This window comes from Callospermophilus lateralis, chromosome 15, assembly GCF_048772815.1.
Source record: "Callospermophilus lateralis isolate mCalLat2 chromosome 15, mCalLat2.hap1, whole genome shotgun sequence".
Taxonomy (NCBI): domain Eukaryota; kingdom Metazoa; phylum Chordata; class Mammalia; order Rodentia; family Sciuridae; genus Callospermophilus; species Callospermophilus lateralis.
This window is the reverse complement of record NC_135319.1, coordinates 3,153,129-3,225,217: the sequence shown is the minus strand read 5'-3', so window position 1 is coordinate 3,225,217 and position 72,089 is coordinate 3,153,129.

The window sequence follows — 72,089 nt, the reverse complement described above, 5'->3', positions numbered from 1 at the left end:
GGCCCAGGTAATTCAGGGGTTAGCCAGGAACCTGGGGATTAATTGGAAGTTATATTGTGCTTATGGACCCCAGAGTTCAGGACAGGTAGAAAGAATTAATAGAACCATTAAAGACACCTTAACAAAATTAAGCTTAGAGACCAGCATAAAAGATTGGACTATGCTCCTGCCTTCTGCAATGTTTCATGCAAGAAATACTCCCTCTGTTTCTTTGAGTAACACTACCCCTTGTGAAATTCTCTATGGTGGCCAACCTCCAGTAAGGGACCTAAGCACAACTCTAAGACCTAACCATCACTTCCATACACCCTTGCTTGACAGACTTAAAGCTCTTAAAATAATTCAGTGATGCCTGTGAAAAAAACTGGCCACTGCCTACCAAACTGGGGACGAGGGGACTCCACATCAATATCAAGAAAGAGACTTCATCTACGTAAGACGACATCAGATGTCATCCCTGGAACCCCACTGGAAAGGACCATACCAGGTGCTAATTATAACACCTACAGTGGTAGAGGTAGACAGAATCCCTTCCTGGATCCATGCCTCTCATCTGAAGCCTGTGCTGTCCAGACTCTGGCTGGAAACTGGAAAAGACTGGTAACACTTTCAAATTGCATGATTGCCATGTGGAGAAGGCTATAGACTCTCCCCTTGGCCACAAGTAGTCTTAACACTCATCAGCCAGTTCAGAAGCGATGGCTGATCACAAATCCTACTGGAAAAGAAGTATAATCTATCTCGCCCTTAGGGACATTGTGGCCATCTCTCCATCCAGACATTTGTCAGCTGGCTATATGTCTTTCCTATTGGGATAACCCTGATGAAGAGGATCCCACTAAAATTTCATTAAATCCATTCCGTATCATAGATAATGGAAACAAACATTATGGATGTAGGGACACGTGAACCAGATGCAGGTTGGCTAGCCTAGATTACTATGTTTGCCCGGCAGAATATCAAAGCCACAAACAGTCACGGCTGGGTGGGGAAAAAGCCGACATCTTCTGTATGTCATGGGGATGTGAGCATACAGGGACTGCCTGATGGAACCCAAACTCCTCATCAAACTCCGTACACAGCATTGCCCATATTACCAATTAGATAACCAAAACTGATCGTCCCCAGTGGGGTTTCTAGATCCTCAAATTCTGTGTGACGTTTTTAACTTCTGCAAGAGCTGAAAAGGGTGAAAGGAGATTCCCCTATGTTGAAGCCTTTTTCCTCCTTCACTCACATCCTGAACTATGCTTCTGCAATAGATCCTCACTCTCAGCCTTCTGCTCCAGACACTTTGCTGTCTTTCCCACATCAGCAACCTGATTTCTCCCCTCCAATTACTAGATCAAAAACCCAAAACTTTGTGGGTTCTCAGACCATTGCCCCCTTGCTGAGGTAGCAGATACTGAGGTACCCCTCTACCCACACACTCCTCTCTTCTCCTGTCAGTGCCCGCACCAGGTCGCACCAGATCCTCTTACCAGCTAACCCAAAGCTCAAACCAGCTGAGGAGAGCCCTCAGACCCCTATCCAAGATGTAGTGAAAATGGCCTTTCAAGTTTCTTTGTCATCATTGAATTTAAGAATTTAAAATCCCTCACAGGATTCTGGGATACTCACTCCCGTCTTCCCTCTGCTCTACTTGTTCTACTGCTCATGTTTTTGTTGCTAGAAAATCCCAAACCCCTTTCCCATTATTCTTTTACATCTCTCCATCCTCATTCTCAAATCCTTGGAGCTGCTCTCAGCCCCACCCTCCCCGTCTTTCCCCTCTGTACCAGGCCCACAAAAAAGTCTTAACTGACCTTCTCCAGAAGTCTTCACCATAGCTGAGTTTAGAACTTTCTCCAAAAGAGACCCTATAAAAGTTCAATGTAGATAAATTTTCTCTTTTCATATTGCCCTGACCTACTTGGCCACTGGCTAAAAACTCAGCACTTCTAAGCTAGACACCCCCTTACTAGTTTTCCACAAATTATGTGAACAATGCCTCTGGCCTTGAGCTGGGGCTTCACAGCGATGCCTAGATTTCTAAGATTAAGAAGTTACCAACTGGGCTCCATGGTAACATCTGGCAGGGGGAAAAAAGAAAGGGAAGAAAAAGCTCTCCCCCTCCCAGGAGTCCTTGAAAAGTTAACTTTCCAAGAACAGAGGAAAAAACAGAAACAAAAACTGCTTTTTGTGAACTTCTGCAAACTGTGAACTTCTGAGCTTCTTCCCTTACATGCTGGGTACAAAATTCTGAAACTATCTAAACTTGGTGTTCAGGGGATTAATTGATTACAACAGAAGCAATGACCTCTGAATCCGGTTGCAACCAAATAGGACTGTTTCCCTGTTTTTGGTGCTATCTTAGGTGCCTTGCCTTGTCCGTCCCTACAACAGTATAATTCTATATACTTAAACATTGTTTATGTTTTCATGAAATGGTCAACAGATGTGATTAATTGTGTAATGGTGCAGATGTTTCCCAGAGTGCACTATCATGATGCAGGTTCATTTGAAATCAAATAGGGAACATATACCCTCACTTTAGCCATCGTATCCGGAATAGGAGATGCTGCAGGGGTGGGCACAGGAACCACTGCCCTGGTCTATGGGACACAACAAATGACCCATTTAGAAGCAGCAATAGACCAAAACTTAAATATATTAAAAACATCCATCAGAGCTTTGCAGGAATCTTTTACCTCTTTTGCTGAACTTGTTTTACAGAACAGTCGAGTGTTGGACCTCCACTTCATGAGAGAAGGGGGCCTTAGTTCTGCATTGAGGGAAGAATGTTGTTTTTATGCCGAACATACTGGAGTTGTAAAAAAATCTATGAGCAAATTAAAAAGACACCTTGAAGAGCAACAACCAGAGATAAAGGCCCTAAAATGGTGGTTTGAGTCTTGGTTCACACAGTCTCCATGCTTAACTATGCTTTTATCAACCCTGGGAAGTCCAATAATAATCCTCAAATTATTGCTAACTATAAAACCATGTTTGCCCAACCGTGTAATTTCTTTTCTCCAAGTTCAAATTGGACAAGTTAAACTTATGGCAATACCCCACTAGCAGACATAGAATGTACACCCCAAAATGATCACTTTTATGATTAAAAGTAGCCAGAAGAAGAAGTGGGGAATGAAAGGTTAATTAAATACGTACTTGGCACTTCCTGTTTTTCTGTATGCTTAACAAAACACTGTTGAAATATTGACAACTGTTTGCTAATCTTGTTCCCAGAATGTGCTGTCCCCAACTGCAAAATTGCAGAATGTACTCCCTCACCAGTTGCATGCAAACTTCCCACTCGCCCTGAACCATCAATAAACTTTTCTCCCTGCCCTCTCCAAGGAAAGTATGTAAGATTTGCTTAAGCTGTTCTCAGGGCTCTCTGCTCTATTCAAGTGAGCTCTGAGCCCCAGCATGCTGGACCCTCAATAAACCCTTAGCTGTTGCATGAGACAGTCTTTTTTTGGTCTCTTCCTCCGACGCTCACCCGACATTTATTGGATGATTGAATGTAGAAGAGAACATCCACTCAAAAAGGGATAGTTGTTAGGATTAGGAAGATAGTTGGTAGGTTTAGGAAGAAGAGTGAGTATAGGATTTGGAACAAAAGTTCTTTAGCAATAGGGTTTCAGTTAGAGAGTGAAGTTAAATGTCAGCACACGTGAAGAGTCAGTCACAATGATGAACTAGAGAAAATATGTAGGAAAGCAGATATCAATGGAAACATTACGAAATCAGGAAAAGTATAAAGTGATGGATAGGATTAGAGATTTTCAAGATGGTTGAGTTTGAATATATAATCTTGGGAAGAAACAAATATGTAGTCACCAATAAGATTGACATTTGAGAGTACTAGGCAAACTGGACATGGAAGTTTTTAGTAATACATGTTCACTTTCCACTTAGGCTTTGGTACTATCATAAGTATGACATTTGCATTTTGTGTCCAGAATATTACTGTGATTAAATGTATTAGTAGATAAGGTTACATGAGTATTTCTTCCACCATATCTTGGAGCAATATTTGAAGATGTATAAATTCGCATTGGGGAAACAAAGAGGTGTATTCTGTGTCTATGAATATAGAGATAATGCATGAATAGACATTACTGTGAATACATAATGTAACTGGTTCCACTTTAAATAATGGTTTGAATTGATATCTGAAAACTTATAAGAAATCTTATATCGATATACAATCATTCATTCCAACCTGTTATACAACTAATGGTAATATTAGGGTTATGGTTTATCATGAAGAGTATGTGAGTTTTGCTACAAAAGTGGTTATGGAAATCAAAAATAATGTGTGTGGAAAGAAGTCTCATGAAAAGACAAGCCAAGAAAGATGGAGGAATACATGTGTTCTGAAGCACGAAGTGATTGAAAGTGAAAAAATGCCTATAAATTTACTAACTTGTGCATGAAATATATATATCCTATAATATGTATAAACTGAAGAAATAGTAATGTACCAGTGTTGAATAAAAATGAACGTTAAACTACACATCATGTCCCATAGGAATCTACTTGCATTGATGTTAAACTTGGTCAGTTACTGTAGAAATATTTGGATTTGTATGCACCATTCACGAAATTAGTTTTCATTACTAGGAAACAAGTATGTATTTCAGGTTGATGAATATTTCTGAGAATAATCTTGGGAAAATTGATTATAAATCCAAATACAAGAATATAAATAAATTTAGGGAGTGTATAATAAGACCCATTTTTCATAATTTGAAAAATCTGGAGAGTATATATATATATATATATATATATATATATATATATATATATAGAGAGAGAGAGAGAGAGAGAGAGAGAGAGAGAGACATTAAAATTAGCAATATATATTCCAATGGACATTCACCATGAAATTTATATCATCCACAGATCCAAAAATATTCATTCTGTTGAACATGGATTTATGTATAATGTTGTTCGGCTACGAAGCTCACCCATAGTGTGAAATTTCAGTTCAAACAGCGTTTAAGAGGAGTGATCTCTTCTCACAATTTGTACCTGCCAAGTCAGCCAGCTGAAAAGAATGTACATGTGATACCAGGTAGGATTCTATATGTGCATATAAAATTGCGTGTGCTGAATAAGCTACAGAGAAAGGGAGACAGGAATTCACATATTTTTTAACTTCAAATACACATGGAGAAATATTTCAACAAATAATTGACTAGATTTATAACTCCTACCCTATATAATGCAAAAGGCAAGTGCAACAATACAACATGCCTCCTCTGAACTGCTTGTATTTCTAATCTGTTTTGGTTAATTTTCTCCATCATATTAGGATTAGTAGTCAGAGATTATTAGGTAATGAGTTTGTGTTAGGGTTTCAGTATTTCGAATGGAAAATTGGAAAATGAATCCAATGTGCATGTAAATATGTGCTACCAAAAATCTTCCTTCTCTCATCCAGAACAATGCGTTGACATTACCTTTGATCCCAAGTAAGACACAATTAGAGGAGAGTTAGAAAATCTGTGAATACATTTATGGAATGGAAAATGCTGAGGAGTTCACAACCTTGGAGGTGGTAGAGGAATCTCCAAAAGTAAGGGACAGTGGAAACACTCCACAAACATGGAGTGCTGCTGGCCTAAAGGCTTCTAGAGAAACTGCATCTGAGGGTGGGCACTTGAAATATATGTTGTTGTCAGGAGCTTTAGCTTCCTTTATAGTGAGACCACCAAAGCTGGGTCTGCATCTATGTGACCTGGAGGACATGGTATGTTATTTTCCAATGAACCTGAGGCAGCAGTGCTGAATTCTCTTTGTGGCCAGTGGGGGCTAAGTGTCTCCTCATGTGGACTGTGAAGCCATTTGGTCATCCTCCACTTTTCATGGTTTTTCTTGTTGCTGCACTGGGAGTTTGGTATTTGGTTCATAAAATACAAGAAGTTCAACTGGCACACAGTGCTGAAGGGAGTTCTGTCACTTGTGGTGGGTCAGGGTCTGCAGGAGAAAGCAACAACCAGGCTTCTATCCCACATAGTTTGCCGCCTTGACCATAGCAACCTGATTTTGAACATTGCCCTGGAACCTCTCCATATAACAAGATGCCTTTACATAGAAGGGTTTGCTAGCTGCACCATGTCAGTCACAAGCCATTCGGAAGCCAATGGCAGATCCACATGTCCCCAGCACAGATATTTTATCACACACCTGCCCAGCAATTCTCTAGGCCCACTAGTAAACTGGCTCCAAGTTACTGGCATCTCTGTTATACACCATTTTCATTAAACCCAGTCAATCTAGGCACTGTCTGGTATACTCATGATCAGAAACAGGACATCTAAAGTTTCTCCAGTGCCACCTGGTTAAGGGAATTTCATAAATTTCATGGTATTTATGTAACCATTTTTCAAGGATGAAGTTGGAGGCACTGTGGGTTTCAATTCATTCAGGAACCATTGAATGGTGAGGAAGCTCATTTGAATGAAAGCTCTGGAGAACTCTCACAGGCAAGGCTTCCCAAAGAGTGGCCAAAAGGTCACAAAAAGCCAGGCCCATTGAGGTCTACTATGTGAGGTTCATGGGTGTTTTGAATCTCAATTATGGCTGCCAAGTCTTTAAGAATAAAATCATATAGTATCCTTGCTGAGATTCCCAGTGTCCTGTGGAAAGCTACCCTGGACTTGATCTCAGTTTCCAAGGGCGACTCTCATGCGTGTAGTCTTAAATCCCAACACAATTCATGGCAATACTTTTCTGAGAACAGTTCTAGAACTCAGTGTGTAGGGGAATCACAGCAAGTTCAAGCCCAGGTGGACCAAGTCATCTTTTCCAACTGCCACACAAATGACCACAAAAAAAATCAAAACACTCCTACATGGCCCTCATGTTCTTCCATATAGACACTCATCATGAATTCTGGCTAGAGGTTTCCATGAGGGGCGCAGCCCAAGTCAATATTCAAAATAAGCTCCCAAGCCCCTCATTTGCCTATAGTCTGGGTGGCCTGGTCACCCTTCCTGTGAACCAGGAATGATCAAATAGGCCTGCCGTTAATATTGCTCTGCTTCTCCAAATTGAGGACTACCTACTGTGGGCTTTAGATTCTTTATGTGAATTAGTGTCATGAGAAAACCCTAGCACCTATGGGTTAGCCTCTGCAGGGCTTTGAAGAACTTATTTGAGGCAAAGATTCCAATTCTCACTTGATGGAAGTCATTACCCTTACAGAGGAATGCGAGATACTTCATCCCCAATGACTGCTCTTTTGGCCATTTTGGTTTTTGATGCGTACATGGGATCTTTTTTTAGATCCATCAGATGCTGAGAATCTAAGCTACAGGGTCACACAGGGCCAGGAGGCTGATTTGGACACATTCCTTTCCAAAGCAATTAAGCAAAAAGCCACAAATGATGCCCATTCATTTCCATTTGAAAACTCTTTCTTCAAGCTTCACAAAGGGTTGGCCTGAGGCAAACACCTTACTGACATTCAGGGCAACAGAAAATAGGTAATCAGAAGGCACAAAGCAGGGTTTCTTCACTGACACTTGTCAGAATCCAGTGGTGTGCCACTACCTGCTTTCTCATGAAAGGCCCCTCTTCTGAGCATTCCTGGCATTTGGCAATCCTCACATCTGTAGGTACCAAGATAGCCTGAGTCTGTCATTGGTAAATCCAAACAAGTGAGACCACTGAGAGTGGAACTGCGACTGGTTCTGTGTGCCTGGCTTCCTGGATCCCACATTTCATCACCAAGGCAGTGAGGTGAGGTCACCTCCTTCAGGAACTGAATGAGGTCACTGCCTTGGCAACCACTTTGTCCTAACAGTTGCTTCCAAGGGTCCCATGTATTGGAGTCTTCCCCTACATCCTGTGACACTTTCACAAGTTAGAATGGTATATCAACCATAGGCACTCGGGAACAGGTCTCCACACAGGGTTAGGAATCATTCTGTAAGATGAATAATGGTATTGGGAACCTGCGATATTTACAAGAATATATAGGTGAAATGTAAGTATGAAAACAGAAATCTACGTAAGATTTGAAGCCCAGAAGGACATTGGGCTCTTTAGTGGGTTACTTAGCTTTGAATTATGTTCTTCACAGATGTCTCAGATAAATCGATATACAATAGCATAATACCTTGTATCTTTGATGATTGAATGTCAAAGAGAACAACCAGTCAAAAAGGGAATGGAAGATAGTTGCTAGGTTTAGAAACAACAGTGAGTATAGAATTGGGACCAAAAGTTATTTGGCAATAGGTTTTCAATAAGAGAGTGAATGTAAATGTCAGGACATGTGAAGAGTCAGTCACAATGATGAACTGGGGAAAACATGTAGGATAGCAGATATCAATAGAGACATTAAGAAATCAGGCAAATATAAAGTGAGGGATAGGATTAGACATTTTCAACAGACTGGAGGTTGAATATATAATCTTAGGAAGAAACAAATATATAGTCACCAATAGGATTTACATTTGAGAGCATTAGGCAACCTGGACATGGATATTTTTAGTAATTCATGCTCACTTTCCATTAAGGCTTTGGTACAAACATAAGAGTGGCGTTTGCTTTCTGTGTCCAGAATATTACTGTGATAAAATGTATATGTAGATCAGGTGACATGAGTATTTCTTCCACCATTACTGGTAGCAATATTTTGAAGACATATAAATTTGTATTGGGGGAACAAAGAGGTGTACCCTGTGTCAATGAATATAGAAAAAATGCATGAATAGAACATACTGTGAATAAATAATATAACTGGTTCCAACATTAAATTATGGATTGATTTGATATCTGAAAATATACAGAAAATCTTAAATTGATATACATACATTCATTACAACCAGTTATATATCTAACGGTAATATGAGGGTTTTGGTTTATCATGAAGAGTGTGTGAGTTTTGCTTCAAAAATGATTATGGAAATCGAAAATAATGTGTTTGGAAAAAAGTCTCATGAAAAGACCAGTCAAAAAACCTGGAGGAATATATATGTTCTGAAGCAGGAGGTGATTGAAATTGAAACAAATGCCTATAAATCTGTGAACTTGTGGAAGAAATATATATGCTATGATGTGCATAAACTGAAGAAATAGTAATGTACCACTGTTTAATAAAAATGAACTGCAAAATACACATCATGTCCTATAGGAAACTGCTTGCATTGATGTTAAACTGGGTATTACTGTGGAAATATTAGGATTTGTATGCACCATTCACTGAAGTTATTTTTCAGTACAAGGAAACAAATATGTATTTCAGGTGGATGTATATTTCTCAGAATAATCTTGTGAAAAGTTGATCATAAATCCACATACATGAATATGAACGATTTTAAAAAATGTATAATAAGACTCATATATTTCATAATTAGAAAAATTTGGAGAGTGTATAATATATATATATATATATATATATATATATATATATATACACACACACACACCCACACACACACAGACATTAAAATCTAGCAATATATATGCAAATCGAAAGTCATCATGAAATATATGTCATCCACAGATGCAAAAATAATTATTTCACTAAAAAATTGATTCATGTATAATGGTGTTCTACTAGGAAGCTCACACATAGGTTGAATTTTCAGTTCCAATAGCATTTAGGAGGAGTGATCTCTTCTCATAACTTCTATCTGCCAAGTCAGAAACCTCACTAAAACGTACGTGTGATAACAGGTAGGATTCTATATGCACGTATAAAAGTACATGTGCTGAATAGGCTACAGGAAAAGGAGACAGGAATTTGTTGAGAGCCACAGCTGAAGGGGCCACAGCAAGCTTCCAGCTGCCAGCAATTTTCCAGCTGCCAGATGATTATTGGCTCAGAGTGGCCCCAGCAACATCTAGCTGATTGAATCCTCATTATCAAAAAAAAGAACAAGGACCAGGTGTTTATCCACGATATCATGGAGAAAGTCATCGGGATCCACTGCCAAAAAATGGACAGGTGGGCCCAATGCTCTGGGGCCCAAAACCACAAATATAGGAAGCACTGGAGGAACCCAGCAACCCCATCAGGATAGTGCACAGGACACATTGTCCATCAGATCCCTCATCAGACAAACCAGAGGGAGCACAAGGTTGGACATCTGCGCCTCCGCCAGATCAGTACTAACTCCAGAGATGGGGGTTCAAATAATTCCCACAAGGGTGAAAGTACCTCTTCCCAAAGGAACAGTAGGCTTATTATTGGGACGCGGTTCTTCTACTCTAAAAGAACTTAGGATAAGTCCTTGGGTAATTGTTCCCGATTATGAAGGTGAAATAAAAATTATACCCAGTTCTCCAAATGATATATCAGTAATTTCACCAGGAGATAGAATAGCACAGTTACTAATAATACCCAGCCTACGTGATAAATTTTCCAGTCATGCTGTAGAAACAGGTTCCAAGGGATTAGACTCCACAGGTGTAGATTGGGCTATGCTTTCTTTAAATTTAAATTCTCGCCCCATGCTAAAACTAAATATTCAAGGACATGAATTTAATGGGCTACTGGATACAGGTGCAGACCTTAGCATCATCTTTCGTCAAGAATGGCCAAATATTGGCCATTACAACAAGCCACTAAAATGCTTTGAGGCCTAGGATTGGTGCAATTGTATTAGATTGGAAGGATCCTGAAGCATGTGAAGGAAATATACAGCCATATGTATTGGATCATCTTCCCGTTAATTTATGGGGATGAGATGTCCTAGATCAATTAGGTTTGACATTAACAAATAAGATCAACAAAAATGCACCCACTATTATGGTTAGACAAGGTTTTAAGAAAGGAAAAATATTAGAAAAACAAGAACAAGTATAGTAGCACCAATACAAATAGATCAAGGAACATACAGACATGGGTTGGATTTTCAGAAAGGGCCACTGAGACAATAAAAGTTACTTGGAAATCAGAAAGACGAGTATGGATTCCTCAGTGGCCCCTGACTAAAGAAAAGATAGAAGCAGCTTAATACCTGGTCAAACAACAATTACTGGAAGGACATATACAACCTTCTGTATCTCCCCATAATACTCCCATTTTTGTCATCAAAAAGAAATCTGGCAGATGGAAATTATTGCAAGATTTAAGAGCCATTAATAATGAGATGGTTATTATGGGACCTGCTCAATCGGGGATTCTTCAATTGTCTGCTTTGCCAAAAACTTGGTATTTTTTATTTATTCATATTAAAGATTGTTTTTTTTTTTTCATTTCCAATTCATCCTGAGGATAGTCCATGTTTTGCATTTACTATCCTTACACTGAGAAAGTACTCCCTCAAGGGATCGCTAACAGCCCAGCTATGTGTCAAATTTATGTTAACAAAGTAATCCTGCCACTTAGAAATCAAAATCCCGAACTACAAATATTTCACTATATGGATGATGTATTATTAGCACACAAAGCTAAAAACACATTGCTAGAATGTTATGCCACACTTACTAACATATTAAAAAATTATAATCTAGAGATAGCAATAGATAAAGTACAATTAAATTTTCCAATAAATTATTTAGGTGTTCTATTATCCTCAACCATGGTCTGTGCAGCAAAAATTCAAATATGAGTAGATCAACTACAATCAATTAATAACTTTCAAAAGTTATTAGGAGACATAAATTGGATAAGGCCTTAACTAGGTATACCAACAGGAGAGTTGGGACCTTTATTTGATATCCTGAAAGGTCCATTAGATCAAAATTCACCCAGAATGTTAACACCTGAAGCAAGAAAGGCATTAAAAATTATTGAAACATAAATAGGAAATATGCATTTGGATAGATTTGATATAATTTTGCCTTTATTATTTATTGTACTACCAAAAAAATATATTCCTACAGGAGTGTTTTGGCAAGAAGGTCCATTATTATGGATACATTTATCTTATTCTTCTAACACTATTATTACTAGGTATCCTGAGGTTGTAGAACAATTAATACTCATAGGAATAAAAACAGCAAAGGGAGTGTGTTGAATTTCACCCAATAAAATTATTACTCAATATACTATGAATCAAATTGTTGAATTAGCTAATGAGTTAAATACTTTACTTGGGCAATAATCATGTGTAAATCTATTGTTTCATTTGATAACCACTTACCATCTAATCTTTTATTGTCTTTTTGGTCATCGCATCCTGAAATTTTTCCAATAATGACAAGAAATCACCTATCATGAATGCTCCAAGTATATTCCCTGATGGGTCAAATCATGGCACAGCAGCAATAGTTACACCTGATCAAACTTTTACATTTTTAGTACCCAAGCAATCAGCTCAAAAGGTAGAGCTTAATGCAGTATTACAAGCTTTTGTGATGTTTAAAGATTCTGTATTTAATTTATTTTCCGATAGTCAGTATATAGTTATTGCTGGTAAGATTTCCCCTTCCTCTACTCTTTTCTCTTTGCTTTCCACTATACAAAGTCTAATGTGGGGCAGAAAAGATCCATTCTTTATAGGACATATCAGGGCACATACAGGATTGCCTGGAGCCCTTAGTTTGGGAAATGATTTAGCAGATAAAACTACACATGAAATACATATATATTTTCTCTACACTAGAAGAAGCTATAAATTTTAATAAAAAGCTCCATGTGAATGCTAATACTTTACAAAAGTGTTTTAAAATAACTAAGAAACAAGATAGAAAAATAATAAAACAATGTAAAAATTGTGTGACCTTTTTACCACAAGTTAATCTTGGAGTCAATCCTAGAGGATTGATACCTAATCATATTTGGCACATGAATTTCACACACTTGCCAGAATTTGGAAAATTAAAATATTTGCATGTTACAGTTGATACTTCTTCTGGATTTTTGATGGGCTTTCTTCATGCCAGAGAAAATACTAAAGATGTTATAGCTCATAACTTACAAAATTTTGCCACTGTGGATGTTCCAAAACAGTTAAAAACAGATAATGCCCCCGGTTATACTCCTACCTCTTTTAAACAATTTTGCTCATCATTTGGCATTACTCATATAAGAAGAATCCCATACAATCCACAGGGACAATGCATAGTTGAAAGAGCACATGAAACTATTAAAATGTACTTATTAAAGCAAAAAGACAGAATTGGGAAGGGGTATTAAATTCCCCAAAGATAAACTTAAAATAACCCTTTGTACTCTAAGCTTTTTAAATTTGGATTCATCAGGACTTAGTGCTGCGGAAAGGCATATGTGTCCAAAAAATGTGCATAAGCCCAAGGTACTTGGGAAGGATATTCTAACAGGACAATTAAAAGGTCCTGACCCAGTAATTGTCTGGAGTCGGGGATCTTTTTGTGTGTTTCCACAGGGAGAACAGCAGCCGATTTGGATTCTAGAGAGATTAAATAAAGTACTGACCCAGTGATTGTCTCGAGTCGGGGGTCTTTTGTGTGTTTCCACAGGGAGAACAGCCGCCGATTTGGATTCCGGAGTGATTAACTAAAGTCCTGATCCAGTGATTGACTGGAATCGGGGGTCTGTTTGTGTGTTTCCACAGGAAGAACAGCAGCTGGTTTGGATTCCAGAGAGATTAACTAAAGCGATTTCTATAGACCAAAATAAGATGATTTGGCTCAAATTCATAACAGCTGATATCCAAAACTCCAGTTTGACTATCCTTACATCTGCGACAGAACAGGGATGCTTTTTTCAATATGTATTTTATTATTGCCCTTTCCCACATCTTGAAGTTCTCTCTTTTTTTTTTTTTTTATTTTAGCTCATTGAGACCTAGGTTAATGTTTTGCTGATCACTTCTATATTTTGACTATAGAGTTTTTAATCATTGCAATGGTGATTTCACCTGTAAAAAGTTATAAGGCCTTTACTATTATGTTATGTGCTGTATGTATTATGTGTGCACACTTGTGTTTTGTGTTATATGTTTGAATGTACATATGTCCATATATCATATATAATGAGCGCTCATGAAAAAATGGATCCAAATATTTTTTTTTTATTCACGTGATTTAAATGGTTTAATTTAAATTGGGTAAAAAACTGTTCAGGATTGTTTTTATATGTGAACAAAAAAGGAGGTTAACAGACCTGTTTGTTTACTTCACCTTTCCTTTTCCTTATATTTAATAATTCTCTTCAAGATAATGTAATTTTTTAAGAAAATTGTTTTCATTTAGTGCCTTCTGGAATGTTCAATATTTTTTCTTTAGCCATTATTGCCAGTATTTCTATCTTTATCCCAGTGCTGGTGAAGTCAAAGATAAAACCAATCTACATCTTCTGCAATAGCCATCACTGAACTTCTTGCAGAACTTGCCAGGACTATGTATCACTTGTATGCATTGTGAACTCACTTGTATACATTGTGAACTATCTGTTGTTGCAGCGACTTGTAGTAGTGTTGGGGTATTTATGCTGATGCTATCATCGGTGGTACAATTTTTCCAAAAGTAGCCATCAATTGGCTTGGTGTATATTCCCTATTCCCACTTGATAGAGGTCAGGAACCTTACAAAGGAAGGTGAAAAACTTCATTCGAAATGACTACTCTTTTAGACATTTTTGTTTTGGATGCACACATGGGATCTTTCTTTAGATCCATCAGGTGCTAAGAATCCAAGCAACAGCCTCACACAGGGCCAAGAGGCTGATTCAAACACATCCCTTTCCAAAGCAATTAAGCAAAGAGCCACAGGTGATGCCCATTAATTTGCATTTGTAAACTGTTTTCTTCAGGTTTCACAAAGGGGTGGCCTGAGGCAAAGACCTTCCTGACATTCAGGGCAACAGACCAATAGGTAAGCATAAGGCCCAAAGCAGGGTTTCTCCACTGAGACTTTTCTGATCACACTTTCCCCTCTCTTCTGTAAAGTTAGATTGAGGGAACATTGTATGGTTAGGGTTAATAGCATGTTCGATTTGGGTTAGGAGTCATTCTGCAGGATGAATAATGGTATTGGGAACCTGCGATATTTACAAGAATATATAGTTGAAATATAAGTATGAAAACAGAAATCTACATAAGATTTGAAGCCCAAAGCAGGGTTTCTCCACTGAGACGTTACTGGTCACATTGGTATCTGAGTTTTCTGAGATGCTCGCCATTCACTTCAGCTATCAAGTACATGGCCATGTCACAGAGCTTGGAGGTGGTACATATCTTGGATACAAAACCATGAGCCTATTATGGAGAGTGGCCAGATTACAGGAAGAAAACAGGAACTTAGGAAGATAGCAGGTGTTGCCCATTGATAAGGCAAGCTGCATTCCATTAATAAATTGGTCAGGATGAATACTGGGAAGCTTTCTACCAGTCAGGACACATCCATTTACGCATTCTCTTTTCTAATATCTACAACCACGGATGCGGTGGGGTACACAGACACAGAAACACTCGCATTGTCAAACGACTTACTAGAAACTGTTCACTCCAAACCAAACAAACCGCATTTCCTACCTATTCTCAGAACATGAGACAAAACCTCAAACCCAAACTCACACCAACAAAGGCACCTCCTTCCCCCAAGTAGGTCTGTGAGTATCTGGAGTGTCCTCTGACTGTGGGCCACTCTAGGTTCCCCCAAAATGGCCTGTCCTGTCTCAGATCTGGTGTCCTTGGCTAACTCTCTGAAGTTGTCAGGAGCCAGCGGTGAGCCACTACCTTCTTTATCAGGAAAGGCCCCTATTCAGAGCTTTCCTGCCATTTGCCATCCTAACAGGATGGTCCAAAGTAGGTACCAAAAAGACTGACTCTTTCCTCGGGAAATCCAAAAAGTGAGACCACTGGGACTCGGACTAGGACTCGCACTGTTTGACTGGCTTCTTGGGTCCCAATATCAGAGAGTTCCATCAACAAGGAAGTGAGGTGAGGTGAGGTCACTTCCTTCAGGAACTGAATGAGTTCACTGCCTTGGCAACGACTTTGTACTAAGAGTTGTATCCAAGGGTCCCATGAGATGGATGCTGCCCCTGTTTCCTGTGACACTTTCACAAGTTAGAATGGTATATCAATGATAGGCATCAGGGAACAGCTCTCCACACAGGTCTCATTTGGTCCATCTTCTCTAAATTAAGAGTAGAGAGGCTGATTCAGCACAATCCTTCATCCTGACCAGGTTTTTTGCCATAGAAGATGACTTTTGCTCTCTCAGGTTCTTCAGAGGTGCCTATATCTTCTCCAGTGATCATTTCGGCACGGAGCTTTGAGGTTCTCAGCAGGTGGAAGATCCCCTACATTCCTGTATTGTAAGACAAACTTTGTCCCTGCTCTTCTGTAAAGTTAGATTGAGGTAAGAGTGTATGGTTAGGGTTAATAACATATTCAATTTTGTTAGGAATTATTCTGCTGAATGAATAATGGTACTGTGAATCAGTGATATGTATAAGAATATATAGGTGAAACATATGTATGAAAACAGAAATCTAAGTAACATTTGAAGCCCAGAAGTGCATTGTGCCCTTGATTGGGATACTTAGCTTTGAATAAATTGATATACAATGACATAGGACCATGTACCTTGGAAAACTGATTGTAGAAGTGAACATCCAGTAAAAAAGGATAGTCGGTAGTGAAAGGTTAATAAAATAGGTAGTTTTTACTTCCTGTTTTTCTGTATGCTTAACAAAACACTGTTGAAATCTTGAGAACTGTTTGCTAATCTTGTTCCCAAAATGTGCTGTCCCCAACAGCCAAACTGTAGAATGTACACCTTCACCTGTTTGCACGCAAACAGCCAACTCACCCTTACCCATCAGTAAATTTCCCTCCCTGCCCTTTGAAGGAAAGTATATTAGCTCCGCTTAAACTGTTCTCAGGGCTCTCTGCTCTATTCAAGTGAGCTCTGAGCCCCAGCATGCTGGACGCCCAATAAACCTTTTGATGTTGCATGAGACAGTCTCTTGGTGGTCTCTTCCTTCGATGCTCGCCCGACCTTTACATATAGAGGTTCCACCGAGTTCTGGCAGCGGCGGACAAGAGACCATAACGGGCTCCTCTCGGCTAAGTAAGGCGCCTCTTTGTGGTTTTAGTTTTAAGGTTAGGGGTTGGCAAAATGGCTGTCGATAAAGAGCGTGAGCTCTCTCCGATGGTGGCTGACAGACATGTCACAGAGCCACAGGCCACGTCCCTGGAGGACGCCCCAGAGGACTCGGGAAATTGAGGAACAATAGTCTCCTTGACTCAGTGATATTTTGTTTCAGATTCAGTATTGCCAGCCCATAGGGTTTTGCCGGCTACTCAGTCCTGGTCTCAGTTTTGGAAGTCCATTGCCTGTCTTTATTGTCTTGTCTGTTTCATGGGTTGTTGCATTCACTGTTTGTGTATGTTTCATTATGGGACAGAGCACTTCAATGCCTCTGTCCCTGACCCTTAATCACTGGACCAAAGTTGGCTTAAGGGCTCAGAATCTTTCTTTTTCAGTAAAACCCGGGACCTGCCAGACTCTCTGAGCCTCAGAATTGCCCACCTTTGGAGTCGTATGGCCCCTAGAAGGATCTTTCTACTTCCCACTAATTTAAAAAGTTAGAGATATTGTCTTTCAGCTGGGCACACATAGCCATCCGGATCAACAGCCATATATCTTAACTTTGCAGGACCTCTGCAAAAGTCCTCCTACATGGGTGAAGCCTTTCCTTGTCCCTTCCCCTGCTCCTATTCCTTCCCCCACAATCTCTCAAACCCTCTGCTCATCCTTCTCCTCCACCCTCTGTTCTCCCTGAGTCACAAGATTTGACTATACTCGACTCTCCTCTCCCTCCTTATCCCCTTCCCTCGTCCCTCAACCACCAACACACTCTAAATGATTCCCCTGCAGTTGACTCAGCCTCTCCGCCATTGGAGAAAGCTAAGCTGGCCCAGGGCCCTCCAGATAACTCCCCCGCAGCACACACAGACCTCCTCCCCAGTGGAAGCTGGCCCGGCTAAAGAAACTCGATGGCTGCAAATCATTGAAAACCCTGGAACTCCCATGATGCTCCCCCTATGTCCCTACGGGCCAATGATTGACGATGGCAATGGAGGAAAATGCAAGCCTACCAGTATTGGCCTTTCTTTTTTTCAGACCTATATAACTGAAAAAATAACAATCCCCCTTTTTTTCCGAGGACCCCACCCAGCTCACAGGTCTGGTTTGGACATTGATGTTTTTATACCTCCCTGCTAGGGATGACTGTCAACAACTCTTAGGGACTCTTTTCATGACAGAGGAAAAAAAGCGAATGATCCTGGAAGCTAGAAAAAAATATTCTTAGACCAGACGGGAGACCGACACATCTTCCCAAAATAATCAAAGCCAGCGTTCCCTTGAAGTGATCCACCTGAATCCCCAATATATTTGAAGGTAGTAAGCATCTGTCCACTTATCTCTGTGTTCCAACAAATTTGGCCAAGGTAAGAGAGATTATTCGAGGGCCTGATGAAACTTCCTCTATGTTTCTAGAGAGAATTATGGAGGCATATAGGAGATATACACCTTTCGATCCTCAGGCAGAGGATCAAAAAGCATCTGTTACAATGACCTTTATTGGGCAAGCTGCCCTGGATATTAAAAGAAAGTTACAATGCTTAGATGGATTACAAGATATGATTTTGAGAGATTTAGTCTGAGAAGCCAAGAAAGTATACTATAAGAGAGAAACTGAGGAAGATAAGGGAGCAAAGGCACGATAAAAGAAAAAAAAGACAGACTAAGGCGTTGACTAAGGTCCTGGTCACAACACCAAAAAAGCCAGAAATTAAGAATAAGGGAGACAGGAAAGGATACCTGGTCCCACACCAGAGGACACCCCTGGCCTCAGATCAATGTGCCTACTGTAAAGAAAAAGAACACTGGGCCAAAGAGTGCCCTAGAAAGAGACAGTCACGCCAGCCAGCCATTCTGACTCTGGAGGATGACTACGAAAGTCGGGGCTCAGATCCCCTCACCGAGTTCACGGTAACTTTTGAAGTGAAGGGGACACCAGTAAACTTTGAAAAGGATACAGGGGCAATATACTCAGCCCTTAAGGCCCCATTGGGCCCTCTATCAAATAAAAGGTCTCTAGTTCAAGGGGCTAATGACAGTAAGTATCGGGCTTGGACAACTAAGAGGACCATGGACCTGGGGAAAGGAAAAATCCATCACTCCTTCCTAGTAATCCCAGAATGCCTGGCCCCATTTGATGGGCAGAGATCTGCTCACCAAGCTCCGGGCCAAAATAACTTTTAACCCTGAGGGCCCCCAATTGGAATTTCTAAATCCTTCTGTAAAAACTCCTATAGTCACGGCTCTAACTATGTCAGTAGAAAATGCACATCAACTCACTCACCTTGGTTCAAAGAAACTGCAGGTATTTCTGAAGTATGAAGAACAGAGTTTTCCACTAACTGACTCACAGCAAAAGGAAATAACTGAATGCGTAATAAAGCCTGTCGGGTCCATCAATTGGTTAATGCTTACCCTTCCAAGTTTCCTGCAGGAAAGCACCTACGAGGAACCAGACAAGGACAATTCTGGGAAGTTGACTTTACTGAAATTAAGCCAGCAAGGTATGGACATAAATATCTCCTAGTCTTTGTAGATACATTTTTAGGATGGATTGAAGCCTTCCCCACTAAAAGAAAAAGAAAAAAAAGAAACAGTGCAAATGGTGGTCAAGAAGATCCTGGAAGATATTTTTCAAAGATACTGCATGCCAAAGGTAACAGGGTCTGATAATGTACTGGCATTAGTGGCCCAGGTCAGTCAGGGGTTACCCAGGAACCTGGAAATTAACTGGAAATTATATTGTGCTTATAGACCCCAGAGTTCAGGACAGGTAGAAAGAATGAATAGAACCATTAAAGACACCTTAACGTAATTAAGCTTAGAAACCAGCATAAAAGATTGGACTATGCTCCTGCCTTATGCAATGTTTCATGCAAGAAATACTCCCTCTGTTTCTTTGAGTAACCTCACCCCCTGTGAAATTCTCTATGGTTCCCCGCCTCCAGTAAGGAACCTAAGCCCAACTCTAAAACTTAAGGATCCCTTTCACACCCCCTTGCTTGACAGACTTAAAGCTCTTGAAAAACTCTGCAATACCGGTGAAAACAGCTGGCCACTGCCTACCAAACTGGGGACGAGGGGACTCGACATTGATATCAAGTAAGAGACTTAATCTATGTAAGACGACATCAGTTGTCATCCCTGTAACCCCGCTGGAAAGGACCAAAACAAGTGCTAGTTATTACACCTACAGTGGAAAAGGTAGACGGAATCACTTCCTGGATCCATGAATCTCATCTCAAGCCTGCACCCTGTCCACACTCTGGCTGGAAACTGGAAAAGAATGGTAACTCTTTCAAATGGCATATTCGCCGTATGGATAAGGCTAGAGACTCTCCCTTTGGCCACAAATAGTCCTAACCCTCATCAGCCCATTCTGCAGCGATGGATGATCACAAATCCTACTGGAAAAGAAGCATAAACTATCTCACATACAGCCCCCTTAGGGACCTGGTGGCCATCTCTCCACCCACAGATTTGTCAGCTAGCTATAAGTCTTTCCTATTGGGATATCCCTGATGAAGAGGATCCCACTGAAATTCCATTAAATCCCTTCCGTACCATAGATAATGGAAACAAACATTATGGATGTAGGGACACACGAGCCAGATGCAGGTTGGCTAGCCTAGATTACTATGTTTGCTCGGCAGACTATCAAAGCCACAAACAGTCACGGTTCAGTGGGGGAAAAGCCAACTTCTTCTGTATGCCATGAGGATGTGAGCATACAGGGGCTGCCTAATGGAACCCAAACTCCTCATCAAAATCAGTACACAGCATTGGCCATATTACCAATTAGGTAACCAAAACCGATGGCCCCCAGAGGGGTCTCTAGATCCTCAAATTCTGCGTGACCTTTTTAACTTCTGCAAGTGCTTAAAAGGGAGAAAGGAGATTCCCCTATGTGGAGGCATTTTCCCTCCTTTGCTCACATCCTGAACTATGCTTATCCAATAGATCCTCACCTTCAGTCTTCTGCTCCAGAGTCTCTGCTGTCACTCCCACCTCAGAAACCTGAATTCTCCCCTCCAATTATTAGATCAAAAACCCAAACCTCCGCCAGTTCTCAGACCATTGCCCCCTTGCTGAGGTTGCAGGTACAGAGGTACCCATCCACATACTCACTCCTCTCTTCTCCAGTCAGTGCCCGCTCCGGGTCCTACCAGGTCCTCTTACCAGCTAACTCAAAGCTCAAACCAGCTCAGGAGAGCCTTCAGACCCCTATCCAAGACGTAATGAAAATGGCCTTTAAAGTTGCTTTGTCATAATTGAAAACAGTTTACTAATAATTTAAAGTCCTTCACATGCATTTTGGGATACTAACTCCCGTCTTTTCCTCTGCTCTACCAGTGCTACTGCTCAAGTTTTTGTTCCTAGGAAAATCCCAAACCCCTTTCCCATTATTCTTTTACATATCTCCTTCCTCATTCTCAGATCCCTGGAGCTGCTCTCAGCCCCGCCTTCCCCTTCTTCCCCCTCTGTACTAGGCCCACAGAAAAGTCTTAACTGACCATCTCTAGAAGTCTTCACCTGGCTGACTTTAGGACTTTCAGCAAAAGAGTCCCTATAAAGTTCAATGTAGATAAACTTCCTCTTTCCATGTTACTCTATTCTACTTGGCCACTGGCTAAAAAACTCAGCACTTCAAAACTAGACATGCCCTTACTAGTTTTTCACAAAATATGTAAACAAGGCCTCTGGCCTTGAGCTGGGGCTTCACAGAGATGGCTACATTTCTAAGATAAATAAGTTGCCAAATGGGCTTTGTGGTAACAGCTGGCAGGGGGAAAATAAAAAGGGAAGAAAAAGCTCTCCCCCTCCCAGGTGTCCTTGAAAAGTTAACTTGCCCAGAACAGAGGAAAGAAACAGAAACAAAATCTGCTTTTTCGAACTTCTCAGACTGTGATCTTCTGAGCCCCTACCCTTACATGTTGGGTACAAAATTCTGAAACTACCTAAACTTGAGTTTCAGGGGATTAATTGATTACAACAGAAGCATTGTCCTCTGAATCCGGTTGCAACCAAATAGGACTGTTTCCCTGTCTTCAGTGCTATCTTAGGTACCTTGCCTTGTCCGTCCCTACAATACCATAATTCTATATACATAAACATTGTTTATGTTTTCATGAAATGGGCAACACATGTGATTAATTGTGTAAAGGTGCAGATGTTTCCCAGAGTGCTCTATCATGACGGAGGTTCATTTGAAGATCAAATAGGGGGGCATACAACCCGGTTCCACTGGGAACATGTATCCCTCACTTTAGCCATCCTATTAGGAATAGGAGTTGCCGCACGGGTGGGCACAGGAACCACTGCCCTTGTCCATGGGACACAACAAATGACCCAATTTAAAGCAGCAATAGACCAAAACTAAGATATTAGAAACCTCCATCAGAGCTTTGCACGAATCTTTAACCTGTATCTCTGAAGTTGTTTTACTGAACAGTCGAGGGTTGGACTTCCAATTCATTAGAGAAGGGGGCCTTTTTACTGCATTGAGGGAAGAATGTTGTTTTTATGCCAACCATACTGGAGTTGTAATAAATTATATGAGTAAATTAAAAAGACACCTTGAAGAGCATCAACAAGAGAGAGAGGTCCAAAAAGGATTGTTTGAGTCTTGGTTCACACAGTCCCTCTGGTTAACTATGTTTTTATCAACCCTGGCGGGTAAAATAATCATCTTCATATTATTGCTAAGTAGAAAACCTGTCTGCCCAACCGTGTAATTTCTATTCTCCAGGCTCAAATTGGACAAGTTAAAATTATGGTAATACCCTACTAGCAGACAAAGAATGTGACAACCCCCAATGATCATTTTTATGATTAAAAGTAGCCAGAAGAAGAAGTGGGGAATGAAAGGTTAATAAAATAGGTACTTGTCACTTCCTGTTTTCCTGTATGCTTAACAAAACACTGTTGAAATCTTGAGAAATGCTTGCAAATATTGTTCCCAGAATGTGCTGTCCCCAACTGCCAAACTGCAGAATGTACTCCCTCACCAATTGCACGCAAACGGCCCACTCGTCCTGACCCATCAATAAACTTTCCTCCCTGCCCTCTCCAGGGATAGTATATAAGCTCTAATTAAGCTATTCTCAGGGCTATCTGCTCGATTCAATTGAGCTCTGAGCCACAGCATGCTGGACACCCAATAAACCCTTTGCTGTTGCAGGAGATGGTCTATTGGTGGTCTCCTCCTCCGAAGCTCGCCCGACATTTACATGGATGATTGAATGTAGAAGAGAACATCCAGTCAAAAAGGGATAGTCAGTAAGATTAGGAAGATAGTCAGTATGTTTAGGAAGAAGAGTGAGTATAGGTTTTGGAACAAAAGTTCTTTAGCAATAGGGTTTCGGTTAGAGAGTGATTGTAAATGTCAGCACAGGTGAAGAGTCAGTTACAATGATGAACTGGGGAAAATATGTACGAAAGCAGATATCAATAGAGACATTATGAAATCAGGCAAAGTATAAATTGAGTGATAGGATTAGACATTTTTAACAGGGTTCAGTTTGAATACATAATCATAGGAAGCAACAAATATGTAATCACCAATATGATTGACATTTGAGAGCATTAGGCAAATTTCAGGTGGATGAATATTTCTGACAATAATCTTGTGAATATTTGATTATAAATACACATACATGAACATGAATGAATTTAGGGAGTGTGTATAAGACACATATTTCATATTTTGAAAAATATGGAGAGTGTGTGTGTGTGTGTATATATATATATATATATATATATATATATATATATATATATATATACAAAACACACACAGAGACAAAAAAGTAGCAATATATATGTCAATCAAAATTCATCATAAAATATATATCATCCACAGATCTAAAAATATTCATTTTTCTCAACATGGATTTATGTATAATGTTGTTCAACTAGGAAGCTCACCCATAGGTTGAATATTCAGTTTCAACAGTGTTTAGTAGGATTGATCTCTTCTCACAATTTGTATCTTCCATGTAAGCTACCCTCAAGAATGTTCGTGTGGTACCAGGTAGTATTCTATATGTGCATATAAGAATACATGTGCTGAATAGGCTACAGAGAAAGGGAGATAAAAACTAACATATTTGTTAACTTTAAAAATACATGGACAACTATTTTATCAAAAAATTGACTAGATTTATAACTCCTAATCTGTATCATGCAAAAGGCAAGTCCAAGTATACACCATGCCTCCTCTGAACTGCTTGTATTTCTATTCTGTTTGGGTTATTTTTCTCTATCCTATTAGGTTAAGGAGTAAGAGTCTGGTAGGGTATGGATTAGTGTCAGGGATTCAGTATTTTGAATGAAAAATAGCAAATTGAATCCAATGTGTATACAAATATATGCTACAGAAAAATCATCCCACTCTCATCCAGAACAATGCCTTGACATACCCTTCACCTCAAGTAAGACACAATTAAAGTAGAAGAGTTAGAAAATTTGTGAATACCTATCTGGAATGGAAAATGCTCCAGATTTCACATCTTTGGAGGTGGTAGAGGAGTTTCTAAAAGTAAGGGACAGGGTAAACACTCCACAAACATGGAGATCTGCTGGCCTAAAGAATTTTCAGAATTTGCCTCTGATGTTGGGCACTTGAAATGTATGTTGTTGTCAGGGGTTTTAGCTTCCTTTGTAGTGAGACCATCAAAGCTGGTTCTGCATCTATGTGACCTGGAGGACATGGTTACTTATTTTCCAATGGAAATGAGGCAGCAGTGCTGAATTCTCTCTTTGTAGGTAAACTGTGGCCACTGAGGGCTAAGTGTCTCCCCGTGTGGACTGTGAAGCCATTTTGTCATCCTCCAATTTTCGTGGTGTTTCTTGCTGCTGCACTTGGAGATTGATATTTTCTTCACGAAATACAAGGAGTTCAAATGTGACACAGTGCTGGATGGAGTTCTGTTAGGTGTGGTGGGCAGGGTCTGCAGGAGAATGCACCAACCAGGGTTCTATCCCACGTATCTTGCCCCCTTGACAATAGCAACATAATTCTGAACATTGCCCTGAAACCTCTCCATATAAAAATATGCCTTTACATATATGGGTCTGCTGGCTGCAGGATGTCAGTCACAAGGCATTTGGAAGCCAATGGAAGATCCACATGGCCCCACCACAGATGTTTTATCATACACTTGCATAACACTGCTCTAGGCCCACTACTCACCAGGCTCCAATTTACTGGCATCTCTGTTATACACCATTTTCTTGAAACCCAGTCAATTAACGCACTGTCTGGTATACTCATGATCATTTAGAGGACATCCAAAGGTCCTCCAGTTTCAGCTGGTAATGGGAATTTCAAAAATTTCATTGTAATTATCCAGGAATTTCTCATGGATGAAGTTGGAGGCCTTGTGGGTTTCAATTCACTGAAGAAAAATTAAATGCTGAGGAAGCTAATTTCAGTGAAACTCTGGAGCACTCTCACAGGCAAGGCTTCCAAAAGAGTGGCCAAAAAGTAACATAAAACCAGGCCCATTGAGGTCTAAAAAGTGAGGTCCATGTGTGTTTTGAATCTCAATTTTGGCTGCCAAGACTTTCAGAATTAAATCATGTAATATCCTGGCTGAGATTTCCAGTGTTCTTTGGAAAGGCAACCTGGACCAGGATCTCAGGTTCCAAGGGCAACTCTCATGCCTGGCCTCCTAAAATGCCAACACAATTCATGGCAATACTTTTCTGAGTTCAGTTCAAGAACTCAGTCTGTAAGGGAAATCACAGCAGAGTTCAGGCCCAGGTGGACCCAGTCAACTCTTCCGTGACACAAATGAAAACAATTAAAACCAAAATACTCCCACACGGCCCTCATCTTCTTCCATATAGACACTCAACATAACCTCTGGCTGGAAGTTTCCATGAGGGGTGCAGACCAAGACAGTGTCCAAAATAAGCTTCCTTTCACCTCATTTGCATAACTTCAGGTTGGCCTTGACACCATTCCTGTGAACCAGGAGTGATCAAATAGGCCTGCCTTTAATACTGCTCCAATTCTCCAATTTGAGGCCTACTGACTGTAAGGTTTAGATTCTATATGTGAATTGGAGTCATGAGAAAACCCAAGCACCTATGGGCTAGCCTCTGCAGGTTTTGAAAAACTCATTTGACCCAAAGGATCCCTATTCTCACTTGATGGAGGTCAGGAAACTTACATAGAAAGGCGAGAGGCTTCATCCCAATGACTGCTCTTTTGGCCATTTTGGTTTTGGATGCACACATGGGAACTTTCTTTAGATACATCAGGTCCTTAGAATTTAAGCCAAAGCCTCACACAGGGCCAAGGGGCTAATTCAGACACATCCCTTTTCAAAGAAATTAAGAAAAGAGCCACAGATGATGCCCATTCATTTCCATTTGAAAACTGTTTTCTTCAGGCTTCACAAAGGGGTGGCCTGAGGCAAAGACCTTCCAGGGCAACAGAACAATAAGTAAGCACAAGGCACAAAGCAGGGTTACTCCACTGGGCCATTCCTGGTCACCATGATATCTGAGTTTTCTGAGATGCTCGCCATTCCCTTCAGCTATCCAGTACATGGCCATGTCACAGAGCTTGGAGGTGGTACATATCTTGAACACAAGACGATAGACCTACTCGGGAGAGTGGCCAGAATTCAGGAAGAAAACAGCAACTTAGGAAGATAGCAGGTGTTGCCCATCGATGAGACAAGCTGCAGTCCATTCATAAATTGGGCAGGATGAATTATGGGAAGTTTTATACTAGACAGGACACATCCATTAATGCATTCTCTTTTCTAATGTCTACAACAACGGACACAAACATAAAAACACTCGCCTTGTCAAACGACTTACTAGAAACAGTCCAATCCAATCCAAACAAACCACCTTTCCTACCTATTCTCAGAACATGAGACAAAACCACAAAACCACACCCACTCCCACAAAGTCACCTTCTTCCCCCAAGTAGGTCTGTGACTATTCTGAGTGTCCTCTGACTGGTGGGCCATTCTAAGTCCCCAAGAAATATCTTGTCTTCTCTCAGATCTGGTTTCCTTGGCCAACTCTTTGAAGTTGTCAGGAAAAAGTGGTGAACCACTACCTGCTTTCTCAGTAAAGGTCCCTCTCCAGAGCTCTCCTGGCATTTGGCCTTCCTCACATCAGTGGGTACCAAGAAAGACTGACTCTGTCCTTGGTAAATTCAAACAAGTGAGCTCACTGGGACAGGGACTGAGACTGCCTCTGGGTGCCTGGCTTCTTGGATACCAAGTTCAGAGAGTTCCATCACCAAGGAAATGAGGTACGTCACTTTCTTGGAACTGAATGAGGTCACTGCCTTGGCAACCACTTTGTCCTAACAGTTGCATCCAAGGGTCCCATGAGATGAAGATTGCCCCTACTTCCTGTGACACTTTCACAAGTTAGAATGGTATATCAACAATAGGCACCCGGGAACAGATCTCCACAGAGGCCTTTTTTGGTCCATCTTCTCTACAATAAGAAGAGAGAGGCTGATTCAGACACATCACTTCATGCTGACCAGGTTTTTTGCCATGGAAGATGACTTTTGCTCTCTCAGGTCCTTCATACCTGCAAACAACTATCATTTCTTAATGGACCATTGAGGTTCTCAGCAGGTGGAAGCTCCCCTACTTTCTGTGTTGTAATAACCACTCTGTCCCTGCTCCTCTGTAAAATGAGATTGAGGGAACAGTGTATGTTTAGGGTTAATAACAGGTTCGATTAGGGTTAGGAATCATTCTGTGCGATGAATAATGGTATTTGGAACTTGCGATATTTACAAGAATATAGAGGTAAAATATAAGTATGAAAACAGAAATCTAGGTAAGATTTGAATCCCAGAAGGGCATTGGGCTTTTGATTGGGATACTTAACTTTGAATTATGTTCTGCACAGATGTCTCAGATAAATCGATATACAATGGCATAGGACCTTGTACCTTGGATGATTGAATGTAGAAGAGAACATCCAGTCAAAAAGGGATAGTAGGTAGGATTAGAAAGATATTCGGTAGGTTTAGGAAGAAGAGTGAGTATAGGATTTGGACCAAAAGTTCTTTAGCAATAGGGTTTCAGTTAGAGAGTGAATGTAAATGTCAGCACATATGAAGAGTCAGTCACTATGATGAGCTGTGGAAAATATGTAGAAAAGCAGATATCAATAGAGACATTACAAAATCAGGGAAAGTATATAGTGAGTGATAGGATTAGACATTTTCAACATGGTTGAGTTTGAATACATAATCTTAGGAAGAAACAAATATCTAGTCACAAAAAGGATTGAAATTTGAGAGCATTAGGCAACCTGGACATGGATGATTTTACTAATTCATGTTCACATTCCATTTAGGCTTTGGTACAATCATAAGTGTGACCTTTACATTTTTGTCCAGAATATTACTGTGATAAAATGTATATGTAGATCAGGTGACATGAGTATTTCTACCACCATTTTGGGAGCAATATATTGAAGACATAAAATTAGTATTGGGGGTACAAAGAGGTGTACCCTGTGTCTATGAATATGGAGGTAAAGCATGAATAGAGCATACTGTGAATAAATAATATAACTTGTTTCAACTTTAAATAATGTATTGAACTGATATCTGAAAAATTACAGGAAATCTTATATTGATATACAATCATTAATTCCAACCAGTTATGCGTCTAATGGTAATATTAGTGTTTTGGTTTATCATGAAGAGTGTGTGAGTTTTGCTTCAAAAGTGATTATGGAAATTGATAATAATGTCTTTGGAAAGAATTCTCATGAAAAGACCAGTCAAGAAACCCTGACAATACATGTGTTGTGAAGCAGGAAGTGATTAAATTTGTAACAAATGCCTATAAATTTGTGAACTTGTGAATGAAATACATATCCTATGATGAGCAAAAACTGAAGAAATAATAATGTACCATTGTTGAATAAAAATGAACGTCCAATTACATATCATGTCAAATGGAAATCTACTTCCATTGATGTTAGACTGGGTCAGTTACTATAGAATTATTAGGATTTGTATGCACCAGTCACTGAAGATAGTTTCCAATAGTAGGAAACAAATATGTATTTCAGGTGCATGAATATTTCTGGTAATAATCTAGTATAAAGTACATTATATATCCACATAAATAAACATGAATGAATTTAGAGAGTGTATATAAGTCATATATTTTTTATATTTTGAAAAACCTGGAGATTTGGGGATATATATATATATATATATATATATATATATATATATATACACACACACACACACACACACACACACACACACACACAGAGACATTAAAAAGTAGCAATATATATGCCAATCGATATTCATCATTAAATATATATCATCCACAGATGAAAAAAATATTTATTTTACCGAACATGAGTTTATGTATAATGTTGTTCTACTAGGAAGCTCCCTTATAAGATGAATTTTAGTTCCAACAGTGTTTAAGAGGAGTGATCTCTTCTCACAATTTTTAACTTCCAAGTCAGCCACCTCACAAAAATGTACGTGTGGTACCTGGTAGGATTCAATATGTGCATATAAATATACATGTGTTAATAGGCTACAGAGAAAGGGAAACAATAAATCACATATTTCTTAACTTTAAAAACACATGAAAAATTATTTCAATTAAAAATTTACTAGATTAATAACTCCTACTATATATAATGCAAAAGGCAAGTCCAACTATACAACAAGCCTCCTCTGAACTGCTTGTATTTCTATTCGGTTTGGGTTTTTTTTCCATTATATTAGGAAGAGTAGTCTGAGTCTAGTAGGTATGGGTTAGTGTCAGGAATTCAGTATTTCGAAAGGAAAATTGGAAAAGGAATCCAATGTGTATGCAAATATGTGATGCACAAATATCCTAGCAATCTAATCCAGAACAATGCCTTGACATCACCTTCTCCCCAAGTAAGACACAATTAGAGGAGAAGAATTAGAAAATCAGTGAATACATATCTGGAATGGAAAATGTTCAGGAGTTCACAACTTTGGAGGTGGTAGAGGAGTTTCCAAAAGTAAGGGACAGGGTAAACACTCCACAAACATGGAACTCTGCTGGCCTAAAAACTTTTTGAGAAATGCCTCAGAGGTTGGGAACTTGAAATATATGTTGATGACAGGATGTTTGGCTTCCTTTGTAGTGAGACCATCAAAGCTGGGTCTGCATCCCTGTGCCCTGGAGGACATTGTTTTTTATTTTCCAATGAACATGAGGCAGCAGTGCTGAATCCTCCCTTTGTAGGTAAACTGTGGCCACTGGAGACTAAGTGTCTCCCCATGTGGACTGTGAAGCCATTTGGTTCTCCTGCAATTTTTGTGGTGTTTTTGCTGCTGCACTGGTAATTTTGTATTTGCTTCATGAAATAAAAGGAGCTCAACAGGGACATAGTCCTGGAGGGAGTTCTGTCACGTGTGGTGTGTCAGGGTTTGCAGGAGAATGCACCAACCATGCTTCTATCTCTCATTGCTTGCCTCATTGTCCCCTTGTCAATATCAACCTGATTCTGAACATTGCCCTAAAACCTCATCATCTAACAAGATGCCTTTACATATAAGGTTCTGCTGGCTGCATCATGTCAGTCATGAGCCATTTGGAATCCAATGGTAGATCCTCATTGCCCTACCACTAATGTTTTATCACACACCTGCCCACCACGGCTATAGGCCCACTACTCAGCAGGCTCCAACTTACTGGCATCTCTGTTCTACAACGTTTTCATGAAACCCAGTCAATAAAGGCACTGTCTGGTATACTCATGATCAGCAACAGGATATCCAAAGGTTCTCCAGTGCCACCTGGTCATGGGAATTTCAAAAATTTCATGGTATTTATCTAGTCATTTTTCAAGGATAAAGTTGGAGGCACTGTGGGTTTCAATTTATTCAGGAACCATTAAATGGTGAGGAAGCTCATTTCAATGAACGCTCTGGAGAACTCTCAGAGCCAAGGCTTCCCAAAGAGTGGCTAAAATGTCAAATGAAGCCAGGCCCATTGACGTCGACAGTGTGAGGTCCATGTGTGTTTTGACTCTCAACTATGGCTGCCTAGTCTTTAAGAATGAAATCATGTGATATCCTGGCTGAGATTCCCTGTGCTCTGTGGAAATCCTCCCTGTGCGTAGATCTCAGTTTCCAAGGGTGACTTTCATGCGTGGCCTCCTAAAATCCCAACAAAATTCATGGCAATACTTCTCTGAGGTCAGTTACACAACTCAGTCTCTAAGGGGAATCACACCAGAGTTCAAGCCCAGGTGGACCCAGTCATTTCTTCCAACCGCCACACAAATGACCAAAATTAAAACCAAAACACTCCCACATGGCCCTCATCTTCTTCCATACAGTCACTCATCTTAACCTCTGACTGGAGTTTTCCATGAGGAACGCAGCCCAAGACAATGTCCAAATTAAGCTTGCTTGCCCCTTATTTGCCCATAGTCAGGGTGACCTGGACACCCTTCCTGTGAACCAGGAGTGATCAAATAAGCCTGCCATTAATACAGCTCTCTTTCTCCCATTTGAGGCCTACTGATTTCAGGTATAGATTTTTTATGTGATTTGGAGTCATGCGAAAACCCAGCACGTCTGCAGGGCTTTGAAGAACTCATTTGACCCAAAGAATCCCTATTCTCACTTGATGGAGGTCAGGAACCTCACATAGGAAGGGGAGAGACTTCATCCACAATGACTGATTTTTTGCTATTATAGTTTTGGATGCACACATGGGATCATTCTTTAGATCCATCAGGTGCTGAGAATCTAAGTTAGAGCCACACACATGGCCAAGAGGCTAATTAAGACACATCCCTTTCCAATGCAATAAAAAAGAGCCACAGGTGATACCCATTCATTTCCATTTGAAAACTGTTTTCTTCAGGCTTCACAAAGGGGTTGCCTAAGGTAAAGACCTTCCTGACATTCAGTGCAACAGTACAATAAGTAAGCAAAAGACCCAAAGCAGGGTTTCTCCACTGAGATTTTCCTAGTTACCCTGATATCTGAGTTTTCTGAGATGCTCGCCATGCTCTTTAGCTATCCAGTACATGGCCATGTCACAGAGCTTGGAGGTGGTACATATCTTGGACACAAAACCATGAGCCTATTCTGGAGAGTGGCCAGAATTCAGGAAGAAAACAGCAACATTGGAAGACAGCAGGTGTTGCCCATCGATAAGACAAGCTGCAGTCCATTCATAAATTGGGCAGGATGAATAATGGGAAGATTTATACTAGACAGGACACATCCATTAATGCATTCTCTTTTCTAATGTCTACAACAATGGACACAGTGGGATGCACAGACATAGAAACACTTGCCTTGTCAAACAACTTACTAGAAACTGTCCACTCCAAACCAAACAAACCCCCTTTCCTACCTATTCTAAGAACATGAGACAATACCACAAACCCACACCCACTCCCACAAACGCACCTCATTTTCCCAAGTAGGTCTGTGACTATCCAGAGTGTCCTCTGAATGGTGGGCCATACTATGTTCCCCCAAAATGGCCTGTCCTCTCTCAGATCTGGTTTCCTTGCCCAACTCTGTGAAGTTGTCAGGAAAAAGTGGTGAGCCACTGCCTGGTTTCTCAGGAGAGGACCCACTTCAGAGCTCTCCTGGCATTTGGCCATTCTCACATCAGTAGTTACCAAGAAAACTGATTCTGTCTTTGGTAAATCCTGACAAGTGATCGAACTGGGACTGGGACTGGGACTGCTTCTCGGTGCCTGGCTTCTTGGATACAAAGTTCATAGAGTTCCATCACCAAGGAAATGAGGTATGTCACTTTCTTTGGAACTGATTGAGGTCACTGCCTTGGCAACCACTTTGTCCTAACAGTTGCTTCCAAGGGTCCCATGAGATGGAGTCTGCCCCTACTTCCTGTGATACTTTCACAAGTTAGAATGGTATATCAACCATAGGCACCCAGGAATAATTCTCCACACAGACCTGGTTTGGCCCATCTTCTCTACAATAAGAAGAGAGAGGCTGATTCAGACACATCCCTTCATCCTGACCAGGTTGATTGTCATGGAAGATGACTTTTGCTCTCTCAGGTCCTACATTCCTACCTACAGCTTCTCCAGGTATCGCTTCTGCATGGACATTTGAGGTTCTTAGCAGGTGGAAGGTCCACTACTTTCCTGTATTGTAATAACCACTCTGTCTCTGCTCTTCTGTAAAATGAGATTGAGGGAAGAGTGTATGTTTAGGGTTAGTAACAGGTTCGATTTGGGTTAGGAATCATTCTGTGTGATGAATAATGGTATTGGGAACCTGCGATATTTACAAGTATATAGAGGTGAAATATAAGTATGAAAACAGAAATCTAGGTAAGATTTGAATCCCAGAAGGGCATTGGGCCCTTGATTGGGATACCTAGCTTTGAATTATGTTCTGCAAAGATGTCTCAGATAACACGATATACAATGGCATAGGACCTTGTACCTTGGATGATTGAATGTAGAAGAGAACATCCAGTCAAAAAGGGATAGTAGGTAGGATTAGAAAGATATTCGGTAGGTTTAGGAAGAAGAGTGAGTATAGGATTTGGACCAAAATGTCTTTAGCAATAGAGTTTCGTTTAGAGAGTGAATGTAAATGTCAGGTTATATGAAGAGTCACTCACTATGATGAACTGGGGAAAATATGTAGCAACGCAGATATGAATAGAGACATTACGAAATCAGGCAAATTATAAAGTGAGTGACTGGAATAGACATTTTCAACATGGTTGAGTTTGAATATATAATCTTAGGAAGGAACAAATATGTAGTCACAAACAGGATTGACATTCGAGAGCAAAAGGCAACCTAGACATGGATATTTTTAGTAATCCATGTTCACTTTCCATTTAGGTTTGGTACAATCATAAGTGTGACCTTTACATTTTTTTCCAGAATATTTATGTGATAAAATGTACATGTACATCAGGTGACATGAGTATTTCTTCCACCATTTCTGGGAGCAATATATTGAAGATGTAAAATTAGTATTGGGGGTACAAAGAGAGGTACCCTGTGTCTATAAATATAGAGATAAAGCATGAATAGACCATACTGTGAATAAATAATATAACTTGTTCCAACTTTAAATAAGGATTGAACTGATATCTGAAAAGTTACAGGAAATCTTATATTGATATACAATCGTTCATTACAACAAGTTATACATCTATGGTAATATTAGGGTTTTGGTTTATCATGAAGAGTGTGAGTTTTGCTTCAAAAGTGATTATGGAAATCGATAAATGATGTGTTTGGAAAAAATTCTCATGAAAAGACCAGTCAAGAAACCCTGACAATACATGTGTTCTGAAGCAGAAAGTGATTAAAGTTGAAACAAATGCCTATAAATTTGTGAACCTGTGGATAAAATATATATCCTATGATGTGCAAAAACTGAAGAAATAATAATGTACCAGTGTTGAATAAAAATGAACGTCCAATTACATATCATGTCCCATAGGAATCTACTTGCATTGAGGTTAGACTGGGTCAGTTACTGTAGAACTATCAGGATTTGTACGCACCATTCACTGAAGTTAGTTTTCCGTACAAGGAAACAAATATGAATTTCAGGTGGATGAATATTTCTGAGAATAATCTTGTAAAAAGTTGATTATAAATCAACATACATGAACATGAATGAATTTAGAGAGTGTATATTAGACACATATATTTTATATTTTCAAAAAATCTAGAGAGTATATATATATATATATATATATATATATATATATATATATACATACACACACACACACAAAACACACACAGACATTAAAAAGTAGCAATATATATGCCAATCGATATTAATCATTAAATATATATCATCCACAGATGCAAAAAAATTTATTTACTGAACATGAGTTTATGTATAATGTTGTTCCACTAGGAAGCTCCCCTATACGTTGAATTTTCAGTTTCAACAGCGTTTAGGAGGAGTGATCTCTTCTCACAATTTGTATCTGCCAATTCAGCCACCTCACATAAAGGTACCTGTGATACCTGGTAGGATTCTATATGTGCATATAATTATACATGTGTGAATAGGCTACAGAGAATGGGAAACAAGAATTCACATATTTGTTAACTTTAAAAACACATGGAACACAATTTCAATTAAAAATTGACTACATTTATAACTCCTACCTTATATAATGCAAAAGGCAAGTCCAACTATACAACATGCCTCCTCTGAATTGCTTGTACTTCTATTCTTTTTGGGTTATTTTTCTCCATTATATTAGGATGAGTAGTCTGAGTCTAGTAGGTATGGGTTAGTGTCAGGGATTCAGTATTTCAAAAGGAAAATTGGAAAATGAATCCAATGTGTATGTAAATATGTGCTGCACAAATATCCTCCCACTCTCATCCAGAACAATGCCTTGACATTACCTTCGCCCCAAGTAAGACACAATTAGAGGAGAAGAGTTAGAAAATCTGTGAAAACATATCTGGAATGGAAAACGCTCAGGAGTTCAAACCTTGAAAGTGGTAGAGGAGTTTCCAAAAGTATGGAAAAGGGTAAACACTCCACAAATATGGAGCTCTGCTGGCCTAAGAACTTTTTGAGATTCTGCCTCAGAGGTTGGGCACTTGAAATGTATGTTGTTGTCAGGAGATTTGGCTTCCTTTGTAGTGAGACCATCAAAGCTGGGTCTGCATCTACGTGACCTGGAGGACCTGGTTTCTTATTTTCCAATGAACATGAGGCAACAGTGCTGAATCCGCTCTTTGTAGGTAAACTGTGGCCACTGGGGACTACGTGTCTCCCCGTGTGGAATGTGAAGCCATTGTTCCTCCTGCACTTTTTGTGGTGTTTTTTGCTGCTGCACTGGGAGTTTGGTATTTGCTTCACAAAATACAAGGAGCTCAACTGTGACACAGTGCTGGAGGGAGTTCTTTCACGTGTGGTGGGTCAGGGTCTGCAGGAGAATGCACCAACCAGGCTTCTCTCTCTCATAGCTTGCCCCATTGCCCCCTTGTCCATATCAACCTGATTCTGAACATTGCCCTGAATCCTCTCCATATAACAAGATGCTGTTTCCTATAATGGTCTGCTTGCTGCACCATGTCAATCACAAGCCATTTGGAAGGCAAAGGCAGATCCATATGGTCCCACCACAGATATTTTATCACACACCTTCCCACCACTGCTCTAGGCCCACTATTCAGCAGGCTGCAACTTACTGGCATTTCTGTAATACACCATTTTCATGAAACCCAGTCAATAAAGGCACTGTCTGTTATACTCAAGATCAGAAACAAGACATCCAAAGGTTCTTTCATGCCACCTGGTGATGGGAATTTCAAAAATTTTATGGTATTTGTCTAGCCATTTTTCTAGGATGAAGTTGGAGGCACTGTGGGTTTCAATTCATTCAGGACCATTAAAAGGTTAGGAAGCTCATTTCAATGAAACCTGTGGAGAACTCTCACAGGCAAGACTTCCCAAAGAGTGGCCAAAAGTTCGCATGAAGCCAGGCCCTTTGAGGATTGCAATGTGAGCTCCATGTGTGTTTTAACTCTCAACTGTGGCTACCAAGATTTTAAGAACAAATCATGTGATATCCTGGCTGAATTTCCAATGCTCTGTGGAAAGCCACCATGGGCCTAGATCTCAGTTTCCAAGGGTGACTTTCATGCGTGGCCTCCTAAAATTCCCAAAAAATTTATGGCAATACTTTTTTGAGGTCAGTTCCAGAACTCAATCTCTCAGGGGAATCACACCAGAGTTCTAGCCCAGGTGGACCCAGTCATCTCTTCCAACCGTCAGACAAATGACCACAATTGAAACTAAAACATGCGCACATGTCCCTCATCTTCTTCCAATTAGACACTCATCATAACCTCTGGCTGAAGGTTTCCATTAGGGGTGCAGCCCAAGACAGTCTCCAAAACAAGCTCCCTTGCCCCTCATTTGCCTAAATTCAGGGTGGCATGGACACCCTTCCTGTGAACCACGAGTGATCACATAGGCCTGCCATTAATACTGCTCTTCTTCTCCAGTTTGAGGACTACTGACTGTGTGTTTTAGATTCTCTGTGTTAATTGGAGTCATGAAAAATACCAAGCACCTATGGGCTAGCCTCTGCAGAGCTTTGAAAAACTCATTTTACCCAAAGAATCCGTATTCTCACTTGATGTATGTCAGAAACCGTAAAGAGGAAGGCTAGAGACTTCATCCACAATGACTGCTCTTTTGGACATTTTGGTTCTGTATGAATACATGGGATCTTTTTTAGATCCATCAGATTCTGAGAATTGAAGCCACAACCTCACACAGGGCCAAGAGACTGATTCAGACACATCCCTTTCCAAAGCAATTATGCAAAGAGCCACAGGTGATGCCCATGCATTTACCTTTGTGAACTGTTTCCTTCACAAACGGGTGGCCTGAAGAAAAGAACTTCCTGATATTCAGGGCAACAGAAAAATAGTTAAGCAAAGAGCCCAAGGCAGGGTTTTTTCACTGAGACTTTATTGGTCACACTGATATCTGAGTTTTCTGAGATGCTCGCAATTCCCTTCAGCTATCCAGTACATGGACATGTCACAGAGCTTGGAGGTACTACATATCTTGGACACAAAACCATGAGCCTATTGTGGAGAGTGGCCAGAATTTAGAATGAAACAAGAACTTAGGAAGATAGATGGCGTTGCCAATCCATAAGGCAAGCCACAGTCCATTCATAAATTGGGCAGGTTGAATGCTGGGAAGCTTTTTACTAGACAGGATACATCCATTGATGCATTCTCTTTTTTAATGTCTAAAACCACTAACACAGTGGGATACACAGACATAGAAAAACTCACCTCGTCAAAGAACCTACTAGAAACAGTTCACTCCAAACCAAACAAACCGCCTTTCCTACCTATTCTCAGAACATGAGACAAAACCACAAACCCACACCCACACTCACAAAGGCACCTCCTTCCCCCAAGTAGGTCTGTGACTATCTGGAGGGTGGTATGACTGGGGAACCATACTATGTTTCCCCAAAAATGGCCTGTCTTGTCTCAGATCTGGTTTCCTTGGCCAACTCTCTGAAGTTGTCAGGAGCTTGCGGTGTGCCACTACCTGTTTTCTCTGGAAAGGCCATTGTTCAGAGCTTTCCTGGCATTTGGCCATTCTCAAATCAGTAGGTACAAGAAAGACTCACTCTGTCCTTGGTAAATCCATATAGTGAGCCACTAGGACTGGGACTGGGACTGACTCTGATTGCCTGGCTTCCTGGATCTCACGTTCAGAGAGTTTCATCACCAAAAATGTGACGTGAGGTCAATTCCTTCAGGAACTGAATGAGGTAGCTGCCTTGGCAATCACTTTGTCCTAGCAGTTGCTTTCAAAGGTCCCATGACATGGAGGCTGCCCCTACTTCCTATGACACTTTCACAAGTTAGAATGATGTATCAACCATGGGCAACCAGGAATAGCTCTCCACACAGGCCTGGTTTGGTCCATCTTCTCTACTTTAAGAAGAGAGAGGCTGATTCAGACACATCCCTACATCCTGACCAGGTTGTTTGCCATGCAAGAGAACTTTTGCTCTCTCAGGTCCTTCATAGCTGCCTACATCTTCTCCATGGATCATTTCTGCATGGACTTTTGAGGATCTACGCAGGTGGAAGATCCCCTGCATTCCTGTATTGTAAGACAAACTCTGTCCCTGCTCGTCTGTAAATTTAGTTTGAGGGAACAGTGTATGGATAGGGTTAATAACAAGTTCCATATTTGTTAGGAATCATTCTGTGGTATGAATAATGGTATTGTGAACCTGCGATATTTATAAGAATTTATAGATTAAATATATGTTTGAAAACAGAAATCTAGGTATGATTTGAAGCCCAGAAGGGCATTGGGCCCTTGATTGGGATACTTAACTTTGAATAATATCCGGCACAGATGACTCAAATAAATCGATGTACAATGGCATAGGACCTTGTACCTTGGATGATTGAATGTAGAAGAGAACATCCAGTCAAAAAGGGATAGTCGGTAGGATTAGGATGATAATCAGTAGGTTTAGGAAGATAGTCAGTAGGTTTAGGAAGAAGAGTGAGTATAGGATTTGGACCAAAAGTTTTTAGCAATAGGGTTGCGGGTAGAGAGTGAATGTATAAGTCAGCACATATGAAGAGTGAGTCACAATGATGACCTGGGAAAAACATGTAGCAACGCAGATATCAATAGAGACATTATGAAATCAGGCAAAGTATAAAGTGAGTGATTGGATTAGACATTTTCAAAAGGGTTGCGTTTGAATATATAATCTTAGGAAGAAACAAATAAGTAGTCACCAATTGGATTGACATTTGGAAGCATAAGGCAACCTGGACATGGATGTTTTTAGTAATCCATGCTCACTTTCCATTTAGGCTTTGGAACAATCATAAGTGTGACCTTTGCTTTCTGTGTCCAGAATATTACTGTGATAAAATGTATTTGTAGATCTGGTGACATGAGTATTTCTTCCACCATTTCTGGGAGCAATATTTTGAGGACGTTTAAATTAGGATTGGGGGTACAAATATTTGGTCCCGGTGTCAATGAATATAGAGATAATGCATGAATAGACCATACTGTGAATAAATTATATAACTTGTTCCAACTTTAAATAATGGATTGAATTGATATCTGAATATATAAAGGAAATCTTATATTGATATACAATCATTCATTCCAACCAGTTATACATCTAATGGTAATATTAACGTTATGGTTTATCATGAAAATTGTGTGAGTATGCTTCAAAAGGGTTTATGGAAATCTAAAATAATGTGTTTTGAAATAAGTCTCATGAAAAGACCAGTCAAGAAACCTGGAGGAATACATGTGTTCTGAAGCAGAAAGTGATTAAAAGTGAAGCAAATGCCTATAAATTTGTGAATTTGTGTATGAAATATATATCCAATGATGTGCAACATCTGAAGAAATAGTAATGTACTAGTGTTGAATAAAAATGAGCATCAAAATACACATCATGTCCCATAGGAATCTACTTGCATTGATGTTAAACTGGGTCAGTTACTGTAGAATTATTAGGATTTGTATGCACCATTCACTGAAGTTAGTTTTCAGTACTAGGAAACAAAAATGTATTTCAGGTGGATGAATATTTCTGAGAATAATCTTGTGAATAGTTCATCATAAATCCACATACATGAACATGAATGAATTTAGAGAGTGTATAATAAGACACATATACTTTATATTTTGAATAATCGATAGAGTGTGTATATATATATATATATATATATATATATATATATATATATATAGACACACACACACAGAAATTAAAAAGTAGCAATATATATGCCAATCGAAATTGATCATGAAATGTATATCATCCTCAGATGCAAAAATATTTATTTTACTGAACATGGATTTGTGTATAATATGTTCAACTAGGAAGCTCATTCATAGTTCGAATTTTCAGTTTCAACAGGTTTAGGAGGAGTGATCTCTTCTCAAAATTTGTATCTGCCAAGTCAGCCAAACTCACAAGAATGTACATGTGATGTCAGGTAGGATTCTATATATGCATATAAAAATACATGTTATAAATAGGCTACATTGAAAGGGAGACAGGAATTCACATATTTGTTAAAAACACATGGAGAACTATTTTATTAAATATGTACTAAATTTATAACACCTACCCTTTATCATGCAAAATGCAAGTCCAACTATATTCCATGCCTCCTCTGAACTGCTTTTATTTCTATTCTGTTTTGGTTGTTTTTCTCCATCACATTAGGATTGCCGCAGTCTGGCTAGGCACAATTCAGGAGTCACTTGTCAAAAGAAACTAACTTTATATTTAGGACCACACACGCCATACAAAACAGCTCCTCAGAAAAAACCCTGACAGCCCAACTGCCACCACCGGCTTCCTACAAGCCTCTCAACCTCCCCCACTCCTCCTTCTTTTGAGGCTGATTGGGTGGGTCGTGTGGGCACAGCCAAAAAAAGTCCTCCAATGAGCAGCTCCGTAGTCTGAAAGGGTGAGGAAACAGCCCAATGAGCATCACCGCAGAGCAGTCAATCAGCTAGATGTTGCTGCGTCTGCTGTGAGTCAATCATCAGCTGGCAGTCTGAAAGTGCAGGGAAAAATCTCAATGAGCATCTCCAATGAGCATCACCGCAGAGGAACCAATCATCTAGATGTTGCTGGGGCCGCTGTGAGTCAATCATCAGCTGGCAGTCTGAAAGTTTGCTGGGACACCTTGGGCTGTGGCTCTCAACATCTCCCACTCTCTTTTTAAACAACAAGCATGTGGCTTAGGGACCATGCCTGCCTTAGTTTGTCCAATAGTACATATGGTCCTTACATATTATCGGATGAGCTGACCTCAAGGTGTCAACCTCCTGACTTAGGTTGGTACCATTGCAATTGGATCTTACCCTTAATTGACTAACAATCCAGTATAAAGCCACACCTGTGGAGAGGTCTTTGCACAAGCGGGGGGATGAGGTTCTTTGCCTCACCTCTGTTGGCCACCAAATTTTAGCTGAACAGACATGACAAGCAGAAGGGAGGAAGATACACCAAGCCAATTGAAGGCTCCTTTTGGAAAAATTGTACCACCGATGACATCATCAGCAAAAATACCCCAACAATACCACAAGCTGCTGCTCCAACAGATAGTTCACAATGCATGCAGGTGAGTTCACAACCCATAAAAGTGATACATAGTCCAGGCAAGTTCTGCAAGCAGTTCAGTGATGGCTATTGCAGAAGCTGTAGATTGGATTTATTTTTGTCTTCACAGGCACTGGGATTAAGATAGGAATTCTGGCAATAATGGCTAAAGAACAAATTATGTAACATTCCAGAAGGCACTAAAAGAAAACAATTTTCTTAACAATTTACATTGTCTTGAAGAGAATTATTAAATATAATGAAAAGGAAAGGTAAAAGTAAACAAACAGATTTGTTAACCTCACTTTTTGTTCACATTTTAAAACAATCCTCAACAGCTGTTTACCTAATTTAAATTAAACCATTTAAATAATGTGAATTAAAAAAAATATTTGGATCCATTTTCTCATGAGCACTCATCAGATATGATATATGGACATACGTAGATTCAAACGTAGAACACAAAACACAAGTGTGTACAAATAATATAATACATACAACATATAACATAATAGTAAAAGCCTTATAAATTTACAGTTGAAATCTCCGTTGCAATGTTTAAAAACTCTATAGTCCAAAAATAGAACTGATCAGCAAAACATTAACCTAGGTCTGTATGAGCTCAAAAAACAAAATAGAATTTCATGATATGGGAAAGGGCAATAAAAAAAAAGATAGTGAACAAAGCATCCTGGTTCTGTCATAGATGTAAGAATAGCCAAACTGGAGTTCTGAATATCAGCTGTTATGGATTTGAGCCAAATCATCTTCTTTTTGGTCTGTACAAATCTCTTTAGTTAATCTTTCTGTAATCCAAATCGGCTGCTGTTCTCCCTGTGGAAACCCAAAACAGACCCCCGACTCCAGACAATTACTGGGTAAGGGCCTTTCCATTGTCCTGTTAGAATATCCTTCCAAAATAACATGGGCTTATGTTCATTTTTTGGACTCATATGCCTTTCCGCAGGACTCAGTCCTGATGAATCCAAATTTAAAAATTTTAGACTAAAAGGGGTTATTTTAAGTTTATCTTCGGGTAATATATACCCCTTCCCAATTCCTTCTTTTTGCTTTCATGAGTACATTTTAATTATTTGATGAGCTCATTCAAGTATGACTTGTCCTTGAGGATTGTATAGGATTCCTGTAATATGAGTAATGACAAATGATGACAAAACTGTTTAAAAGAGGTAGAAGTATAACAAGGGGCATTATCTGTTTTTAACTGTTTTGGAACGCCCACAGTGGCAAAATTTTGTAAGCAATGAGCTATAACATCTTTAGTTTTTTCTCCAGCATGAAGGGAGCCCATCAAAACTCCAGAAGAAGTATCAACTGTAACATACAATTATTTCAATTTTCCAAATTCTAGCAAGTGTGTGACGTCCATCTGCCAAATATGGTTAGGTATCAATTCTCTAGGATTGATTCCAAGATTAACTTGTGGTAAAAAGGTCACGCAATTTTGACATTGTTTTATTATTTGTCTAGCTTGTTACTTAGTTATTTAAAAACGCTTTTGTAAAGTGTTAGCATTGACATAGAACTTTTTATGAAAATTTGTAGCTACTTCTAGTGTAGAGAAAATATGTATGTCATGTGTAGTTTTATCTGCTAAATCATTGCCCAAACAAAGGGCTCCAGGCAATCCTGTATGTGCCCTGATATGTCCTATAAAGAACGAATCTTTTTTGTTCCAAATTAGACTTTGTATAGCGGAAAGCAAAGAGAAAACAGTAGAGGAAGGGGAAATCCTACCAGCATCTTCAAGGGATACTATAACATTAACTATATACTGATTATTGGAAAATAAATTAAATACAGAATCTTTAAACATCACAAAATCTTGTAATACTGCATTAAGCTCTACCTTTTTTAGCTGATTTTTTGGGTACTGAAAATGTAAAAGTTTGATCAGGTGTAACTATTGTTACTGTACCATTATTTGACCCATCAGTGAATATATTTGTAGCATTCATAATAGGTGTTTTTCTTGTCATTTTTGGAAAAATTATAGGATGTGATGCTCAAAAAGAGAATGAAGGATTAGATGGTAAGTGGTTATGAAATGAAACATTAGATTTGCACATGATTATTGCCCAAGTTTTTAACTCATTAGCTAACTCATCAATTTGATTCATAGTATATGGAGTAATAATTTTACTGAGAGAAATTCCAAACACTCCCTTTGCTGCTTTTATTGCTTTGAGCATTAATTGTCTTACAGCCTCAGGATACCTAGTAAGAATATTGTTAGGAGAATAGGATAAACGTATCCATAATAATGGACGTTCTTGCAAAATACTCTTGTAGGAATACTTTTTGTTGGTAGTACAATAAATAATAATGGCAAACTTATATCAATTCTATCCAAATGCATATTTTCCATATATGTTTCAATAATTTTTAATGCCTTTCTTGCTTCAGGTGTTAACATTTTGGATGAATATGGATCTGATGAACCTTTTAGGATATCAAATAAAGGTCCCAACTCTCCTGTTGGTATACCTAGATAAGGCCTTATCCAATTTATGTCTCCTAATAACTTTTGAAAGTCATTAAGTGATTTGAGTTGATCTACTCGTATTTGAATTTTTGGTGGACGGATCATGGTTGATGATAATAGAACTCCAAAATAATAAATTGGAAAATTTAATTGTACTTTATCTATTGCTATCTCTAGATTATAATTTTTTAATAGGTTTGTAAGTGTGGCATAACATTCTAGCAATGTGTTTTTAGCTTTGTGTGCTAATAATACATCATCCATATAGTGAAATATTTGTAGTTCAAGATTTTGATTTCTAAGTGATTGAATTACTTTGTTAACATAAATTTGACACATTGTTGGGCTGTTAGCCATCCTTTGAGGGAGTACTTTCCATTCATATCTCTGATCAGGATCTTCATGATTCATTGCAGGGATAGTAAATGCAAAACGTGGACTATCCTCAGGAAGAATTGGAAATAAAAAAAAACAATTTTTAATATCTATAACTAAAACATACCAAGTTTTTTGCAAACCAGACAATTGAGGAATCCCCGATTGAGCAGGTCTCATAATAAACATCTCATTATTAATGGCTCTTAAATCTTCCAAAAATCTCCATTTACCAGATTTCTTTTTGATGACAAAAATTGGAGTATTATGGGGAGATACAGAAGGTTGTATATGTCCTTCCGCTAATTGTTGTTTGACCAGGTCATGGGCTGCTTGTATCTTTTCTTTAGTCAGGGGCCACTGAGGAACCCATACTGGTCTTTCTGATTTCCATGTAATTTTTATTGTCTCAGTGGCCCTTTCTGAAAATCCAACCCATGTGTGTTTGTTCCTTGATCTATTTGTATTGGTGCTGCTATACCTTGTTCTTGTTTTTCTAATCTTTTCCTTTTCCTAAAACCTTGTCTAGCCATAATAGTGGGTGCATTTTTGTTGATGTTATTCGTTAATGTCAAACCTAATTGATCTAGGACATCTCATTGCCATAAATTTACAGGAAGATCATCCAATACATATGGCTGTATAGTTCATTCACATCCTTTAGGATCCTTCCAATCTATTACCATTGCACTTCTATGGGGATTAGTCGCCACTCCTAGGCCATGAAGTGTTTGAGTGGTTTGTTGTAATGGCCAATGTTTTGGCCATTCTTGACGAGAGATGATGCTAATTTCTGCATCTGTATCTAGTAGACCATTAAATTCATGTCCTTGAATATTTAGTTTTAGCATGGGTCGAGAATTTAAATTTAAAGAAAGCATAGCCCAATCTACACCTGTGGAGTCTAATCCCTTGGAACCTCTTTCTACAGTATGACTGGAAAATTTATTATGTAGGCTGGGTATTATAAGTAACTGTGCTATTCTATCTCCTGGTGAAATTACTGATATACCCTTTGGAGCACTGGCTATAATTTTTATTTCACCTTCATAATCGGGATCAATTACCCCAAGATTTCTCATGAGTCCTTTTAGAGTAGAAGAGATGCGTCCCAATAATAAGCCTACTGTTCGTGACTATAATTTTTATTTCACCTTCATAATCAGGATCAATTACCCCAGGACTTATCATAAGTCATTTTAGAATAGAAGAGCTGTGTCCCAGTAATAAGCCTACTGTTCCTTTGTGAAGATGTCCTTTTTCCCCCGTGAGAATGATTTGAACTCCCATCTCTGCAGTTAGTACTGCTCTGGCGGAGGCAAAGATGTCCTACCCTGCGCTCCCTCTGGTTTGTCTGATGAGGGACCTGATGGACAATGTGTCATGGGCACTACTCTGATGTGGTTGCTGGGTTCCTCGAGTCCTCCATATAATTGTGGTTTTGGGGCCCTGGAGCATTGGGCCCCCCTGTCCATTTTTTGGCAATGGAGCCCGATGCCTTTCTCCATGATATCTTGGAAAAACACCTGGTCCTTGTTCATTTTTTGATAATGGAGTACCCTCTATGGTGGTTTGAGAATGGCATTCATTAGCCTAATGTCTCCCTCTACAGCATCATGGGCAAATACACGGTATTCTACTCCTTTGATACCTAGTTTTGTTAAACCCTCCTCCTATGGGAAAATTCCTTTGAAAATGTCGTGTTTGTTCACAATTGTAGCATGTTCTTAGCCTGGCATCTAAAGCCTGTTTTACGGCAGCTGCCACAATTTGCCCTTGTTCATTAATATCTCTCTATATATATGTGTTTAAATATTCATGTTTCCATTGTCTAATGATTTCTCTGCACCAATGATTTGCTTGGTCATAAGCCAGTTGTTTTGTTAATGGCATTGTTTGTTCTGTATTCCCAAAAACTCTGGTAGCTGTTTGAATGAGCCTATCTACAAATTCAGCATAAGATTTATTAGCTCCTTGTATTACCTTAGATAATTGACCTTGTAAACATCCATGTCCTTGTAAAGTCTTCCATGCCCTAACCGCCTCTGCAGCAATTTATGTGTATACCCCAGAATCATATGCAATTTGTTGCTGCTGATCCTCATAAAGTCCCTTTCCTAACAACATATCTAGATTTCTCTGAGGATATCCTGCTGCTGCATTTCGCCTAGTCATCTCCTTCCAAAATTCCTCATTGGCAACCTTCCATAACAGGTATTGTCCTCCATTTAGCACAGCTTTACTCATATTAGCCCAATCTCCCGGCGTCATGTTCAAGTTGTTAATGGATTCAACCAAGCTTACAGTCAAGGGTGCTTGAGGACCATAGGTTATTAGAGAATCTTTTAGCTGCTTCACTGTTTTGAAATTTAAAGCATGGGGAATTCCCTCCCCTCCTGCCTCAAATACAGGGCATGTTAATATTTGAGATCCTGTCTCAGCATCGCAACTATCTACTGTGGGGATTAGGAGCCTCCCAGCATATGGACGTTGTGCTCTTGGTTGGACACTTATGCCCTCTGGTGATAGAAAGAAGTTAGTAGAAGTCTTCTGTTGCAATTTTTTCCCTGATAGCTTTTTCTGCTCTAAACTTCCTTCCTCTTTCTGACTAGCTCGAAAGACCTTCTCTTTTACTTGAATTTTCATCTTTCTGAGTAACTTGAGAGACCTTCTCTTTTACTTGAATAAATACGTCTTCTTCTTCCTCTACCTTTGTCTGAATTGAAGGCTTTGGACTAAGCAAACAAGATACAAACATTCACAATGGCAATGTGTCAACTGGCAGATTCCATAGGCTGTTCTTTTCTACTCTTTGTAAATCTTCACCATAATGTTTCCATTGTGATATATTCAAAGACTCCTCATGAAAAACCCATGGGCTACATTTTTGTATTGTATCAACGTATACCCTAACTGCTCTAGATTTTACTGGGATGCCTCCTTCCTCTAACAATTTACTTAACACTTTTTTGTTTGTTTTTTACTTATTTCTGATCCCATATTTCTACTATAATACAATCCAACGAGATGATGCCAAAAAAACCGAGACAGAATGAAATAAAATGGAACAACAAAATATCATTATAGCCTTTCTATCCTCCTGAAATGTGCATCCGTCCTTTCTCTCTATCTGTTCCTCAGATGCAAATACTTTTTCCTCAGATGTGAGCGGTTTTTCTTTTGTCTCACTAATCTCCAGGGACAGGCAATTTAAAACAAATCTGAAGCAAAACAAAAGAAGAATCTTAAAATGAATACCTATCCTCTTGCCCTGCCCTCAGGGGTGAGCAGTTTACTTTATCACTTACCCTCAGTCGTTACCCATGCAAGCCACCAAATGCCTCCGTCTGGCTTTGCAAAATTTAGGAGATACTTGTCAAAAGAAACTAATTTTTCATTTAGAAACACACACACCAAAAAAAACCCCAACAGCTCCTCAGGAAAAACCCTCAGAGCCCAACTGCCACGACTTGCTTCCCACAGACTCTCAACCTCCCACAATCTGACTCCTCTAAAAATTTGCAAACTTGTGGATGAAATATATATCCTATGATATGCATAAACTGAAGAAATAGTAATGTACCAGTGTTGAATAAAAATGAACGTCAAAATATATATCATGTCCCATAGGAATCTAATGACATTGATGTTAAACTGGGTCAGGTACTGTAGAAACATTAGGATTTGTAATCACCATGCACTGAAGTTATTTTTCAGTACTACAAAACAATTACGTATTTTAGGTGGTTGAATATTTCTTAGAAAAATCTTGTGAAAAGTTGAGTAAAAATCCACATGCATGAAAATGAATGAATTCAGGCAGTGTATATCAGACACATATATTTCATATTTTGAAAAATCTGGAAAGTGTATGTATATGTATGTTTATATATGTATACACACACACACACACACACACACACATACACACAGACATCAAAAACTAGCAATATATATGCCAATCAAATTTCATCATGAAATACATATCATTCACAGATCGAAAAATATTCAATTTACTGAACATACATTTATGTATAATTTTGTTCAACTAGGAGGTTCACCCAAAGGTTGAATTTTCAGTTCCAACAGCATTTAGGAGGAGTGATCTCTTCTCACAATTTGTATCTGCCAAGTCAGCCACCACAAAAAAATATACGTGTGATACCAGGTAGGATTCCATATGTCCATATAAAATTACATGTGCTGAATAGGCTATAGAGAAAGGGAGACAGGAATTCACATATTTGTTAACTTTAAAAACACATGGAGAACTATTTCAACAAAAATTGACTAGATTTATAACTGCTACCCTATATAATGCAGAAGGCAAGTCCAACTATACACCATGCCTCCTCTGAACTGCTTGTATTTCTATTCTGTTTAGGTTATTATGCTCCATCATATTTCCATTAGTAGTTAGAGTCTAGTAGGGTAGGGGTTATTGCCTGGGATTCAGTATTTCGAATGGAAAATTGAAAAATGAATCCAATGTGTATGCAAATATGTGCTACAGAAAAATCTTCCCACTCTCATCCAGAACAATGGCTTAACATTATCCTCACCCCAATTAAGACCTAATTAGAGAAGAAGAGTTAGAAAATATGTGAATACTTATCTCGAATGGAATATGATAAGGAGTTCTCAACCTTGGAGGTGGTAGAAGAGTTTCCAAAAGTAAGGGACAGGGTAAACACTTCACAAACATGGAGCTCTGCTGACCTAAAGGCTTCTTGAGAAACTGCCTCTGAGGTTTTGCACATGAAACATATGTTGTTGTCAGGAGCTTTAGCTTACTTTGTAGTGAGATCATCACAGCTCGGTCTGCATCTATGTGACCTGGAGGACATGGTTTCTTATTTTCTAATGAACATGACAGAGCAGTGCTGAATTTGCTTATTGTAGGTAAACTGTGGCCACTGGGGTCTACGTGACTCCCCTTATGAACTCTGAAGCCATTTTTTTCATCTTCCAATTTTCATGGTGTTTCTTGCTGCTGCACTGAGAGTTTGGTATTTGCTTCACGAAATACAATGAGTTCAACTGGGACACAGTGCTGGAGGGAGTTCTGTCACATCTGGTGGGTCAGTTTCTGCAGGAGAATGCACCAACCATACTTCTATTCCAAATTGCTTGCCCCCTTGTCCATAGCAACCTGATTCTGAACATTGCCCTGAAACCTCTCCATATCACAAGATGCCTTTAATTAGAAGGGACTGCTGGCTGCACCATGTCAGTCACAAGCCATTTGGAAGCCAATGGCAGATCCACATGGCCCCACCACAGATGTTTTATCACACACCTGCCCACCACTACTCTAGTACCACTACTCAGAAGGCTCCAACTTACTGGCATCTCTGTTCTACACCGTTTTCATGAAACCCAGTTAATAAAGGCACTGTCTGGTATACTCATGATCAGCAACAGGACATCCAAAGGTTCTCCAGTTCCACCTGGTGATGGGAATTTCAAAAATTTCATGGTATTTATCTAGTCATTTTTCAAGGATGAAGTTGGAGGCACTGTCGGTTTCTATTCATTCTGGAACCATTAATGTTGAGAAGCTCATTTCAATGAAAGCTCTGAAAAATTCTCACAGGCATTGCTTCCCAAAGAGTGGCCAAAAGGTCACATGAAGCCATGCACATTGAGGTCTACAATGTGAGGTCCATGTGTGTTTTGACTCTCAACTATGGCTGCCAAGACTTTCAGAATAAAATCATGTGATATCTTGGCTTAGATTCCCTGTGCTGTGTGAAAAGCCACCCTGGGCAACTCTCATGCGTGGCCTCCTAAAATCCCAACACAATTCATGGCAATACTTCTCTGAGGTCAGTTCCAGAACTCAGTCTTTGAGGGAAATCACACCAGAGAACAAGACCGGGTGGACCCAGTCATCTCTTTCAACCACCACACAAATGACCCCAATTAGAAAGAAAACACTCCCATATGGCGCTCATCTACTTTCATATAGACACTTATCATTACCTCTGGCTGGATGTTTCCATGAGGGGTGAAGCCCAAGGTAGTGTCCAAAATAAGCTCACTTGCCCCTCATTTGACTAAAATCTTGGTGGCCTGGACAGTCTTCCTGTGAACCACGAGTGATCAAATATTTCTGCTGTTAAAGTGTTCTGCTTCTAAAATTTGAGGCCTACTGGCTGTAGGGTACAGATTCTTTATGTGAAATGGAGTCATGAGAAAACCCAAGCACCTATGGGCTAGCCTTTGCAGGGCTTTGAAGAAATCATTTGACCGAAAGGATCTCTATTCTAACTTGATGGAGTTCAGGAATTTCACAGAGGAATGGGAGAGACTTCCTCCACAATGACTGCACTATTGGCCATTTTGGATTTGAATGCAAACATGGGATGTTTCTCTAGATCCATCAGGTGCTCAGAATCTAAGCCATAGCCTCACAAAGGGCCAAGAGGCTGATTCAGACACATCCCTTTCCAAAGCAATTAAGCAAAGAGCCACAGGTGATGCCCATTCATTTCCATTTGAAAACTGTTTTCTTCAGGCTTCACAAAGGTGTGGTGTGAGGCAAAGACCTTCCTGACTTTCGGGCAACAGAACAATAGGTAAGCAAAATGCCCAAAGCAGGGTTTTTCCACTGAGATTTTCCTGGTCACACTGATATCTGAGTTTTCTGAGATAAAGGCCATTCCCTTCACCTATCCAGTACATGACCATATCACAGACCTTGGAGGTGGTACATATCTTGGACACAAAATAATGAGCCTATTCTGGAGACTTTCCACAATTCAGGAAGAAAACAGGAACTTAAGAAGATAGCAGGGGTTGCCCATCGATAAGTCAAGCTACAGTCCATTCATAAATTGGGCAGGATAAATGCTGGGAAGCTTTCTACTAGACAGGACTCATAAATTGATGCATTTTCTTTTCTAATGTCTACAACGAGAGACACAGTGGGATACACAGACCTAGAAGCACTCACCTTGTCATAAGACTTACTAGAAACTGTTCCCTCCAAACCAAACAAACCGCCATTCCAACCTATTCTCAAAACATGAGACAAAACCACAAACTTACACCCACACCCACAAAGACACCTCCTTCCCCCAAGTAGGTCTGTGACTATCCGGAGTGTCCTCTGACTGGTGTGTTCTTCTATGTTTGAATGAAATGGCCTGTCCTGTCTCAAATCTGGTCTCCTTGGACAACTCTGTGAAGTTGTCAGGAGCCAGCAGTGAGCCACTACCTGCTTTCTCAGAAAATTTCCTCTGCAGAGCTTTCCTGGCTTTTGGTCATCCTCACATCATTAGGTTTCAAGAAACACTGACTCTGTCCTTGGTAAATCCAAACAGGTGAGACCACTGGGACTGGGACTGGGACTGGCTCTGGGTGCCTGTCTTCCTGGATCCCACGTTCAGAGAGTTCCATCACCAGAGAAGTGAGGTGAGGTCACTTCCTTCAGGAACTGAATCAGATCACTGCCTTGGTAACCACTTTGTCCTAACAGTTGCTTTCAAGGCTACCATGAGATGGAGGCTGCCCCTACATCCTGTGACACTTTCACAAGTTAGAATGGTATTTCAACCATAGGCACCCGGGAACAGCTATCCACAACAGCCTGGTTTGGTCCATTTTCTCTACATTAAGGAGAGAGAGGCTGATTAAGAAACAACCCTTTATCCTGACCAGGTTGTTTGCCATGAATGATGACTTTTGCTCTCTCAGGTTTTTCATAGCTCCCTTCAGGGATCATTTCTGCATGGACCTTTGAGGTTCTCAGCAGGTGGAAGATCCCCTACATTCCTGTATTGTAAGACCAATTCTGTCCCTGACTTCAGTAAAGTTAGATTGAGGGAACAGTGTATGGTTACGGTTAATGACATGTTCAATTTGGGTTAGGAATTATTCTGCTGGATGAATAATTGTATTGGGAACCTACGACATTAATAAGTATATATAGGTAAAATATATGTAAGAAAACAGAAATCTAAGTAAGATTTGAAGCCCAGAAGAGGATTGGGCCTTTCATTGTGATACTGAGCGTTGAATTATGTTCTGCACAGATGTCTCAGATAGATCACTATACAATGGCATAACACCCTGTACCTTGGATTATTGAATGTAGAAGAGAACATCCAGTGAAAAAGGAATAATGGGTAGAATTAGGAAAATAGTCAGTAAGTTTAGGAAGAAGAGTGAGTATAGGTTCTGGAACAAAAGATCCTTTGCAATAGGGTTTCAATTACAGTGTAAATGTAAATCTCAGCACATGTGAAGTGTCATTCACAATGATGAAAAGGGGAAAATATGTAGGAAAGCTGATATCAATAAAGATATTATTAAATCAGGAAAAGTATAAAGTGAGAGATAGGATTAGATATTTTCAACAGGGTTGAGTTTGAATATATAATCTTAGGAAGAAACAAATATGTTGTCACAAATAGGCTTGAATTTTGAGAGCATTAGGCAACCTGGACATGGATGTTTTTAGGAATCAATGTTCACTTTATATTTAGGCTTTGGTACAAACATAAGTGTGACCTTTTCTTCTTGTTTCCAGAATATTACTGTGATAAAATATATACGTAGATCAGGTGACATGAGTATTTTTTCCACCATTTCTGGGAGCAATAATTTGAAGATGTATAAATTAGTATTGGGTTTACAAAGAGGTGTACCCTGTGTCTTTGAGTGTAGAGATAATGCATGAATAGACCATACTGTTAATAAATAATGTAACTGGTTCCACTTTAAATAATGGATTGATTTGATATTTGAAAATATAAAGAAATCTTATATTGATATACAATAATTCATTCCAACCAGTTATACATCTAATGGTAATATTAGGGTTATGGTTTATCATGAAGGGAGTGTGAGATTTGTTTCAAAAGTGATTATGGAAATCGAAAATAATATGTTTGGAAAGAAGTCTCATAAAAATACCAGTAAAAAAAAACGTGGAAAAATACATGTGTTCTGAAGCAGAAAATGATTGAAAGTGAAACAAATGCCTATAATTTTGCTAACATGTGGATGAAATATATATCCTGTAATGTGCATAAACTGAAGAAATAGTAATGTACCAATGGTGAATAAGAATGAACTTCAAAGTACACATCATGTACCATAGGAATCTACTTGCATTGATGAGAAACTGGGTCAAGTATTGTAGAAATATTAGGATTTGTATGCAAAATTCACTGAAGTGAGTTTTCAGTACTAGGAAACAAACATGTATTTCAGGTGGTTGAATATTTCCGAGAATAATCTTGTGAAATGATTATATGACTATAAATGATTAAATGACTATAAATCCACATTCATGGATATAAATGAATTTAGGGATTGTATAATAAGACACATATATTTTACATTTTCAAAAATCTAGAGTATATATGTATATATATATATATATATATATATATATATATATATATATTCAAACACACACACACAGACATTAAGAAGTACGAGTATATATGCCAATCGAAATTCATCATGAAATATATATCATCCAGAGATCAAAAAATATTCATTTTACTGAACATGGATTTATGTATAATATTGTTCAGCTAGGAAGCTCACACATAGAGCGAATTTTCAGATCTCACAGCGATTGGAGGAGTGATCACTTCTCACAATTTGTATCTTCCAAGTCAGACACCTCACAAGAATGTACTTGTGATACCAGGTAGGATTCTATATGTGCATGTAAAAATAGATGTGCTTAGTAGGCTACATAGAATGGGAGAGAGGAATTCACATATTTGTTGTTCTGGAGAACTCTCATATTCAAGGCTTCCCAAAGAGTGGCCAAATGGTCACACGAAGCCAGGCCCATTGAGGTCTACGATGTGAGGTCCATGTGTATTTTGACTCTTAACTATGGCTGCCAAGTTATTCAGAATAAAATCATGTGATATCCTGGCTGAGATTCTCAGTGCTCTGTGGAAAGCCACCCTGGGCCTAGATCTCAGGTTTCAAGGGCGACTGTCATGCGTGGCCTTCTTAAATCCCAACACAATTCATGGAAATACTTCTCTGAGGTTAGTTCCAGAACTCTGTCTCTACGGGGAATCACACCAGAGTTTAAGCCCATGTGGACCCAGTCATCTCTTCTAACCGCCACACAATTGACCACAATTAAAACCAAAACACTCCCACAGGGCCCTCACCTTCTTCCATATAGACACTCATCATAACCACTGGCTGGAGTTTTCCATTAGGGGTAAGGCCCAAGCCCGTGTACAAAATAAGCTCCCTTGGCCCTCATTTGCCTAAAGTCATGGTGGCTTGGACACCCTTCTTTTGAACCAGGAGTGATCTGTATGGGTAAAAAAGAATTAAAATTAAGGTGTAAAAGTTAAAGTGTGAAAGACCGGGTGTTGTAAAGTTTCTAAGCTGCAAGGACTGAGTTAAATGTAAAGGACCAGGTATTGTTAAGTTCCTATGCTACACGCAATACCTGAAATTCCTGTAGCTTGTACAACAATTCCCGGACTGCCCAGTAAATATTCCCCCTGACCGCCTGGTTGTTTAATAACCTAGGACTCTGTGTGGCCTGGCACATAGGCATCACAGGGACTAAACCAATCTGTTTGTGTACCCCACTTTAGAAGTGATCTATCACTCCCGCCCAACGTGTTCCCACCAATGAATGAACTAATCATGTTTAGGAATTGTTGCTTGATTTTTCCACGGTGTATGATTTGTTAAAGTAGACTGTGATTTATGTAATGTTCCGCCCACCCCAAAAAGTGTACTTAAGCACTGCTAAACCCCTACTCCGGGCTCTGGGCAGCTCTCCCTTATTAGTGAGCATGGGGCCCCAGCATGCTGGATTGGATCCTCAATAAACGCCTTTTGCTTTTGTATGAGCTGCGGTCTCTTGGTGGTCTCTTCCTCCGACGTTCGCCGGACCCTTACATTTGGTGTGTTGGCCAGAAATCGCATGGCGCCGGACAAGGAGACCCCAACGGACCCCTCTGGGGGTAAGTAAGGGCCCTCTTTCCATTTTTCCTTGCAATCGCTCAGAGCTTACTGTTCAGGTTCGGTTTTTCGGTTTTCGGTTTGGGTTGGCAGAGTGGCTACTAGCGGAGAGCGTAAGTTCCCCATGGCGGTGGTGGATAAACGTTTTCTGAGGCCACAGGCCATGTCCTTGCAAGGAAAGCCTTGGAGGATTCGGGGAGGGACGGATGTGCCCTCATTAGGTGAGGAGGGACGGAAGTTCCCTGATTAGGTGAGGAGGGACGGATGAGCCCTCATTAGGTAACTCTGCTGCCAACCCATCAGGTATTGCTGGCTACTTTTTTTTCTCAGGTTGAATTCACTGTCTGTCTTTGTGGTCTAACCCATCAGGTTTTGACAGTTACTAGGTTCTAATCTTTACTTCTGAACTCGTGTTAAACGTTAACTGTGTGTCCGTGTTTGTGTCATGGTTGTATTGTCCTGGTCTCTTTTTTTTATAATTTTTATTCTTTTTGGTTGTTCAAAACATTGCAAAGCTCTTGACATATCATATTTTATTCATTAGATTCTAGTTGGTTATGAACTCCCTTTTTTACCCCAAATACAGATTGCAGAATCACATTGGTTACACATCCACATTTTTACATAATGCACTATTAGTAACTGTTGTATTCTGCTACCTTTCCTATCCTCTACGATCACCGCTCCCCTCCCCTCCCATCTTCTCTCTCTACCCCATGTACTGTAATTCATTTCTCTCCTTGTTTTTTTTTCCCATTCCCCTCTTATATGTAATTTTGTATAACAATGAGTGTCTCCCTCCGTTATCATGCAATTTCCCTTTTCTCTACCTTTCCCTCACACCTCATGTATCTGTTTAATGTTAATCTTTTCTTCCTGCTCTTCCTCCCTGCTCTGTTCTTAGTTGCTCTCATTATATCAAAGAAGACATTTGGTATTTGTGTTTTAGGGATTGGCTAGTGTCACTAAGCATAATCTGCTCTAGTTCCATCCATTTCCCTGCAAATTCCATGATTTTGTCATTTTTGAGTGCTGTGTAATACTCCATGGTGTATAAATGCCATATTATTTTTATCCATTTATCTATTGATGGGCATCTTGTTGGTTTCACAGTCTAGCAATTTTGAATTGTGCTGCTATGAACATCAAAGTAGCAGTATCCCTGTAATACGCTCTTTTGAGGTCTTAAGGGAGTAGTCTGAGAAGGGCAATAGCTGGGTAAAATGGTGGTTCCATTCCGAGCTTTCCCAGGAATCTCCATACTGCTTTCCAAATTGGCTGCACCAGTTTGCAGTCCACCAGCAATGTACAAGAGTTTGCTTTTCCCCACTTCCTCTTCAGCACTTGTTGTTGTTTGACGTCATAATGGCTGCCAATCTTACTGAAGTGAGATGGTATCTTAGGGGGGTTTGATTTTCATTTCTCTGACTGCTAGAGATGGTGAGCATTTTTTCATGTACTTGTTGATTGATTGTATGTTCTCCTCTGAGAAGTGTCTGTTCAGGTCTTTGGCCCATTTTTTGATTGTGTTATTTGTTTTCTTATTGTTTAATTTTTTGTGTTCTTTGTATACTCTGGATATTAGGGCTCCATCTGATGTGTGAGAAGTAAAAATTTGTTCCCAGGATTTAGGCTCCCTATTTACCTCTCTTATTGTTTTTCTTGCTGAGAGAAAACTGTTCAGTTTAAGTAAGTCCAATTTGTTGATTCGTGTTATTAACTTTTTTGTTCTATGTGTGTCCTATTAAGGAATTTGGAGCCCGAACCCCCAATATGTAGATTGGAGCCAACTTTTTCTTCTATCAGACGCAGAGTCTCTGATTTGATATCTAGCTCCTTGATCCACTTTGAGTTAAATTTTGTGCATGGCGAAAGGAAAGGATTCAGTATCATTTTGTTGTGTATGAATTTCCAGTTTTCCCAACACCATTTGTTGAAGATGCTATCCTCTCTCCATTGCATGCTTTCAGATCCTTTATCAGATATAAGATAGTTGTAGCTCTGTGGATTAGTCTCTGTGTCCTCTATTCTGTACCATTGGTCAAACCCCCTGTTTTGGTAGCAGTACCATGCTGTTTTTGTTACTATTTCTCTGTAATATAGTTTTAAATCCGGTATCACTCTACCGCCAGATTCAGACTTCCTGCTTAGAATTGCTCTTGCTATTCTGGGTCTTTTATTTTTCCATATGAATTTCATGAATGCTTTATCTATTTCTACAAGAAATGCCCTTGGGATTTTGATTGGTATTGCGTTATACCTAGAGAGAACTTTTGGTAATATCGCCATTTTGATGATATTAGTTCTGCCTATCCATGAACAAGGTATATTTTTCCAACTTCTAAGATCTTCTTCTACTTCTCTTTTTAAGGTTTTTTTTGAGGAATGACCTCCAGGCGATAAATTTCCCTCTTAAAACTGCTTTCATTCTGTCCCATTGATTCCGATATGTTGTGTCTGTATTTTCATTTATCTCTAAGAATTTTTGATTTCCTCCTTTATGTTTTCTGTAACCCATTGATCATTCAGAAACATATTGTTCATTTTCCATGTGATGTAGGATTTTTCCTTTCTTCTTTTATTATTGATTTCCAGTTTCATTCCATTATGAACAGATAATATGCATGGTATTATCTCCACCTCTGTATATTTACTGGGGGTTGCCCTATGGTATAATATATGGTCTATTTTTGAGAAGGATGTATGTGCTGCTGAGAAAAAAGTATATCCACTTGATGATGGTTGATATATTCTATATATGTCCATCAAGTCTAGGTTGTTGATTGTGATATTGAATTCTATAGCTTCTTTATTGAATTTTTGTTTGGATGATCTGTCCAATGGTGAGAGAGGTGTGTTGAAGTCACCCATAATTATGGTGTTGTGGTCTATTTGATTTTTGAACTTGAGGAGAATTTGTTTAATGAACATCGGAGCACCATTATTTGGTACATAAATTTTGATAACTGTTATGTCTTGTTGGTGAATGGTTCCTTTTAACAGTATATAATGTCCTTTCTTATCCCTTTTGATTAACTTAGTCTTGAAGTCAATTTTATTCAATATGAGGATGGCCACCCTTGCTTGCTTACGAGGACCGTGTGTGTGGTATATTTTTTTCCCAAACTTTCACCTTCAGCCAGTGTATGTCTTTTTCAATCAGATGTGTCTCCTGGAGGCAGCATATTGTTAAATTTGTTTTTTTAATACATGTTACCAGCTTCTGTTGCTTTATTGTAGAGTTTAAGCCATTAACGTTTAGAGTTACTGTTGATATATGGTTTGTACTTCCAGCCATGTTTGACTATTTATCTTCTTTTTTTTTAAATTAGTTTATTTCTCCATGATTAGCTATCTCCCCACCCTCTGTCTTTATAGAGGCACTTCCCACTGATTTTTTTTTTAATTCTTCCTTGTGTAGTGTTTTGCTCAAGATGCTTTGCAATGCTGGTTTTCTGGATGAATAAGAAGAGAGATGCTGATTCAGACAAATCAATTCATCCTGACCATGTTGTTTTCCATGGAAGATGACTATTGCTCTCTCAGGTCCTACATAGCTTCCTACATCTTCTCCAAAGATCATTTCTCCATGGATCTTTGAGTTTCTCAGCAGGTGGAAGATCAACTACATTCCTATATTGTAAGACCAACTCTATCCCTGCTTTCTGTAAGTTACATTAAGGGAAGAGTGTATGGTTATGTTTGATAACAGCTTCGATTTGGGTTAGGAATCATCCTGCGGGATGAATAATGTTTTTGGCCACCTGCGATATTTACAAGAGTATATAGGTGAAATCTAAAGATGACATCAGAAATTTAGGTAAGATTTGAAGCCCAGATGGGCAATGGGCCTTTGAGTGGGATACTTAGGTTTGAATTATGTGCTGCACATTTGTCTCAGATAAATCAATATAAAATGGCATAGGACCTTGTACCTTGGATGATTGAATGATGAAGAGAACCTCCAGTCAAAAAGCGATAGTCGGAAGGATTAGGAAGGTAGTTGGTAGGCTTAGGAAGAAGAATGAGTATAAAATTTGGACCAAAACTTTTTTAGCAATAGGGTTTCGGGTAGAGAGTGAATGTAAATGTCAGCACATGTGAAGAGTCAGTCACAATGACGAACTGGGGATAACATGTAGGAAAACAGATATCAATAGACACATTAGGAAATCAAGCAAAGTATAAAAAGAGTCATAGTATTAGACATTTTCAACAGGCTTGAGTTTGAATATATAATCTTAGGAAGAAACAAATATGTAGTCATCAATTGGATCGACATTTGAGAGCATTAGGCAACCTGGAAATGGATGTTTTTAGTAATCCATGTTCACTTTCCATTTAGGCTTTGGTACATTCACAAGTGTGACCTTTGCTTTTTGTGTCCAGAATATTCTGTGATAAAATGTATATGTAGATCAGGTGACATGAGTATTTCTTCCACCATTTCTTGGAGCAATATTTTGAAGACGTATAAATTAGTATGGGGGTACAAATAGGTCTATCCTGTGTTTATGAATATAGAGTTAATGCATGAATAGACCATACTGTGAATAAATAATATAAATGGTTCCACTTTAAATAATTGATTGAATATATATCTGAAAATATACAAGAAATGTTATATTGATATACTGTCATTCATTCCAGTTATATATCTAATAGTCATCTTAGGGTTAAGGTTTATCATGAAGGGTGTTTGAGTTTTGTTTCAAAAGTGATTATGGAAATCAAAAATAATGTATTTGAAAAGAAGTCTCATGAAAAGATCAGTCAAGAAACACAGAGAAATACATGAGTTCTGGAGCAGGAAGTGATTGAAACTGAAACAAATGCCTATTAATTTGCTAAATAGTGGATGAAATATATATCCTATGATGTGCATAACCTGAAGAAGTAGTAATGTACCAGTGTTGAATAAAAATGAACGTCAAAATACACATCATGTCCCATAGGAATCTACTTGCATTGATTTTAAACTGGGTCAGTTACAGTAGAAATATTAGGTTTTGTATGCACCTTTCACTGAAGTTAGTTTTCAGTACTAGGAAACAAATATGTATTTCAGGTTGATGAATATTTCTGAGAATAATCTTGTGAAATGTTGATTATTAATCCACACTATGAACATGAATGAATTTAGGGAGTGTATATAAGACACATATATTTCATATTTTGAAAAATCTGGAGAGTATATATATATATATATATATATATATATATATATATATATATATACATACACACACACACACACACACACACACACACAAACAAATACAGACATTTAAAAGTAGTAATATATATGTCAATCGAAATTCACCATGAAATATATATCATCCACAGATCCAAGAACATTCATTTTACTGAACAGGGATTTATGTATAATGTTGTTCCACTAGGAAGCTCACCCATAGCTTGGATTTTTATTTTCAGCAGCGTTTAGGAGGAGTGATCTCTTCTCACCATTTGTATCTGGCAAGTCAGGCACCTCACAAAAATATCCGCGTGTTATCAGGTAGGATTCTATATGTGCATATAAAAATACATTTGCTGAATCGGCTACACAGAAAGGGAGACAGGAATTCACATATTTATTAACTTTAAAAACACATGGAGAACTATTTCAATTAAAAATTTACTAGATTTATAACACCCACCCTTTATCTTGCAAAAGGCAAGTCCAATATACACCATGCCTACTCTGATCTGCTTGTATTTCAATTCTGTTTGGGTTATTTTTCTCCATCATATTAGTATTAGTAGTTAGAGTCTAGTAGGGTATGGGTTATTGTCAAGGATTTAGTATTTTGAATGGAAAATTGGAAAAAGAATCCAATGTGTATGCAAATATGTGGAATACAATAATCTTCCCACTCTCATCCAGAACAATGCCTTGACATTACCTTTGCCCCAAGTAAGAAACAATAAGAGGAGAAAAGTTAGAAATTCTGTGAATACATATCTGGAATGGATAATGCTGAGGAGTTCACAACCTTGGACGTGGTAGAGGAGTTTCCAAAAGTAAGAGGGGTGATCACCCAACCTGATCTTTCATTAATATTGGGAGCCATTTTGCCACAAAGCCATGCAAAGATAATTTTTGCTTTACTATAAATTACTGCAAAATCTGAACCTGCTTGGAATGCCTGTCCATGCCTTGAGCTCACCCATGCCTTGCTTTCTGACGAGATCACAGCCCTCTCTGAAACTTTAATGACACCTCATAAATATTGGCCTTCCCTGGCCAGTCAACAACCCTCTCTGAGGATCTAATGGTCCTCATAATTTCTGATGCTGGGGCCAGCAAAAAAAAATGTAAACTACAATTAGTGTGATGCTTTTCAACGTTCTGTTTTCTAAAAATCCCTTTTTGTGTAACTTTCTGGGCTATAAAGCTGGGGTGTAAAAAAGGTGGGGATGCTGAATTGTTCCCGCCGTTTTGAGAAGAAGAGGCGGCCCGGCCGGTTGAACTAATAAGCTTGCTTTAATTTGATTTTAATTGGAGTCAGTGGTCTTTTCTTGCATCCTGGTCTAACATTTTGGAGTTCCCCAGCGAGATGACTCGACCAGATCACAAGACCAGACTGCTGGAAATTCTGAATCTGGCCTTTCCTCCAGGGTTCAGTGCTGGAGAGCCATGTTCCAAGGCCTTGGAGTGAGCCTTCGTTCCGGGGATCACTGCAGTGAACCATCGCAATAAAACTATTAGCAAGCACCTGCTGGAGGAGGCCTCCATAGGTAAGTGGTGCCTTTATAACTTCTGATATCCGGTTAAGGGAGATGTCTTCTGATGACAGAGAGGTGGCCTGAGAGGTTCACATATATTCCTGTCTGGGACAGTAACAAGAATTGTTCTGTCCTCTGTTCTGTTCTGTAGGGAATTCCTCTGAAAGGGTAGAAAGGTGCAGCCGGGCACGCAGGAGCTCCTACCCCGGAGCTTCAGCAAGATGTTGCATTGCTCGTCCGTTTTTCTGTATCTTCACGAGGTTTCTGTTTCTTTGTGTTTTGTTCTGTGTTGTATATGTTTTTTGTTTGTTTGTTTTTGTGCATCTTGTGTGATTTCTGTGGTAAAAACTTAAGGATATTGGATGTGAAAATGGGTAATAAAGCAATTAAGCCTGACACCCCTTTGAACTGTGTTTTAAGGAACTGTTAAGCAGTTCTTAACTTTGTTAAGCAGGATGAGAAGCCCCTAGCTGGCTGCCAGGAGCACACGCACTGCAGAGTGCAAAACCTGCTGGTGACCTAAGAAAAGAGTATCTCCCAGGTTAACAAAGGAAACTCCTTTAAAACCCCTTGTTGCTCCAGATCAAGAGAGTCACAACCTTTGGGTAGAGTCCCCTGTGTTTCTGCTTTGTTAGCAAAGCAGTAAACCTCCCTTTTTATTTTTCTCAAACCCTGTCCTCATTATTAAATAGGTATTAATTCGCCTCAAGGTCAGGAACTGAAATTTAAGTTATGAATTTTGATACCCCCTCCCCTGACCCCGGATCTTTTTGAGAGCTGACTACTGAAATGTTTGGAGATGGAGCGTGCTTGGAGTGGAACCGAACCAGAGGAGCTAATCCTGTAAGTAAAAGGAGGGACTGAGGCACTCCCAGCAGCTGCCAAAGACCTGTTGCTTCAGGGAATTCCCTCATTCGTTCCCTGCACTGAAAGGATTATGCCACCTCTGTCTTCTAAAAAAACATAAAAAAGAAAAAGGGGACACTAAATGCAGTAAAGGCACCATGGAGACCCTAGATATTCCATTTCAGGTTGCCCCTCAGTGAAAACATCTCATCCCCTTGTGGGGACATCTATTGTTCCACTGCTGTAGGATATTTTTCTCTTATCTTCTCTGTTTTAAAGGCTTCTGTCTGTCAGCCATAGTCTGGAGCTCCTATCTTTCTGTCTTGTGTCTTTGTTTCTGCCCCTTTAAGACATGTGCAATAATATGCTGATATTATAAATTGTTTCTTGGGAATGATCTTAGCTCAATGTGTGTCTAAATGATGATGTTTTATTGTAACAATCTGGTATCTAAATGGGTTTTTGAGGCATTGCTCAATCTTGCAGTTAAAAGTCGGGTTTAGGTAATTCTTTAGTTTATGATTTCAGATAATTCATGCCAGATAACTTAAATACTTTGGATGGAAAACTAAAGAACTCTACTTCCAAGTTGGCAAGTAACTTCCCAAACATTCAGTCTTATTTTTCACCAATTTTGAATTGGGTAGACTGGGAAAATAATACAGTGTGTACCAGTGCATTAATTTGGACAAGGATAGTAAATCATAGTAAGGAATCTGTTGACAAAACAAGATGTAAAGATATGCAATTTTATGAATTTTATCTTAAAAATGTATCATAATTTTCAACATCCGAACCTGAAAATTATGGTTAAAATGCCTTAGACCTGGGGTGTCTGCTCAGAATAGCAGTTTTTCCCAGCTCCCTCCAGACCTCAGCCAGGACTTATGTTGAAATGCAAATGAAAGAAGCCTGCAAGCTCAGTAGGAGACTTATCTGAGGCCTAAGGGGTGAAAGACTCTTATTTTTTCCCTTAGATTCTGTTTTTGTTTTTTTTTTTGAGCTCCTAATTTTGATCCTTCAGATATAGGTTAATGTTTTTCTGATCAGTTCTATCTTTGACCAACAGTGGAGTTTTTGGAACATTGCATTGGAGATTTCACCTGCAAAAAGCTACAAGGCCTTTACTATTATTATGTGTGCACACATTTGTTATGTGTTGTATCTCTATATATGCATATATCCGTATATGATATATATGATATACAAATTAACATATATAAGGAGCGCTCATAAAATAAAAAAAAACACTCATAAAAACAAATTTTAAAAAGTGGATCCAAAGATCTTTAATTCACGTGATATAATTAATTCAATTTAAATTGGATAAACAGGTAAAAATAAATGTCTTTAAATTTAAGTTTACAAGTTTTTCTAGGTTTTCAAAAATCTAATAAAATATTAATATCGACAAAAGGTCTAATATGCTTTGCTTGTAGGACTTTTCCTTCAACAAGAAAAAAATGGTTTACACTATTCAATACATTTGTCTAATATTTTGATAAATAAGTAAATAAATTTGATATGGGGTTACTCATTGATGAGTACTTTTGTTAGATATCTGATTGATTTACTAAAGTCTGCATAAGTTTGTCCTAAAGTCTGTATAAGATTGTAAAAATCAGTCATGTGTTAAAGAGACAAAAATTTCTTAAAACATGAGTTTTCCCATAACATTGTGTTTATTAAGTTTTATTTTTCTAGAGCAATCAACCATAAATTTAAACAACTGATTAAATAAGATCTGTTATTTTAGAGCACGGTACTGCCATTTCTTTAAAAGCTAAACTTGGTTAATGTAGAAACATCAAGGCAATTGTGATGCTATTAATGTGCTCATATCTTCCAGGTATACAAGTATATAAGGTAGAAACTTTAAAAGAGCATTATATCAAGCTGGTGTTCTGAAGTTGTATGGTAAAAAAAAATATATTGGGGATTTATTTACCTGTTATCAATAAGATATGTAAATTTTATGTTACTTTTTACATTGGGGAACAACTTATATGTATTTTTAAGTTAATGAGAGCCTAATTTATGTAAATGTTAAAAACTTTCAGCCTTTCTATAATTCATGTTTTAAATGTTATTTCATATGGTGTTAGCTAATGTTCATGTGACCTCAAACAATTTATGTTAACTTTGTAAAATGATTTTTTAAAAAAACAATGATTAGCTTTAGAACTAAAACACTTAAGATTTATAAAGAGCCCTGCCTTAATTGAGATAAGTCTCTATGTCCGATCTAACTGCATGTGAGAATGACTATGAAAGCAGTAGGTCAGATGTTATTTCATTTAAAGTTATGTTCAAAAGTTTTTGTTTTTTTTTCTGTCAATATTACTAGAATGTCAAACAGGGGATATAATGTATAACTCAGCCAAAAAGTTCAGGGTAGCTATTACACGAACTAAGTATGTTTACTCTGCTTAATTTTATTTTGTAATTTCCTTATAGGTGACATAAAGATTCCCTGTTAGTGTTTTACAGAAATGTTGCTTTAAGAACACAACATGGGTTAATTTAAGATAATAAATCATCACCTACAAGACAGACAGAATAATACAAATCCCAATTAATAAAAACATTAATAATTTTAAATTATAGACATTAAAGCCCAGTACTCTTAATATAAGGCTCTTAAAATTTATTTGCTGGATTTTTAAGATTAGGATTTAAAATTAAAGTTAAATGAAAAGGGACAAGAAAACCAATATTTGGCTCTTGCCCTCTGACTCATTCTGTGTCCAGGGAACAGCGGACTTCTCTAAAGAGCTTTGCAACTCTGAACCACCTAACCTTTTGATAAGGGGGGAGAATAATGAGACCACTGGAGAACAGAAAGCCAATCAGTGCATTTGCTACGCAGAGGAGAGTCATCAGAGAAGGGATAAATCCCTGATGCTTCCGAGGAAAGCCACATGGTCAAGAAAGACCTGGACCCACCTAGCACAAATGGCACTAGCAGAACTGAGAAGCTGCTCTCAAGTTTTTCCAGGAATGACTCCCATTAAAGCTCAGCTGACTGTTAACAATAGATAGAAACAAAAGTCAGTTTGACTCCTTCATCTTAAACACTTAGCAAAGACATTTAAAACCAAAATACAGCCATTTCTGGGCATTTTAAATAATAATAATAATAATAATAATATTTTAAGATATACACTTTATGTTAGCCTCCCAAAATAAGTAAGACTGGAGGCTACAAAGAAGAATTCTCAGACAGGAATGCCTGATAACTATAAAAAGAGACTATCAAGAGGATCTGCCAGAGGCAGAAGTTTTTAGTTTAAGGCCTACAGATGTTCTTAACCTAAACAGGTAGGCTTGGTGTTTGTTAGTGCAATTATCCAGCCCTGAGTAAGAGAATTAAAGTTTTCTCTATTAGACACAGAAGTCATACTAGTAAAAGGATTTTGAAAGATCAGATGACATTAAATTATTAAACTGTATCTTATGGGGAGGGACAACTGTAACACTAAAAGTTAAATATTAAGTTGACAGTCCTGATAACTGGGGATATTAATGACTGGTTAGGGAAGTTCTATACAGTGACATGTTCCAGCTGCTGCAACATTTATTCAGTACTTATGGTTTTTGTTTCTCTCATAGAAGAACCCATCCCCAGATGACTTTACAACCTGTTCTTCCACAACCAGACTTCAAACCGACCTGACTTCTAAAAGGCGACTCATGTCCCTCAGGCCGTGCCCCCTCACGTCACACTCTCTCAGCTAAGAAGAAGCCCAAATGAGTGACGCCTTTCTTCTTACAACAATGGAGACAAAAATAAATAGACTATCAATATAAGTAATTAATTAAGTCAGGTAAAATCAGGGAGACCTGTTTCTGGGTGAGTTCAAAAAATAGGGAGACTGTTACCTGAGGGATTAAAATTCCCACAGTGCTCTTCCCTTACCCTATCAAAGATTTGAAAGGGATACATTAGAAAAGGCAGGAATGATAGACCCAACCTCATCTTTTATTAAAATTTTCAGCCATCTTGCCACAAAGCCATGAAAAGATAATTTTTGCTTAACTATAAATTACAGCAAATTCTGAACCTGCTTGGAATGCCTGTCCGTGCCTTGAACTCACCCATGTCTGGCTCTCTGACCAGATAACAGACCTCTCTGAAACTTTATGACACCTCATTAATATTGGCCTTCCCTGGCCAGATGACACTCTCTGAGGCTCTAATGGTCCTCATAAATTCTGATGTTGGGGCCAGCAAAAAAAAATGTAAACTACCATTAGTGTGATGCTTGTCAGAGTTCTGTTTTCTGTAATCCCCCTTTTGTGTAACTTTCTGGGCTATAAAGCTGGGCTGCAGTAAAGGTGGGTTTGCTCTCTTGTTCCGGCTGTTTTGGGAGGGAGAGGCAGCCGGGGTGGTGGAAAAAATGAGCTTGCTTTAATCTGATTTTAATTAAAGACAGTGGTCTTTTCTTGCAACCTGGAGTGAATGTAAATGTCAGCACAAATGAACAGTCAAAATGATGAACTGGGAAGTTATGAAGGAAAGCAGATATCAATAGAGACATTAGGATATCAGGCAAAGTATAAAGTGACTGATAGGATTAGTCGTGTTCAACAGGGTTGAGTTTTAATATATAATCTTAGAAAGAAACAAACATGTAGTCAATAGTTGGATTGACATTTGAGAGCATTAGGCAACATGGACACGTATGATTTTAGAAATCCATGCTCACTTTAAATTTAGGCTTTGGTACAATCATAAGTGTGATCTTTGCTATATTTTCCAGAATATTACTGTGATAAAATGTATATGTAGATCAGGTGACATGAGTATTTCTTCCACCATTTCTGGGAACAATATTTTGAAGATATATAAATTAGTATTGGGGGTACAAAGAGGTGTATCATCTCTCTATGAATATAAAGATAATGCAAGAATAGACCATACTGTGAATAAATAGTATAACTGGTTCTGCTTTAAATAACGGATTGAATTGATATCTGAAAATATACAGGAAATCTTATATTGATATACAATCATTCATTCCAACCAGTTATACTTCTAATGGTAATATTAGGGTTATATTTTATCATGAAGAGTGTGTGAGTTTTGCTACAAAAGTGATTATGGAAATCGAAAATAATGTGTTTAGAAAGAAGTCTCCATGAAAAGACTTGTCAAGAAACATGGAGGAATACATTTGTTCTGAAGAAGGAAGTTATTGAAAGTGAAACAAATGCCTATAAATTTGCTAACTTGTGTATGAAATCTATATCTTATGATGGGCATAAACTGAAGAAATAGTAATGTACCAGTGTTGACTGAAAATGAACATCAAAATACACATCATGTTCCATAATAATCTACTAGCATTGATGTTAAACTGGGTCAGTTACTGTAGAAATATTAGAATTCGTATGCACCATTCATGGAAGTTAGTTTTCAGTTCTAGGAAACAAATATGTATTTCAGGTGGATGAATATTTCTGAGAATATTTTTTTGAAAATTTGATTATTAATTCACATACATGAATACGAATGAATTTAGGGAGTTTACAATAAGACACATATATTTTGAAAAATTTGAAGAGTGTAAATGTATATATATATATATATATATATATATATATATATATATATATATATATATATACACACACACACACACACAGACATTAAAAAGTAGCAATATATATGGCATTGAAATTCATCATGAAATGTATATCATCCACTGATTCAAAAATATTCATTATAGTGAACATGATTTTATTCATCATGTTGTTCAACTATGAAGCTCACCCATAGGTTGAATTTTCAGTTCCAACTGTGTTTAGGAGGAGTGATCTCTTCTTCCAATTTGTATCTGCCAAGTAGGCCACATCACAAGAATGTACATGTGATAACAGGTATGATTCTATATGTGCATATGAAATTACATGTGCTGAATTGGCTACAGAGAAAGGGAGAGAGGAATTCACCTATTTGTTAACTTTAAAAACACATGGAGAACTATTTCAACAAAAAATTGACTAGATTTATAACTCTTACCCGGTATAATGCAAAAGGCAAGTCCAACTATACACTATGCCTTCTCTAAACTGCTTGTATTTCTATTCTGTTTGGGTTATTTTTCTCCATCATATTAGAATTAGTAGTCAGAGTCTAGTAGGGAATGGGTTAGTGTCAGGGATTCAGTATTTTGAATAAAAAATAGGAAAATGAATCCAATGTATATGTAAATATGTGCTACATAAAAATCTTCCCACTCTCATCCAGAACAATGCCTTGACTTTACCTTCGCCCCAACTAAAACACAATTAGAGTGGAAGAGTTAGAAAATCTGTGAATACATATCTGGAATGGAATCTGTTCAAGAGTTCACAACCTTTAAGGTGGTAAAGGAGTTTCCAAAAGTAAGGGACAGGTAAATACTCAACAAAAAAGGAGCTCTGCTGGACTAAAAACTTCTTGAGAAACTGCCTCTGAGTTTGGGCACTTTTAATATTTGTTGTTGTCAGGATTTTTAGCTTCCTTTGTAGAGAGACCATCAAAGCTGGCTATGTATCTAAGTGACCTGGAGGACATGGTTTCTTATTTTCTAATGAACATGAGGCAGCAGCGCTGAATTCTCTCTTTCTAGGTAAACTGTGGCCACTGGGGGCTAAGTCTCTTTCCATGTGGACTGTAATGCTATTCGGCATCCTCCACTTGTCGTGGTGTTTCTTGCTGCTGCAATGTGAGTTTGGTATTTGCTTCACAAAATACAAGGAGTTCAACTGGGACACAGTGCTGCAGGGAGTTCTGTCACGTGTGGTGTGTCAGGGTCTGCAGTATAATGCACCAACCAGGCTTCAATCCCACATAGCTTGCACCCTTGACCATAGCAATCTGATTCTGAACATTGCCCTGAAACCTCTCCATATAACAAGATGCCTTTACATAGAAGGGTCTGCTGGCTGCACCATGTCAGTCACCAGCCATTTGGAAGCCAATGGCAGATCCACATGGCCCCACCACAGATATTTTATCACACACCTGCACACCAATTCTCCAGGCCCACTTCTCATCAGGCTCCAACTTACTGGCATCTCTGTTCTACACCATTGTTGTGGTCATGGGAATTTCAAATATTTCATGGTATTTATCTAGCCATTTTTTAAGAATGATGTTGGAGGCACTGTGGGTTTAAATTCATTCAGGAACAATTAAATGGTGAGGAAGCTCATTTCAATGAAAGCTCTGGAGAAATCTCAGTGGCAAGGCTTTCCAAAGAGTGGCCAAAAGGTCACATGAAGCCAGGCCTATTACAGTCTACAATGTGAGGTCCATGTGTGTTTTGACTCTCAACTATGGCTGCCATGTCTTTCAGAATAAAACCATGTGATATCCTGGCTGAGATTCCCAGTGCTCTATGGAAAGCAAACCTGGGCCTAGATCTCAGTTTCCAAGGGCGACTCTCATGAATGGCCAAGTGAAATCCCAACACGTTTCATGGTAATACTTCTCTAAGGTCAGTTACAGAACTCAGTGTCTAAGGGGAATCACACCAGAGTTCAGCCCAGGTGTACCCAGTCATATCTTTCAACTACCACACAAATGACCACAATTAAAACCAAAACACTCCCACGTGGCCCTCATCTTCTTCCATATATACACTCTCATCCTAAGCTCTGTCTGGAGGTTTCCATGTGCGGCGAAGCCCAAGACAGTGTCCAAAATAAGCTCCCTTGCCCCTCTTTGAGCTCTTTGTATTACTTTAGATAATTGACCTTGTAAACCTCCATGTCCTTGTAAAGTATTCCATGCCTTAACTGCATCTACAGCAATTTGTGCGTATACACCAGGATCATATGCAATTTGTTGCTGCTGATCCACATAAGGTCCCTTTCCTAAGAAAATATCTAGATTTCTCTGAAGATAACCAGCTGCTGCATTTCACCTAGCCGTCTCCTTGCAAAATTCCTCATTGGCAACCTTCCATAACAGGTATTGTCCTCCATTTAGCACAGCTTTACACATATTAGCCCAATCTGCTTGTGTCATGTTCAAGTTCTTAATGGATTCGACCATGTTTACAGTAAAGGGTGCTTGAGGACCATAGGTTGTCACAGCCTCTTTTACCTCTTCACTGTTTACCCTACGATGCCATAGAGGGAGACATTGGGCTAATGATTGCCGTTCTCAAAAAACCATTGAGGGTAGTACATTATCAAAAAACGAACAAGGACAAGGTGTTTATCCATGATATCGTGGAGAAAGGCATCGGGCTACGTTGCCAGAAAATGAACAGGGGGGCCCAATGCTCTGGGGCCCAAAACCACAAATTTACGGAGCATTGGAGGAACCCATCAACCCCATCAGGGTAGTGCCCAGGACACATTGTCCATCAGATCCCTCATCAGACAAACCAGAGGGAGTGCAGGGTTGGACATCTGCACCTCTTTCAGAGCAGTACTAACTCCAGATATGGGAGTTCAAATCATTCCCTCAGGGGTAAAAGGACCTCTTCCCCAAGGAGCAGTAGGCTTATTATTGGGACGCAGCTCTTTTACTCTAAAAGGACTTATGATAAGTCCTGGTGTAATTGATCTCGATTATGAAGGTGAATTTAAAATTATAGCCAGTTCTCCAAAGGGTATATCAGTAATTTCACCAGGAGACAGAATAGTACAGTTACTAATAATACCAAGCCTACATGATATATTTTTCCAGTCGTGCTGTAGAAAGAGGTTCCAAGGGATTAGGCTCCACAGGTGTAGACTGGGCTATGTTTTCTTTAAATTTAGATTCTCGCCCCATGGTAAAACTAAATATTCAAGGACATGAATTTAATGGGCTACTGGATACAGATGCAGAACTTAGCATCATCTCTCGTCAAGAATGGCCAAAACATTGGCCATTACAACAAGCCACTCAAACACTTCAAGGCCTTGGAGTGGCGACTAATCCCCATAGAAGAGCAGTGGTATTAGATTGGAAGGATCCTGAAGGACGTGATGGAACTATACAGCCATATGTATTGGATCATCTTCCCGTAAATTTGTGGGGA